The following is a 72,089-nucleotide window of genomic DNA, read 5'->3' on the forward strand; positions in this document are numbered from 1 at the left end:
ACACCTCTGTCCCATGAACACTTGTTCTATTACTTAACAAGTCTTCCAGCCACCTATACGTCAGGGAACCGACTCCGTATGCCCGGACCTCCATGAACAGTCTGTAGTGGAATGTCGTGTCAAACGTTTTTGGGGAATCTAGAACTATGCATCTGTCTGTTACCATCCGCCGACGGTTCGCAGGATATCATATGAGACAAGGGCAAATTGAGTTTGGCACGAGCGACGCTTTTCTGCATCAAATCGATGTTAAGGATATTGGTCTGTAATTTTGCGGGTTTGTTCTTGTAGCGTTATTGTACAGGTTAAGAAAAATTCGCGCACTCGGACTTCCCATCGCACTCACATACTAACAGTACTATTATGCCTATTACAAAATTTCGTCCCGCCCATATTTCGGGCAGTGAATGGACATACAGATTGGCGATATGGCAAAGCTGTCATCACGTGTATGGTCACTACCTCTGTCGGGATACAGTTGGTACAGCGGATAGCGTTTTGGGTTAGAGGGCTGGAGGACGACAGTTCGATTCTTGGTCGCGGCTTATTTGTTTCTATTTGCTAAAAGTAGTATGCGTGGTACAGTATCTGGCGTCTTAATAGTCATACAGCGATCGCAGTGGATCTGCTAAAAAAACATTTTCAGTTATGTATTACGAACACAGACATCAAAATACGGTCGTTTTCATTGGACAGGCTTCAAAGAAACCTTTTACACGTCCTGGACGAAAATTGTTCCACACTAAAGCATCTACTGGATTCCAAACTACTTGTGTGTTTACCCTCCCAGGATGGTCCCATCGATTAGTGCCAACTATTATTCTTGCCATGTTCGGGTCCTTCATATTTCGTAAGGGCCTTATGTCAGCATTAGGGCTTGCACCATGTTTTGAAAATATATTCGATGGAACCACTTGGGGAGGGTACACAGAAAAAAGGTCTGGAATCTAGTAGATGCAATGGTGTGACACAGTTCGCATCTACGACGTGCAAAAGGCTTCTTTAAAGGCTGACCAGTGAAGACGAATGTATTTTCATTTCAGTGTTCGTAATATGTGACTGCAAATGTTTTGTAGAAGACACACTGAAATCGCAGTATGATGATTAAGGGTCCAGATGCAGTACGACGCAGACTACTTTTAGCAAATAAAAGCAAATAAGCCGCAACACAGAATCGAACCCTTGATCTCTTGCATGCTAAACGTAAACACTGCCCACTTCACTAATTGCACAACACTACTGTCTCCGCTGACAGGGGTAGTTGCCGTACATGTGATTACGCTGTTGCCAGACTGTCAATCTTTAATGTTCGTTTACTGCCCGAAATATGTGCAAGACGAAATTTTGTGAGAGACATTTTTGTATTGCATGTATGTGAGGAATTGCGCTACGAAGTCCGAGTGCACGAATTTATCTTTACCCTGCATAGAGCAGCGGAATACTTAGAGTACTTTTTTCGTGTGAAACCATAAATTTCTCACGTGCAACGTCGTATCTTACGGTAAAGTGGAAGGGAATAACAGTGGCAGCAATTGCACGGTGAAGACTTTTTCGCACGAAACACCTGGCTAATAAATACTCAATGGAGCCACAGCAGCGTTAATTTTTTTCCCAAAATTCCGAAGCTAAATGCAAGAGGGACGGGAAAGTACAAAAGCGCAAGGCGTTCGTTCGCTTGAGGAACTGGTTGCTTTAGGATCCGACCGTACTAAAATACCTGCGCAACGTGTACTACACAATCTACTTGGATTTAGACGGCCAAATTTAGGACGCTCCGTTGAGTCGCTTTTAACGCCGTTTACGTCTCCCTAAAACCGGAGCGGCGTAAAGTACCCGTCTGGCCTGTGGCGACGATGACGTTATAAACAATTCCATACACGCGAGTTATGACGCAGCAACGTGGTCGAGTCAGGTGCAAGTGGGCGCGGTGGAGCGTCGTTTCAGCTTCGATGCCGTCTAATTTCCCTTCTTTACAGCCTCCCAGCCGCTGGAACCAGCGCGAAAGAAAGCCGGAGGCATGAGGAGAGTGGGAGGGACGAAGAGAGAGGGGAAGAGAGACAGAGGCGAAAAACTGGAGTGGAACTTAACGAGCATTTAGAGATACAGAAAGGTTAATTTAGAGGGAAGTCGCAGGTGTTGTAGCAGAATGTGCGGACGGCAGGGCTTTTACTGTGCACAAATTGCAGGCGGCCATTAACAGAGTAGCTGACCTGGAAGTTTCGCCGCTGAAGCTAAAATTTTCACGTTGGTGGCTCCCCAACTTCGAGGCAAAACGTAGAACAAAAAGTAAGTGCCACCAAGTTATCACCGTCAGCTGTCCCGAAAGACAACTTCACTATCTAATGAACATCACTAAAATACATCAAATTAAATTTCGTTTAATTTACGTCTATGGTCACAAACATTTTGTTCACGGATTACCGGTTTCGGTCTATAATGACCATCTTCAAATCTGTGTTTTTATAAATCAGTGAACAAAAAGTTTGTGACCATACACGTAAACTAAAGGAAATTTATTCTATATATGGCTCACTGTTTTATTCGCGACAATGTCACAACTTGTGTACAGCAAAATTAGTCTTAAATAATTTAATCCGTAATGGGTGTCTTTTAATCCCCTGACTGGTCCTTTTAAGACCATGAAGAGAATCCGCTACAAATCACTTTTGAACGGGTTGTATTTAAAACACTACTGGCATCAGGCTTATGGCCATCTTGCAGGTTTTAAGTTCGGTTTCGTATCTGCAAGCTGAATACATTCAATACTGAACAACAAATGAGGAAAGAGGAAACTAAATCCATTCACATACTTGTTCTCTTCTTTGTTTAACGGCTCCCTTTTCCGCAGTGGCAATTACGCAAGTTGTGTTGGTTAATATGTAAAACATTCTCGGTTTTTTGCTGCGTCAATTCGAGAAAAAAGTTCAAGCTTTGGACGATAGCCTCCATCGTCATCGTCATGAGCAACTGTCTCCACTGCTGCTGTGCCAGGTTAATAACGTCATTTGCAGCTATAATAAAGTCTTATTAGGATTAAACGCGTTTCGTTTTATTTTAAACCATCTTCAGTCGCTAGTTTTTTTTTTTTTTTTTTTTTTTTTTTTTTTTTTTTTTTTTTAACGTTACATTTCAGGCTATAATTGCTTTCTCAACATGTGTGTTAGGTGTTTGTACAAAGGGTTGGCAGTGGACCTATAAGAACGTAAATATACTTTTAAATTATGTGTCAGTAAAAGTGATATGTGGAAAAGTCTAGCGCTTGTATGTAGAAGAGCGGCCGGACGGTGTGGCCGTGCGGTTAAAGGCGCTTCAGTCTGGAACCGCATGACCGCTGCGGTCGCAGGTTCGAATCCTGCCTTGGGCATGGATGTGTGTGATGTCCTTAGGTTAGTTAGGTTTAATTAGTTCTAAGTTCTAGGCGACTGATGACCTTAGAAGTTAAGTCGCATAGTGCTCAGAGCCATTTTTGTAGAAGAGCGTGAAGAGTGACGGAAAAAGAAAACGTGACTACTCAAGACGCTTTAAAATAAAATGAAACGCGTTGTTGTTATTTTATATTTGTGCTATAGCCGTTTAAGACTTCAATGTAATCACTTGATGATGGACAACACAACCGTCTGTTAAGGTTCTTTTTTCCTCATCAACAGCTAGAGTTATCTAGTTGGAATTTATGTCAAATATCAAGGAAGGTCTCACGAAACCATGGACCCGAGTTGTCAACAAGACAATGTGCGAACTGGTGGTGGCTCGACAATAGTATGGTCTGTGACATCTCGTGGAAATCGGGTTTTCTGCCGGATATCAGCGTCTTCCAAACGTCACGTAATGACGTCGAAATATCTTGTTTGGAAGACGCTGATATCCGGCAGAAAACCAGATTTCCACGAGATGTCATCAAATCGCCGGGAAAGTCTACGAAATTACGGTATGGTCTGTGTTTACATGGAATGGAATGGAATGGATCGTCTAGTCCAGCTGAACGTATCACTGACTGGATATGGTTATGTCTGGCTAGTTGGAGAGCATTTTCAGTCCAAACAACGATGGAATTTTTATGGATGGCAACGCACCATGCCACTGGACCACAACTGGACAACTGAACAATTTGAACGAATGGTTTGGCCACCTACATCGCCCGACACACATCCCATCGAAGATTTATGGGACATAATCAACAACTCAGTTGACACCTTCGCAGTTAACGACAGCTATATAGGCAGCATGGCTCAATATTTCTATAGGAGACTTGCAACGACTTGTTGAGTCCATGACCCTTCTACATGCTGCATTACGACGGGAAAAAGGGGATCCAACACGATACTAGAAATACTAATTTTTGTCACCTCAGTGTAACTCTAAATAAGGAAGATGAAGAAGATGATGTCAGTCGGTCTATCAACAGATGGAGAGACCGAAATATCTCAGGTTGGAGTGAACCAGACATGGTTTAATTGTTGTTGTTGCTGATGAAGTTAAATTCAAGCAAAAAAAACTGACGAACAAGAAAAAGATCGGCTGGTCCCGGCGGAGGTTCGAGTCCTCCCTCGGGCATGGGTGTGAGTGTTTGTCTTAGGATAATTTAGGTTAAGTAGTGTGCAAGCTTAGGGACTGATGTCCTTAGAAGTTAAGTCCCATAGAATTTCACACACATTTGAACATTTGAAGAAAAAGCTAAAATCACTTGCCTACAGAAAATCAGTATCCACTGAAAAGATTTTCTATTAGTCTATAACACAGAAATAATTCTTCGTACATCGTACCCCTAATGCAAATAAATGAAAATATTTACTAAGGAAGAGCGAGAACGTAATAAATGATCAAATCAATATACATAACAATAATTGATCATGATGACCATCAAAATAATAATAGAGATGTATAACATATCGAGAATTGAGTTTAAAAAATTAATAATGAAGAAGAGAAAACACACACACAAACACACACACACACACACACACAGGAGCTCGCACGCATGCGCTCACACACACCTACGCACGCATATAATAAACCACAGAATATTAAACTAAATAGAGGCACCACAACACAGCCCGCATCTCGTGGTCGTGCGGTAGCGTTCTCGCTTCCCACGCCCGGGTTCCCGGGTTCGATTCCCGGCGAGGTCAGGGATTTTCTGTGCCTCGTGAAGGGTGGGTGTTGTGTGAGGTTAGTTAGGTTTAAGTAGTTCTAAGTTCTAGGGGACTGATGACCATAGATGTTAAGCCCCATAGTGCTCAGAGCCATTTGAACCATTTGAACCACAACACAAACAAAAGACGGAGGAAAAACACATCACAGCAGTTACCACCACCACATATAGTAAACAAATCAAATCAGGACACAGTGATCAGTGGAGGTGAGGTGTTAAGTTCAAATGTGCTCGTAAAACGCCTAAAATCGAACATCCTGGGTATGCAAGCCATGTGAGTACATCTCCAGGACTGCACATGCGGTCTAAACGGACCAGAAATCATAAGCAGAAACGAATATTAATTATTCATTTAACATCAGGAAACTACTACAAACCGAGCGAGGAGGCGCAGTGGTTAGCACACTGGACTCGCATTCGGGAGGACGACGGTTCGATCCCGCGTCCGGCCATCCTGATTTCGGTTTTCTGTGATTTCCCTAAATCACTCCAGGCAAATGCTTGGATGGTTCCTTTCAAAGGGCACGGCCGACTTCATTCTCCGTCCTTCCCTAATCCGATGAGACCGATGACCTCGCTGTCTGGTCTCCTTCCTCAAAACAACTAACCAACTACTTCTACAAGAAATTCATTCTCACATAACAGCAAAAGAACGACAAAAAATGTAATGTAGTAACAGATCTGTAGTTATTATGTAACGCAGTTATTAGATACAAAAATAAACTGTATTACAGACCTCTGAAGACGCTTCACAAATAAGAAGGACCGAAGCGACTATGGCACAACAAAAATAGCCTTTCGTATAGTTGCATACGACGAATCACAGGCCAAGACTATAGAAACAATTAAAGAACGACGATCAACATCAAGAATGTCAAAAAAATCTCGTTTCATGACACCGAAAAGAAGTAGCCAAAACTGCGTAACACATGATGCTACCATTGTCCTGTAGACAGTCACTGGGTACAAACTTGCATTCTATCGACACTATCAACAGTTCAGATGTGTGTGAATTGCTAAGGGACCTAACAGCTGAGTTCATCGGTCCCTAGACTTACACACTTCTTATGCTAGGAACAACACACACACCCATGCCCGACGGAAGACTCGAACCTCCGGCGGGAGTGGCCGCGCAGTCTGTGACTTGGTGCCTCTAACCGCGGCAATAACACTATTATACTGAGTTGCATAATCCATACTGGCAAGTTATCATGAATGAAACATTACATGTGCTTTCAGTGTGAAAGCGGCTCACGGCTTCCTTGTATTTGGGCGGGCTGTAGTACGTTTTTAAACACTTTACTTGTTAAGACGACTGGAACATAAACGAGCTGTCTCTGAGTATTTTACTATTACTTACATTCAGAATAGTAAAATATGTAAAATATTACTTACATTGAGAATATGTAGTCGAATTAAGTCGGACGATGCTGACGGAATTAGATTAGGAAAAGTGACACTTAAAGTAGTAAATGAGTTTTGCTATTTGGGGATCAAAATAACTGATGATGGTCGAAGTAGAGAGGATATAAAATGTAGACCGGCAATGGCAAGGAAAGCGTTTCTGAAGAAGAGAAATTTGTTAACATCGAGTATAGATTTAAGTGTCAGGAAGTCGTTTCTGAAAGTATTTGTATGGAGTATAGCCATGTTGTTGTTGTGGTCTTCAGTCCTGAGACTGGTTTGATGCAGCTCTCCATGCTACTCTATCCTGTGCAAGCTTTTTCATCTCCCAGTACCTACTGCAACCTACATCCTTCTGAATCTGCTTGGTGTATTCATCTCTTGTTCTCCCTCTACGATTTTTACCCTCCACGCAGCCCTCCAATACTAAATTGGTGATCCCTTGATGCCTCAGAACATGTCCTACCAACAGATCCCTTCTTCTGGTCAAGTTGTGCCACAAACTTCTCTTCTCCCCAATCCTATTCAATACTTCTTCATTAGTTATGTGATCTACCCATCTAATCTTCAGCATTCTTCTGTAGCACCACATTTCGAAAGCTTCTATTCTCTTCTTGTCCAAACTATTTATCGTCCATGTTTCACTTCCATACATGGCTACACTCCATACAAATACTTTCAGAAATGACTTCCTGACACTTAAATCTATACTCGATGTTAACAAATTTCTCTTCTTCAGAAACGCCTTCCTTGCCATTGCCAGTCTACATTTTATGTCCTTTCTACTTCGACCATCATCAGTTATTTTGCTCCCCAAATAGCAAAACTCCTTTACTACTTTATGTGTCTCATTTCCTAATCGAATTCCCTCAGCATCACCGGACTTAATTCGACTACATTCCATTATCCTTGTTTTGCTTTTGTTGATGTTCATCTTATATCCTCCTTTCAAGACACTGTCCATTCCAATCAACTGCTCTTCCAAGTCCTTTGCTGTCTCTGACAGAAATACAATGTCATCGGCGAACCTCAATGTTTTTATTTCTTCTCCATGAATATTAATACCTACTCCAAATTTTTCTTTTGTTTCCTTTACTGCTTGCTCAATATACAGATTGAACAACATCGGGGAGAGGCTACAACCCTGTCTTACTCCCTTCCTAACCACTGCTTCCCTTTCATGTCCCTCGACTCTTATAACTGCCATCTGGTTTCTGTACAAATTGTAAATAGCCTTTCGCTCCCTGTATTTTACCCCTGCCACCTTTAGAATTTGAAAGAGAGTATTCCAGTCAACATTGTCAAAAGCTTTCTCTAAGTCTACAAATGCTAGAAACGTAGGTTTGCCTTTCCTTAATCATTTTTCTAAGATAAGTCGTAAGGTCAGTATTGCCTCAGGTGTTCCAGTGTTTCTACGGAATCCAAACTGATCTTCCCCGAGGTTGGCTTCTACTAGTTTTTCCATTCGTCTGTAAAGAATTCGTGTTAGTATTTTGCAACTGTGACTTATTAAACTGATTGTTGAGTAGTTTTCACATCTGTCAACACCTGCTTTCTTTGGGATTGGAATTATTATATTCTTCTTGAAGTCTGAGGGTATTTCGCCTGTTTCATACATCTTGCTCACCATATGGTAGAGTTTTGTCAGGACTGGCTCTCCCAAGGCCGTCAGTAGTTCCAATGGAATGTTGTCTACTCCGGGGGCCTTGTTTCGACTCAGGTCTTTCAGTGCTCTGTCAAACTCTTCACGCAGTATCGTATCTCCCATTTCATCTTCATCTACATCCTCTTCCATTTCCATAATATTGTCCTCAAGTACATCGCCCTTGTATAGACCCTCTATATACTCCTTCCACCTTTCTGCTTTCCCTTCTTTGCTAGCCATGTAGGGAAGTGAAACATGGACAATAAATAGTTTGGACAAGAAGAGAATAGAAGCCTTTGAAATGTGGTGCTACAGAGGAATGCTGAAGATTAGATGGGTAGATCACGTAACTAATGAGGAAGTATTGAATAGGATTGGAGAGAAGAGGAGTTTGTGGCACAACTTGACAAGAAGAAGGGATCGGTTGGTAGGACATGTTCTGAGGCATCAAGGGATCACCAACTTAGTATTGGAGGGCAGCGTGGATGGTAAAAATCGTAGAGGGAGACCAAGAGATGAATGCACAACAGATTCAGAAGGATGTAGGTTGCAGTACGTTTTGGGAGATGAAGAAGCTTGCACAGGATAGAGTAGCATGGAGAGCTGCATCAAACCAGTCTCAGGACTGAAGACCACAACAACAACAACATGCAGAATTCGAGTCGTTAATTTTCAGGATGCTATCCCTGTCGGTACTTTCTACCGTTTCCGCACTTAAGAGCAAATTTCACCACTGTGCCACTGACGACGGTCATTCCTGTTACCACTCTACGCGTCTCATCTTTACGAACGGAAGTTCTTGCCAGATTCTAACGCAACTAAGTAGCAAAAGCATTATATAGTTTTTGTACCTAAAATGTACGTTATTACAGGTGCGGAAGGTGATAACTCTAAGCAGGAAACGAGAACGCTGAACCACGCAACCAAACGAGCTGATTAAGTCAAGGGACCTGCATGCGAGCCGGCCGCTGTGGCCGAGCGGCTCTAGGCGCTTCATTTCAGAACCGCGCTGTTGCTTCGGTCCCAGGTTCGAATCCTGCCTCGGGCATGGCTGTGTGTGATGTCCTTAAATTAGTTAGATTTAAGTTGTTCTAAGTCTAGAGGACTGATGACGTCAGATGTCAAGTCGCACAGTCCTTCAAAAGCCATTTGAACCATTTTTTTAACTCGCATTCAAAGGGGCACCAGCCTCCAGCCACGCACATTTCAATTTTCGTGGTTGATATAAACTTCCCTGGCTTCCCTGCCCTATCCGAAATCGTGTTGTTTCCCTAATTCCACGTATGCGGCGGAACGTTAAAACCTAATATTTCTCTCTTTGACCAAAGAGGTCTCGATTCGACAATAAACACCTTACGACTTGCACAGCGATCGTTTTTCGGAGAAGAAAATATAAACGTATTATCTTGAAAGTTAAGTTTCTTGGGGAAATGTCTGAGCCCTTTGAAATAAGGGCTGAGATCAGACAAAAAGACGAAGTATCTCCAGTTCTCTTCAGTATCGCTTTGCAGAAAATAATGATAACCTTGAAAGGAGCTCTCAAAGTTGGAAGAAAGATGTAGAACTCACTTTGGGAAAAAAGAAAGCAATTTGGAAATCAGGTGTTTAACTTGCCCTTTTAGCCAAAAGCGAAAGGAATGCTCAAAGAATGCTGGAAATCTTGGGTGAAATCCTTGGAGAAACCCATGTTTGAGAGAAATTGCAAACTTGTAGTAAGGTCTTATGGGACCAAACTGCTAAGGTCATCGGTCCCTAAGCTTACAAGCTACTTAATCTAACTTAAACATTCGCTACGGACGACACACACACACACACACACACACACACACACACACACACACACACACACACACACACAAACACACACCCGAGGGAGGACTCGAACATCCGACGTAGGAAGCCGCGCGGGCCGTGACAAGACGCCCAAGACCGCGCGGGTACCCCGTGCGGCGTGTTTGAAAGTCTCAACGAAAAGACAGAATGTATGGATCGACGACACCAAGGTAAAACAGAGTAATACTAGAAGAACACACACACACAATCCAGTCACATTAATGTGACCACCGCTTATATTCGATGTCAACGTGTAATAATCACTCATAGATGGCAGGTGGCAGCACGGACGGTGGAGGGTATACAAAGCGTGTTGGTGGGACACGGGGCAACGATGAAGTCATCGTCGTCGTCATGCGGGAATGGAGCGATTTATCTGACGTCCAAAAGAGCGTGATCACTGCCTTTCGGGCCAAGAGTGGAAGCATTTCCTAAACGACAAAGTTTGTAAACTGTTCGCGTGCTGAAGTATACCTTGTACTGTGTAAGAGGTCCGAGCAGATGTAATTTGGATGTATTGCTCATGCGCTGCCTGCGATATGCAAGGTCTCTGACCAGAGAGCAGTGTTGACTGCAGTAGGAACTGTGTAGCTGTAGCAGTAAGTTGTTGCTAGTCTGCAGTCTGCTCTGGTCTGGTCTGGTGGGTCGTGTTGGCTGGACCGGTCACGGTTCAGCGACGTCGGAGCCTTAGTATTATTGTATAAGGTAAAAAGCAGCCTCGCGCATATGTAGTACTGTTATCCCAAGACGCATGTAAATGTTTTAAAACTCTCGTAATAATAATCTTCCTCGTAAAAAGTAACTTTTAACAACCATTCATTTCAATTTAAAGAATTTACTAATTTCTCCCATCCATGATCATCCCGATTATTGCAATAGAAAAATCAGTTGCTTCCTTTCATAAATTACAGATAGGTCGGCCAGCATTGCACAGAGCTGTGCCGGAAAAATTTATTGTAAGAGTAGACTTCATTGACGTAAGAATTTTTCCTTTTTTTATTCAGAATGATCTTTCAGGGCCATGACGCAGCGCTGCTGTCGTCCAAAATTTACCAGGTTAAATTCACAGTGAATTATTGAAAAGTCATAAGTGAGTGACAATTTAATTGAGATGTTAGTTACGTTGTTTTATTACCAGGTTACTGAATTTATTTTTTAATTGGGACGTTACACTGAATGTGAACGACATAATTACAATTTTTACTGTTGAGAGGTTTAGGAATTTTTCTGTTTTGAGGTTACGGTAAATGTGAATGAATTTTGAGCTTTGATTAAATGTAAATGAATTTTGTTTTTGAGGTTACACTAAATTAGAATCATACTCATATTATTTATTTTATTTTGTGGGGCGGTTACAACTGCAAAATGGAGCTATCGAAAATCGGCCCCGGGGCAACTATGGTGCACCATGGACCACGGATGACAGGGTTGAACGACGGCTGCAGAGGTGTGGACGGACGAATAGACGTCCAAATGCTGCGCAACCGAGCGCCCAGATGAACAAGAGGTCTTCCATCAGTGTCTCCTAAAAGACTGTTCAGCGACTGTTGCTGCATATGGCACTCCGCAACAGGTGCCTGTTTCATGCACCCATGGTCACTGCTGTTCATCCGAGATTAAAGCTGGAATTTGCACATCGGTACAGCAACTAAATTAGAGGCCCATATCAATAACGTCGATATGCAGCAGGATTTTAGAACATATATTGTGTTCGAAGATTATGAATTACCTCGAAGGAAACGGTCTATTGACACAAAGTCAACATGGGTTTAGAAAACATCGTTCCTGTGAAACACAAGTAGCTCTTTATTCACATGAAGTGCCGAGTGCTATTGACAAAGGATTTCAGCTCGATTCCGTATTCCTAGATTTCCGGAAGGCTTTTGACACTGTACCACACAAACGGCTCGTAGTGAAATTGCGGCGATTATGGAATATTGTCTCAGTTATGGTTCTGGATTTACGATTTCCTGTCACAGATGTCAAAGTTGGTAGTAACTGACGGAAAGTCATCGAGTAAAACAGAAGTGATTTCTGGCGGGTGTGTGTGAAATCTTATGGGACTTAGCTGCTAAGGTCATCAGTCCCTTAGCTTACACACTACTTAACCTAAACCATCCTAAGGACAAACACACACACACACACACACACACACACACACACATGCCCCAGGGAGGATTCGAAACTCCGCCGGGACCAGCCGCACAGTCCATGACTGCAGCGCCTTAGACCGCCCGGCTAATCCCACGCGGCGTAATTTCTGGCGTTCCCCAAGGTAGTGTTACAGGCCCTTTGCTGTTCCTTATCTATATAAACGATTTGGGAGACAATCTGAGCAGCCGTGTTCGGTTGTTTGCAGATGACGCTGGCGCTTATCGACTAATAAAGTCATTAGAAGATCAAAACAAACTGCAAACGATTTATAAAAAATATCTGAAAGGTGCGAAAAGTGGCAGTTGACACCAAATAACGAAATGTAAGGTCATCCACACGAGTGCTGAAAGCAGTCCGTTAAACTTCGGTTACACGATAAATCAGTCAAATCTGAAGGCCGTAAATCAACTAAATACCTAGGTATTACAATTACGAACAACTTAAATTGGAAGGAACACACAGAAAATTTTGTCGGGAAGGCGAACCAAAGATTGCGTTTTATTGGCAGGACACTTAGAAAATGTAACAGACCTACTAAGGAGACTGCCTACACTACGTTTGTTCGTCCTCTTTTAGAATACTGCTGCGCAGTGTGGGATCCTTACCACACAGAACTGACGGAGTACGTCGAAAATATTCAACGAAAGGCAGCACGTTTTGTATTATAGCGCAACATGGGAGCAAGTGTCACAGAAATGATTCAGGATGAAAGAAAGGCGTTTTTCGTTGCGACGGAATCTTCTCACGACATTCCAATCACCAACTTTCTCCCCCGAATGCGAAAATATTTTGTTGACACCGACCTACATAGGGTGGAACGATCACCACGATAAAATAAGGGAAATAAGTGCTCGTACGGAAGATATAGGTGTTCATTATTTCCGCGCGCTATACGAGATTGGAATAACAGAGAACTGTGAAGGTGGTTCGATGAACCCTCTGCCAGGCACTTAAATGTGGTTTGTAGAGTATCCGTGTAGATGTAGATGAACTGGACGTCCACTGAGTGGTAACAGGTGGCCATTTCAGATGAATCACGTTTTATGCTCCATCGGACAAAAGGCAAATAACCTGCAACAATAGTTGGAAGGGTGCAGCCCAGAGGAGAGAATGTTACTGTGTGGGAATGTTTACGTGCCATTCTCTGGGTGGTTTTGTCGTTTTCTGAGTCACAATTCATCAATGGAAGTATGGATACATCCCTGGGGACCATGCCTACCCATATATGCAGACTTTTTCTCCTCGACACGATCGCATGTGCCAGCAGGACAATGCAACTCAATACACAGTTCGCAAGGTATGGAAGTGGTTCGGAAAGCTATAGGATGAGTTTATTCCACGGCCCTGGGTACCAAATACCCTGGGTTTCAACAAAACTGAGAATGTTTGGGACCGCCTCGAATAGTGTTGGCGCCATGGAGAAACCTAGAACAGCTTTCACGGCACTGTAGTCGGGAAAGCTCCACATCCCTGTCGGTATTATCTAAAATATCATCGTCTTTCTTCCTGCACCTCCGCGCTGCAGAAGGTGGTTATAGACAGGCGGTCTTTTTAATACGGCTGACTACATAAACTGAAATACTTGAGAGACTGGATGCAATCCAATGGATAATAAGGCAGCCGGGCGGGATTAGCCGAGCGGTCTGAGGCGCTGCAGTCGTGGACTGTGCGGCTGGTCCCGGCGGAGGTTCGAGTCCTCCCTCCGGCATAGGTGTGTGTGTTTGCCCTTAGGATAATGTAGGTTAAGTAGTGTGTAAGCTTAGGGACTGATGACCTTAGCAGTTAAGTCCAATAAGATTTCACACACGTTTGAACATTTGATAAAAAGGCAGTCAGAGAAAGAGCCAGAAAATTAAAGTTTGCTTATAAACTGACACTGAAAAGGTAAAACAAATGAGTCATATCCTACAAATCCAATATGAGGCACCAAAATTCAGTTACAAAAGCAGAAGGACTCTACGATGCTTCAGAGTGTCTTGTTGTAACTACACTACTGGGCATTAAAATTGCTACACCACGAAGATGACGTGCTACAGACGCGAAACTTAGCGGACAGGAAGAACATGCTGTGATATGCAAATGATTAGCTTTTCAGAGAATTCACACAAGCTTGGCGCCGGTGGCGACACCTACAACGTGCTGACATGAGGAAAGTTTCCAATCGATTTCTCATTCACAAACAGCAGTTGACCGGCGTTGCCTGGTGAAACGTTGTTGTGATGCCTCGTGTAAGGAGTAGAAATGCGTACCATCACGTTTCCGACTTTGATAAAGGTCGGATTGTAGCTTATCGCGCGATACCGGTTTATCGTATCGCGACATTGCTGCTCGCGTTGGTCGAGATCCAATGACTGTTAGCAGAATACGGAATCGGTGGGTCCAGAAGAGTAATACGGAACGCCGTGCTGGATCCCATTGTCCTCGTATCGCTAGCAGTCGATATGACAGGCATCTTATTCGCATGGCTGGAACGGATCGTGCAGCCACTTCTCGATCCCTGAGTCAACAGATGGGGACGTATGCAAGACAACAACCATTTTCACGAACAGTTCGACGACGTTTGCAGCAGCATGGGCTATCAGCTCGGAGACCGTGGCTGCGGTTACCCTTGTCGCTGCTTCACAGACAGGAGCGCCTGCGATGGTGTACTCAACGACGAATCTCGGTGCAAGAATGGCAAAACGTCATTTTTTCGGATGTATCCAGGTTCTGTTTACAGTATCATGATGGTCACATCCGTGTTTGGCGACAACGCGGTGAACGCACATTGGAAACGTGTATTCGCCATCGCCATACTGGTGTATCACCCGGCGCGATGGTATGGGGTGCCATTGGTTACACGTCTCGTTCACCTCTTGTTCGCACTGACGGCACTTTGAACAGTGGACGTTACATTTCAGGTGTGTTACGACCCGTGGCTCTACCCTTCATTCGATCCCTGCGAAACCCTACATTTCAGCAGGATAATGCACGACCGCATGTTGCAGGTCCTGTACGGGCCTAACTGGATACAGAAAATGTTCGACTGCTGCCCTGGCCAGCACGTTCTCCAGATCTCTCACCAACTGAAAAAGTCTGGTCAATGGTGGCCGAGCAACTGGCTCGTCACAATACGCCAGTCGCTACTCTTGATGATCTGTTCTATCGTGTTGATGCTGCATAGGCAGCTGTACCTGTACACGCCATCCAAGCTCTGTTTGACTCAATGCCCAGGCGTATCAACGCCGTTATTACGGCCAGAGGTGGTTGTTCTGGGTACTGATTTCTCAGGATCTATGCACCCAAATTCCGTGAAAATGTAATCACATGTCGGTTGTAGTATAATATATTTGTCCAATGGATACCCGTGTATCATCTGCATTTCTTCTTGGTGTAGCAATTTTAATGGCCAGTGGTGTAAAAAGGGACAGCTGGAAACACTTGAAAAGAAGGAAGGATTGATCTTCGGGGAAATTATTGGACCCCAATAGTCAGCTTAGAAGTCTTGGACGAATAAGAAAAGCGAGCTACTCTGCAAATGCGTATACAAAACTTGATCTTTTCAGTTACGTCAAACTACTACAGTCGACATCTAAGTGAGCAGACGAGGTCAAAAGCGATGCACAAGAAACTGGTATTACACTACAGGTGTTCCAAACCAGAGATGGATTCAGAAGCAACGTTAACACCACAAAATGTTGGGAAGAGAGATCATACAAACGCGGTTCATACAATTACATTTTCGAGGATTAGAGAAAGAAAAGTAGTGAAAGAAAGGCCCCAAATCCTTAAGCTCTACGCGGTTCATAGTTGGATAAGTAAAGTTTGCGACGTAGACGCGACGACATGTGGAAGTTTAGGGATTGGACGTCAGTCGTGCACCGATGGCCAAAGCGGTTAAGTCGACAGCTAGTGCAATGTTGGGAAATCCGGATTAGACTCCCGGTCCGGCTTAAATTATCACTGTCACCATTCCCTTACACAGCCGATGATTGTTTATATTCGCAATTGCGAATATATTTCAGATATTTCAAAACGGCTGTAGTCGCCACAGGGCAAGATCCTTCGGACATGCGTGCGTTTTCGAAGAAATACTGCATTGTTCTTCTTAACAAGGGAGGCACAGCAATATCGCACTGATGCGTCATACGGTCCGCGAACGCATATTTCTCTATAAATCGGGGAAGGAAGCTGTTACGACTGCCGGTTATGTAGCCATAAGGTAAACACTGTTTAAGGACATTCTCGCTGGCGTAACGACCAACCCATCTGCCAGGAGAGGATAGAACCTGTGCTCGACTCTCAGCTGCACTCTACAAGTAGTTTTAATTTTTTATCTGTCATTTTTTCCATATCGAAATCAGTTCGAATAGAAATATTAACGTAATGGATAACAATCACGGGACAGGTGAATAAAACTCTCAAAGGACTTCTTAATTACAATTTTTAGCCTTTGTGTATAAAAACAACAGCGAGTATCGCTGCTGCGAACTCGTCACGAGGGACCACAGATAGCCAGCCGCACGATGCTTGCTTACAGCCGGGTGTGGTACAGAACTTCATTTGGAGGATTCAGACCTGCAATGTGCATCTGGGAACCCAGCGGGAATTGCACAATAGCATGGACGCAACAGCGATTCATTACGGGATTCATGATTAATTTTCAGCAACCTGTTTTTCAGGCGAAGATATAGTGTGTGTGGTATACATTAAAATTAATTCCGAGAAAGAAGATGTATTTTGTTTGACGCCAGAACTTCGGAAGGAACTATGCAGCTGCATTGAGAGTGCATTTATTACATGTTGTTGGTGCCGCGAGTGTTTGTCCTTTGACTATTATGTCGAAAGTGCCATCCATGTAGTTGTTCGAAAGAAGGTGGGGAATTGTAACGTAGTGAGTGAAAGAACCATTGTAAGGCAAGTCAGGATTAAAATTTTAATTCCTTTCTGGTCCAAGTCGTAATAGAAAATTTATTTTCCTATATCTCTAGTATTTCATATTGCTAAACTCATTAAACCTTTTGTCATTACTAATTTCGATACGGAAAAAAACTGAGACAAAAAAATATGGAGACTGCAATCGGGAACTGAACACACGTCCTCTGTTCTTTAGCCAGCTGCCCTTGTCGCTACGCCGGGGACGCTTTCATCAAACTGAGTTAACCTGATTAGTCACTAACTAGTGCCACCAAGAATAACTTCGAAGGTATGATAGTAGCTGAAAAGTTAGTGGGACAAAAGTTGCATGGTACAAAGGGGGCCACAATATGACGTTGGTTTTTTTGTTGCTAGGTGGGGCGCTTCGAAGATATGAAGGTCAACTTCGTTTTCTTTAAATGGGATGCTATAGTTTGGTACTATAGCGGCTATCGAGACGTATCCAATGATGTGTAACAGTAAGGTCTTTGAAGGTCAACGAAGGTCACAAAGGTGGCATGAACGTCCATTTGCAGAGGGTGTTCGAAGTGATGACTATTGGTCTCAATGCAGTGCTGTAGTCATTTTTGAAGTGTTGGCAGAAGAGCCAACACCGTTTGCTATAGGAGGCCGAAATGCACGCTTTTAAGCTCACGTAGATTGGCGTGAGGTCTGGAACAAGGTAAAGTAATTATCCTATAAAGAAAAGAACGTAGTTCTTGGAATACTTAACTTTAATCCACAATTGGAGAACATCGCTCTTGTTTAGACATTATTACTATCTGAATATAAACTGGTAATGGCGCCTTGCTAGGTCGTAGCAAATGTAGCTGAAGGCTATGCTAACTATCGTCTCGGCAAATGAGACCGTATTTGTCAGTGAACCATTCCTAGCAACGTCGGCTGTACAACTGGGGCGAGTGCTAGGACGTCTCTCTAGACCTGCCGTGTGGCGGCGCTCGGTCTGCAATCACTGACAGTGGCGACACGCGGGTCCGACGTATACTAGTGGACCGCGGCCGATTTAAAGGCTACCACCTAGCAAGTGTGGTGTCTGGCAGTGACACCACAATTTTTATCATGGATTGAGTGGTATTTCTTATCACATCGGCACTTATCGAAGCACATGCTCTGACTAACGTCTCTCGCATCTCTTCAGGTGTAGTTGGAACGTCTTTACAAACAATGTCTTTCACGAGGAAAAAAATCCAGAGACGCGAAGTCTGGCGAACGAGCTGGCCACGACAAATCTCCTCCGCATCCAATTCAACGATTTGGGAATTGTCTCTGCAACTCATATCTAGCCATCAGCAAAAAATGTGCCGGACACCCATCGTGTTGATACCACATTCTGTTCCTTGTCCCTAAAGTTATTTCTTCCAATAACAGACCTTATGTTCCTTGCAGGAATTTGGTGTACTTTCGACCATTCAAATTTCCTTCGATGAAATAGGGGCCTATAATTCTGTCCTCCAGAATCCCACACCATGCATCCACTGACCACTGTTTTTCGTGTGCATCTTGCCGCAGCCGACATGGATTTTCAGTTACCCAATAGTGCATGTTATCCATGGTTCGTGAATGTAGTAGCCCCGTCAGTAATTAAAATCAAACTAATAAATGTGTCATCTCTCCGAATCTGAAGTTGAGCCCATCGGGCCGGCCTCGGTGGTCTAGCGGTTCTGGCGCTGCAGTCCGGAACCGCGGGACTGCTACGGTCGCAGGTTCGAATCCTGCCTCAGGCATGGGTGTGTGTGATGGCCTTAGGTTAGTTAGGTTTAAGTAGTTCTATGTTCTAGGGGACTTATGACCTAAGATGTTGAGTCCCATAGTGCTCAGAGCCATTTGAACCATTTTTTTGAGCCCATCGGCGGAGTTCTATGCGACGCATACAATCCGTACCAGTTAATTCCTGGCAGAGACAGGTATGGTAAGGGTGATATTTATGGCGATGCAGAACACGAACAACGCTACTCTGGCTCATGCCAGATTTCCTTGCGGTTTGTCGCGAACTAACACAAGGATGTCGAACCACAGTGGCAAGAGTACCAATTTCTGCTTTCTCATTAGTAACTTTCCTCTGCAGGACATGATTCTGATGCGTTAAAGATCCCGTTGTTCTCAATTTATCGTACACATACTTACATGGGGAGGCCGTCAATTGCGAAATTCAGATTCGATTCATACTGCGCATAATAAAAGCTCATGGCCAGAGGTGTAGTGTGGCAAAGCACCAAGATGCACTTCTCAGCCGTTGTCGAGAAAATCGACAGTTAAAAGAAACAGTTGCGGTGAAATACTGATTACTTATTTTCTACACCGTCGTGGTGCAGCGGTAAGCGGTCGGATTCGTAATCCGAAGGTCGCCGGATCGATTCTCGCGTCTTGCTACCTTTTTTTTTAAGTATTTGTTTTTTGTAATTCAAATTATATATATAAATTCCCGGCAATCAGTTGCAACAATTATGCATATAATAAGTTGTTGAAGGTCGTTTGTCGTGGAAAAACTGGCGACTTCGAACATCATTATGTTTTCCGCAAACAAAGTTGTATTTCACAAATGTTATTAATTATCTTCATAATACTGACCACGTATAGTTAACGGAAGACGTAGAAACGATATTCCGAAACGAATACGTATAGCGTAAGTCAAACGTTCGAATTAGAATAGAGACCCCACGAACACAAACTTGCTGTGGCAGGCATGAAATACAAACTCCGTTACTCGCTCGTTACACTTGAAGGACACATGTTGAATGGGCCGAAACGAGCCGCCGCATAACAGCGTAGTTGCCTGCTAACTTCGAAAGAAGGTAGATGCGGTCCCCAGCGCAGCTTATAACATTGTCGAAAATCAGTGCGGACGGGAGAGCTTTGGTACACCCTGTTAACCAAACGGAAAAATGGATGCGGTACAATTGGAGAGCGATCCGCCTTCACCAACATGCATAAGCAATTCATTAATAGTTTTATATATATATATATATATATATATATATATATATATATATATATATATTACAAAAAACTAATAATAAAAAAAATTGCATGGTGCGAGATTCGAACCGGCGACCTTCGAATTACGAACCCAAGCGCTTATCGCTGCGCCACGGCGCTGTAGAAAATTGTTAATCGTAGAGAGTATTTCACCGCAATGGTTTCTTTTAACTGTCGATTTTCTCGACAACGGCTGAGAAGTGCATCTTGGTGCTTTGCCACATTACACCTCTGGCCATGAGCTTTTATTATGCGCAGTATGAATCGAATCTGAATTTCACAATTGGCGGCCTCCCCTTGTTAAATGTACGACCTATAGGATGAGTGCGTTGAGGATATCTTCATCGTGTAAGTCTCTAGCTGTCACTGAATTTCGTTGGCATTCTCCATGAATGAGAGGCATATCAACTTGTTCTTCGAAGGAACACATCATTCACATTAGCTTAATTCGACGATATTAGTCTTACCGTTTCTATTAGTGCCGTATTGCGAAAACGTCGAATTGTGTTTACATGTCAATGGCACGTTGGATGGACACGCCGTGTTCGGCGAATATTTACTATTTGCACGATATACCAGAGAGAATTGTCAGAGCATGTGCTTCAATAAGTGCGGATGTGATAATGTGTTTTGCATAACTGGTGGACGTTAAGTCCAACAACTCAATCTATGATAAGAAGATTGGAGCACTGCATTGATACCAATGGTCATCACTTCGAACACCTTCTGTAAATGGACGTTCATACCACTTTGTTGACCTTTTAAGACCTTACTGTTACACTTCACTGGATTCGTCTCGTTAGCCGTAAGTACCATACTATAGCACACCATTAAAAAAAAAATGTACTTCATATCTCTGACGCGACCCCACCTAGCAACAAAAAACCAACGTCATATTACGGCCCCCGTAGTGCCATGCAACATTTGTCTCTCAAAGTTTTCAGCTACTATCACACTTTCGGAATGATTCTTGGCGGCAATAGTTAGTGACTCACCCTGTATAAGCAGCAGATTCGTTGTGCCCCCCCCCCCCCCACCACCCGCACACACACACATATGATGATGAAATATCCTCAATTTTGAGTTATCTATCGATCCTGTCAATTCTGAGAGGGTTACGAGACGCGACCTGCCTGATATGAGCCGAATCCGTTGGCCAGGTGTTGACCTTGTTGGTGGTAAACAACTATAAAGGATTCTCAGGGCTGGCGGGGTCCGATCACAGGACCCCATGGCAGTATGCATGTAAGTGGTCACGGCTACGGCTGCAGACGATAGAACACTACCAACGTAAACAAGCAAATGAGGCATAGATGATGCCTTCACAGTAAAAGTTCTCTTTAACTCTCTCACTCAGTCACACACACACACACACACACACACACACACACACACACACACACAAAGGTGGCCCGTTTTTCGCCCATGGGCGGCGGAAGCGGCAGCCGTTATCAAACACGAAAGCCGCATGAATTATGCAGCGTCGACACGAACATTGTTATTACATTGTGACCGTTGTTTAAGCCACGTCGGGTAGCAGCTGAAGTAGAGGCTGCTACGTTAGAAAGGCTAATCTCTGGTGAAACACCTGTCCGGCACCAATCCGGATCTCTGTGCGCCTGCGCTCCCCCATTTAATAAGACGGCGTCTTAACAGAACAAGATCCGGAGCCGGAAAACTACAGTATTCGGTTTCGAGTTGGTGGTAAATCTTTCGAGCTGGTGATGTGCATCTACCCCGCGAGCCATACAGCGGTGTGTGGCAGAGGGTACTTCTGGTACTACTATGCCCTCCATCCTCCCGCAATCAATTCTCCCTTCCATTCGAGAATAGCGCTTGGGTAGAATGAGTGTCTCTAAGCCTCTGTATTGGTTCTACTTTCTCCAATTTGCTCCTTAAGACCATTTCGGGAGGCGTATGGGTCAGGAGGTAATGTACAGGGTGTAAATTTTGAGTTGGAAAGCCAGAATAACTCGAAAAATAAGCTTCACACGAAAAACTGTGTAGGATCCAATGTTGATTATTTCCGAGGGGGACATCTGCTGGTGCTAAAATTAGCCTGCCACCCCAGCCCCTTGGAGGTGGGGCGGGAGGCAACTTCTTTAAAATTTCAAATGGGAGCCCCCATTTTTCATTGCAGAATCAGATTCTACATAAAAAACTACGTACATTTTGTCTTTAACATTTGTTTTGATTCTTGGTAGTTGGCGCTGTAACTCAAGGAAGTCCATGTTCTCATTTTTGCGTGGAATATGGTTATGGACAAATTAAAAACTCTTATTTACTTCGTAAATTTTGATTTGCTAAGACTAAATCTCTCCTTCTGTCCCCATAGAGTGGAGTTTGAGAGAGAGGAATTAGAGTGTTACAAATGTTGACCCAAATATTTGGGTTAGTGTTTTCCTCAGTTAGTCTTTTACTTTGTTTACTCTGTGAGTTAATGAGTTCAATCGTTATTAAGTTGGATGTTTGGTTAGTTAGTTACCTAATAAGATGATTTATTTGATAATTAAAAGTTGTGTGGCCTCATGACCATGAAACAAACAAAACTTATCCGAATCTGTGGAAAAAATTAATATTTGGATGGTCATTTGTAAAACTCAAGTTCCTCTTTCTCAAACCCCACCCTATGGGGAGAGAGGGAGAGTTTTAGTTTTAGCGAATCAAAATTTATGAAGTAAGTAAGTATTTATTATGTCTCGGCAAACATTTTTCACGCAAAAATTAGAACATGGATTTTCTTGAATTACAGCGCCTACTGCCAAGAATCAAAACAAATATTGAAGACTAAATGTACGTACTTTTTACGTAGAATCTGATTCTGCAATAAAAAATGGGGGTTCCCGTTTGAAATTTTAAAGTTTCCCCCGCTTCACCCCCAGGGGGCTGGGGTGACGGTCTAATTATAGCACCACCCCTTGAAAATAATCAACTTTGGATTCCAAACATTTTTTTCGTGTGAAGCTTATTTTTCGTTTTATTTTGGTTTGTAAACTTAAAATGTACACCCTGTAGTCACGGAAAGAATCATAACATCAGACAAAGTAATGTAGAGAGCTGGAACTTGGAAATACATTTTCTAGGTAACGCATTTAAGTGATTAACATTGCATGATCGCAGGTTAATGTAAGCACGAGATAAACCATGGCGAATGTGAAATGCAGGTACATTACTAAACGGTGCAGCCGTCAGAACGTTGAATGCAAGTACGCAAACATGGGCGCATTGTGTTAAACAGTTTGTGGGATGGAGTCCCATACCTGTTCCACTTGGTCGATCAATACAGGGAGGGGTAATGGAGTTGTCGTCCGATGATGTCCCATATTGCTCGACTGAAGACAGATCTGGTGATCGAACAGGCCACACTCTGTAGAGCATGATGGGTTACAAAAGCTGTATGTGGGCGAGCGTTATCCTGTTGGATGACACCCCCTAGAATGTTGTTCATGAATAGCAGCACAACAGGTGGACATACAAATTAGCAATCGCTGTGAGATAACCACGAGTGTGCTCCAGCTGTCATAAGAAATCGCACCCCCAGACCATGACTCTACATTAGGTTCAGTGTGTCTAGCATGCAGACAGGTTGGTTCAAGCCTTCATAAGGCCTCCTCCTAACCAATGCACGGCCATCATTGGCACAGAGGGAGCATCAGCTTTCATCAGAAAACACAACAGAACTCCACCTTGCCATCCAATGAGCTGTCACTTGATACCACTGTGGTTGCAAATGGCTGTCGTTTGGGGTCAGTGGAACGTATGGTACAGGGCATCTGGCTTGGAAGTGTCCTTGAAGTAGTCGACTTGTATCCATTGTGTCAATGTGGCGCTAACTGTTGCTGCAGATGCAGTACGATGCGCCAGAGTCATATGCCTATCACCATGGTCCTCCCTCTCTATAGTGCCACGTGGCTGTTTGGAGCCCAGTCTTCTTGTCTCCATCGATTCTCGTGACCAAACGTGCCAGCAATCACGTACAGTGATTGCATTCCTGCCAAGTCCTTCTGCAGTACCACAGAAGTAACATCCAGCGTCACATTAACCAACATCGCAGTAACCAACATCGCAGTAACCAACATCGCAGTAACCAACATCGCAGTAACCAACGTCGCAGTAACCAACGTCGCAGTAACCAACGTCGCAGTAACCAACGTCGCAGTAACCAACGTCGCAGTAACCAACATCGCAGTAACCAACATCGCAGTAACCAACATCGCAGTAACCAACATCGCAGTAACCAACATCGCAGTAACCAACATCGCAGTAACCAACATCGCAGTAACCAACATCGCAGTAACCAACATCGCATTCACCAGCATCGCATTCACCAGCATCGCATTCACCAGCATCGCATTCACCAGCATCGCATTCACCAGCATCGCATTCACCAGCATCGCATCGCATTCACCAGCATCGCATTCACCAGCATCGCATTCACCAGCATCACATTCACCAACATCACATTCACCAACATCACATTCACTACCATCACATTCACGAACCATTTCATGTATTTATACAAGCCCTACAAAACTCAACATTTTGTGCCCATATAATCTTGCACCACACCAATCAAGCACATTTTAGCTGAAGAGGTGGAGATGGTTGCAAAGGTCTTCCACTAACATAAAAGGTACAGTAGTACTGCATAATGGCTACGTTTGTCGCTAATCAGAAACTTACGACTTAGTCTTCTTCAGATATCTCTTAAAAATAGAAAACATACATGGAAATTACAAACCACAATCAGAACAGTGAAATACGAGTATAACTCTCAGTTGCACACACGAGGTACTTCAGGGAAAGCCATATCTAGGAACAACATGTGGCACATAGATATAAAGGTTACAGGGTGTGTACATAACAATCACAAAAAGACTAATGAGAAAATCGCAACATGAAACAGATGTGAACAATCACGTCAGACAACAGTATAGTAGTGATATCGGCGCCATATTTCGTCATAATTGACAGGTTGTTATGTTTCGTGCTATGATTTTCTCAGTAGACTGCTCATGATATGTGCATCTCTTGTAATCTTTATATCTACGTATAGCATATTGTCCCTAGGTATGCTTTTGCCTGAAGTACATCATCTGTGCAATTCAGAGTTGTTTTTGTATATCACTGATGTTATTGTGTTTTGTCATTTCCATGTATCTTCACTAATTTTAACAGGTGCCAGAAGATGACTAAGTCCGAAACGAGTAATATTATGGGCAGTAGCATCATTCAGTTTTTGAAGTGTCGCTTTGTGATTAGCAACCATTCCAGCAGGACTGTTACCGTTGATTTTCAGCAGGGACGTCCGCCTCCTTTATGTCACAGTAGCGTTAAAAGAAAAACTTTTGATGTGTTATAAACATTAACAGGCCCCACATTTGACGGGAAAGCTCTGACAAACAGTCTCTGTGTACACACAGGCCACATTTGCGGAACGGACAGATCCTGACGCATGCAGTATTCAGCAAGCAAAATAAACCGCATTACCGCTTAGACACACGGGCAGTGGCAGAATGTTGTTGCAGCAACTTTTTTTTTTCCTTCTCCTTCTCCCAGCGCTGCCGCTGGCGTCCCGCAGCCGGGTGCGTCCAGCCGGGGGATTCACCGCTGGGCGGGGGGACGGGCCTGGCCGGCGAGGCTGCCAACTGGCCCGTCCTAAACTCCCCAGCCCCATCTGCGGCGCATGCACTATTCACGAGCAGTTGGCAAGCGGTGCGGCGCCGCGGCCCGCCTCGCAGAAACAGGGCCGTGCAATTTTAACGTTCCGAAAGGAGCGGCCGGCCGGCAGAGCAGGGACCGGCGCCGGAAGGGGCGAAATAAAATAGAAACGAATGGCGTTTCAAACGGACCACTTGGGACTAAACGGTGGGGGGCGACGTTTATTCCGCAGGAAAAATGAAAGCTACAGGCGCTCCGTCTCTAAGTGGATAAGCAGAGGTACTGGCAAGCGCTTTGACTCCACCGTAGTGACGCGTGGTGTAAGTGCTTACTGTACACAAGCAGGTGTGTCTGCTTGTGTTAACTCCCTTGTATGAACGTGTAACATTCCCGAGCGTGTCACAAAAGGATATTTAAGCACCCATAATTAATAATATGGATGGAATCAGAGCACAGCACACACTATCTGGTCAAAAATATGTCGCCAGTTTGTGCAATGCGGAATTGACCACTACATGTCGCGAGAGCCAGACCCGCCAATACAAAAGAAGGCGGGAAGTACTGCATTGCCAGAGCAGAGAACCAGTGACAGCGGAATAGGTGCATCAGAAAACCACAGCGAGTTCGAATGTGGACTCTTACATTGCATGTCATCTGAGCAAAAGAGCCATCAGGGATATTTCGACGCGTGTAAATCAGCCCAAGTCAACTGTGAACTTTTTATGTGAAGGACCAACCACATCTAAATCAGAAACATGCATACCTCATCCACTAAAGGATAAGATACCTTTGGATGCTTATTTAGAACGTTTTTCCACTCTGTTGGCAGTTGATGGTTGGAATGCTGACATCACAGTTACATATAGTCTGCGTATAAGTCAGTTATGTTGAGCACTGATGCAGCGTGAATATGGATCGTGATAGTCCTTCAGCATCAAGTAAGATGTGAAGGTGGCGCACTGAAGCGCCGAAACTGGTAGCTACACAATAAATAAGACCATGAGAACGGCTGTAGGCGTTTCATTTTCTCATTTTGTTACAGTAGTGAATGGCCAGGGGCCCCAAAACCTCCCCAGTCAACAGGATGGCTATATATACTCCTGGAAATTGAAATAAGAACACCGTCAATTCATTGTCCCAGGAAGGGGAAACTTTATTGACACATTCCTGGGGTCAGATACATCACATGATCACACTGACAGAACCACAGGCACATACACACAGGCAACAGAGCATGCACAATGTCGGCACTAGTACAGTGTATATCCACCTTTCGCAGCAATGCAGGCTGCTATTCTCCCATGGAGACGATCGTAGTGATGCTGGATGTAGTACTGTGGAACGGCTTGCCATGCCATTTCCACCTGGCGCCTCAGTTGGACCAGCGTTCGTGCTGGACGTGCAGACCGCGTGAGACGACGCTTCATCCAGTCCCAAACATGCTCAATGGGGGACAGATCCGGAGATCTTGCTGGCCAGGGTAGTTGACTTACACCTTCTAGAGCACGTTGGGTGGCACGGGATACATGCGGACGTGCATTGTCCTGTTGGAACAGCAAGTTCCCTTGCCGGTCTAGGAATGGTAGAACGATGGGTTCGATGACGGTTTGGATGTACCGTGCACTATTCAGTGTCCCCTCGACGATCACCAGTGGTGTACGGCCAGTGTAGGAGATCGCTCCCCACACCATGATGCTTGTGTTGGCCCTTTGTTCCTCGGTCGTATGCAGTCCTGATTGTGGCGCTCACCTGCACGGCGCCAAACACGCATGCGATCATCATTGGCCGCAAGGCAGAAGCGACTCTCATCGCTGAAGATGACACGTCTCCATTCGTCCCTCCATTCACGCCTGTCGCGACACCACTGGAGGCGGGCTGCACGATGTTGGGGCGTGAGCGGAAGACGGCCTAACGGTGTGCGGGACCGTAGCCCAGCTGCATGGAGACGGTTGTGAATGGTCCTCGCCGATACCCCAGGAGCAACAGCGTCTCTAATTTGCTGGGAAGTGGCGGTGCGGTTCCCTACGGCACTGCGTAGGATCCTACTGTCTTGGCGTGCATCCGTGCGTCGCTGCGGTCCGGTCCCAGGTCGACGGGCACGTGCACCTTCCGCCGACCACTGGCGACAACATCGATGTACTGTGGAGACCTCACGCCCCACGTGTTAAGCAATTCGGCGGTACGTCCACCCGGCCTCCCGCATGCCCACTATAAGCCCTCGCTCAAAGTCCGTCAACTGCACATACGGTTCACGTCCACGCTGTCGCGGCATGCTACCAGTGTTAAAGACTGCGATGGAGCTCCGTATGCCACGGCAAACTGGCTGACACTGACGGCGGCGGTGCACAAATGCTGCGCAGCTAGCGCCATTCGACGGCCAACACCGCGGTTCCTGGTGTGTCCGCTGTGCCGTGCGTGTGATCATTGCTTGTACAGCCCTCTCGCAGTGTCCGGAGCAAGTATGGTGGGTCTGACACACCGGTGTCAATGTGTTCTTTTTTCCATTTCCAGGAGTGTATATATACATATATAATGTCCAAAAAATGTATTTCGTTGTTTTGTTTTGTCAGAAGACAGTCGCCAGATAGTCGGTGTTTTGTTCTTAGTTGCACCTAGTTACTCGAGAAAACATGGCTGGCGCAAGGCTTACATTCCATGAAAGGAAGTCAGTTTTGAACTAGTATTTAAAGTACGAAAACGTTAATGAGGTTCAACGGCAATGGCGAAATGAGTATCAAACAGAGCCGCCGACACGTTTAACGATTCGTCGCATTCGAGACAAATCTGAAGCCGAAGGCTGTGTTCAAGATGTACACAAACAACGATCTGGACGACCTGTAACGGTAACAAGTCCAGCTAACTCCCGTCGTGTGTTACAACAATTCACTCGCTTACCACAGAAGTCTGTGAGACAGCGTGCCCGTCAAACTCGAATGAGCCGCTCAAGTGTTCGGCGAATTTTGAAGACAGCAAAGTGGAAGTGCTACATCCCACGATTGCTACACGCAATGAACGAGGACGACTCAGATCGTAGAATGGAAGACTGCGAGTGGTTTACTAACATGGTGCGCAACGATGAAGAGTTTTCAGAGATGATTGTGTGGTCTGATGAGGCACAGTTCAAACTCAATGGTACAGTACGTCGCCACAATTGCATCTACTAGGCCGCCGAAAATCCGAACGTCGATGTAGACAAATCCGTGAATTTGCCAGGAGTAAATGTGTGGTGTGGGTTGTCTTACGGGGGCTTGATTGGGCCATTCTTCTTTGACGGCACGGTTACGGGTGAGGTGCACATTCAGAAGCTTCAGGCATCCATTTTACCTGCCATCCGAGATTTGTATGGAGACGGAAGAGTTTACTTTCAACAGGATGGTGCCCCAGCCCACTACCAAAATCGTGTTACGGTGTGTCTCGACGAAAATCTACCAGGAAGATGGATAGGCCGTAGAGATACTGTGGGGTATCTACCACGTTCCCCAGACCTAATTCCTCTCGACTTTTACCTGTGGGAAACACTAAAGGACGTCGTTTATCGACAAAAGCCAAGCACACTGGATGAACTTCGAGTATTCATCGTACATTCATGTGGAAATATCCAGCTGAACACGTTGCAGTCAGTAGTTCGTGCTGCAGTTCGGCGGCATCGTTTGTGTGTGGATGTTAATGGTGACCATTTAGAACACCTACAGTCATATCTTTAAGTTGGACTTTAAGCTACACTTTCACCAAAAATGAGACAACTCCGATAGTTAGTTTGCAAGTTATGGACTTTTAAACAGTGGATACATTTTTTGGACCCCTCTGTATATATATGAATGGGACGGAAATTGGTGTGTGCGCATCGACAGACAGACAAATGTCAAATGTCAGAAGAATTGGATGAGTTATTCAAGAGAGAGAGAGAGAGAGAGAGAGAGAGAGAGAGAGGGAGAGAGAGAGATTCACGAACTGAATAAGTCACTCAGAGATTCATGAACTGAATAAGTTGTAAGTTGGTTCAAATGGCTCTGAGCACTATGGGACTTAACATCTATGGTCATCAGTCCCCTAGAACTTAGAACTACTTAAACCTAACTAACCTAAGGACAGCACACAACACCCAGTCATCACGAGGCAGAGAAAATCCCTGACCACGCCGGGAATCGAACCCGGGAACCCGGGCGTGGGAAGCGAGAACGCTACCGCACGACCACGAGCTGCGAACAACTGAATAAGTCACTCAGGCATTGGTCCAAATCTTGCCCTTCAGCAAGAAATTATTCTGCAATGAACTGATTGATAGAGCTGTAGATGTCCTCCAGAGGAATGTCGTGCCGAAATCTGTCCAACTGGAGCATTAGACTGTCAAAATCCTGGGCTGATTGGAGGAGCTCCCCCCCACCCCCACACACACACATAATGCCCATAACGTAGGCTTCGGCAGGCACTAAGACAAGCAATGGAAACTCTCGACATACGTGGGCGCGTTTATCATCTTGCTGAAATTCATGCCCAGATGGGTTGATATGAAGGGCAACAGAACAAGACGTGGAGTATCGTCGACGTACTGCAGGGATGTAATGGTGCCGCGGATGACAACTAAAGAGGTTGTTTTCGGGCCATATGGCGGGCGGCAATCACGTTGGTACCCCACCGCTGTCCAGGGCGGCTCCAGGCACGGCGGTTGGACAGAATTTGGCACCATACCGCTCAGAAGGAGGACCAGCAATTCTGTCAACCAGAGCCAAGCCGAATAACTGCTTGCGTAAATGCCAGACGCGTTATAGACATGATGAGTTTTTGAAACCATTTCTTTTGAATATATCATCTAATTTTTCTGAAATTGTGATCACTAATTTTTCTGCACATCTACATGTTGCCATCCAATTCGTATTAATTCCCTCTTGGTCACTTGTTTTTGTCTTGGAGTGTATTATCTATAGTCAACTCTAATTGGCACGAACAATGTAATGAGCAATGCCACTGGATTTGGATGATTGGACGCGAGTAATTTAATGTGATGAACCACACACCGCCCTGCGCCAGTTCTAAGGAAGGTCTAGGGATTGGCGACTGTGTGGGGGCACTTACCGGCGGCAGTGGGTAGTACCAGTCCTATAACACAGTAATTTAAGAGCATTCAGCCATTCAATTTAAATCTCGACAACATATCGTCGAAACGCTTATACCATGTGTTGGCAAGTCTGACGTCAAGGTGCCAAGCACGGCATTTTACGCCCCATCCCGGTGGTACACGCCTGCAAGTCACAGATACTGGTCGGCAGCAAAGAACGGTTAAACACGCGCCGCCTGTGGCGAAGGCGTACAGTCGTTCGGTTCGCTTCTCAATGTATGTTCGGCGACTATGAGTTCTCTGCAGTTTAATTATCCAAACAGCCGAATTCCATGCTTTGTCCAAGTTAAAACCATTATCTCTATTTATTAACACATTAGCTAATCTAGTCTGTATAGTTTCCTTGAAGACAGAATCCCAAAAGGAAGAGGTTGGTGTTGGAATCTTCGCGTCACTGTGTTTCATGGAATGCCCTGTATCAATACAATGTTTGGCCACAGCTGACTTGTCTGGCTGTGATAAGCACGTGTATCTTCGATGTTCCACATATCTCTTATGAACAGTGCGTGTTTATGACCTATCTACGACTTCTCACAATTTCCGCAAGGGATCTGATACACACCCGCCTTACGAAGCAATAAATCCTCCTTTACAGAGCCGAGTAAAGCTCTAATCTTCGGCCGGCCGGTGTGGCCGTGCGGTTCTTGTCGCTTCAGTCCGGAACCGCGCTGCTGCTACGGTCGCAGGCTCGAATCCTGCCTCGGGCATGGATGTGTGTGATGTCCTTAGGTTAGTTAGGTTTAAGTAGTTCTAAGTACTAGGGGACTGATGACCACAGATGTTAAGTCCCATAGTGCTCAGAGCCATTTGAACCATCTTATACAAAGTTCTTAAGGACATCTACGGTCTGTGAAGCGTGATGGCAGCTACTGGCATATAGATATAGATTTGTATGTGTAAGTTTACGATATACGACATATCCTTATGTGCCATCACTTTACGGCGAACAATAACATTCAAAAAGAGGAGGCAGCCGTCTTTTTCTATTTTCATAGTAAATTCGACACTAGCATGGATAGAATTGAAATGCTCGAAAAAATCGACGTAATTCATCAATTCCCTGCGGCCATACTACAAATATGTCGTCTACGTACTTCCAGAAGACCATTGGTTTAAAACTTGCTGAGAGCAGTGCCTCGTCCTCGAAGTCTTCCATGAATAAATTAGCTACCATAGGAGAGAGGGGGCTTCCCATAGCAACTACAGCAGTCTGCTCATGAAATTAACCATTAAACCGAAAATAAGATGACAAAAGGACATGTTCAAATAAGGCCGTGATGTTCTTACCAAAATGTTGGACGATAAAAGATAAAAAGTCCTTTAAAGGTACCTTGGTATCAAATGATACCATGTCAAAACTAACAAGCACTTGCGAACTAATGAGCCTCACATTGCTAATTCTTTGAATGAAATCCATAGAATTACCAATGTGGTGACCACATTTTCCTACTAATGGTTTTAGAAAGGAATTTAAATATTTGGCAGAAAAATACGTTCGTGAGCCAATAGTGCTCGTTATAGGCCTCATACACAGATTCTCTAGACATTCATCCTTACCCATCTAGTCAACTTAGGAAAGCCCATAAAATCTCAGTGGGACTGCACCTCGCACTTTAAACTTGTTCCGACTTCCTTTCGTACTGAGAAGCATTCAGCAAGGTAGCAGTTTTTACCGTTACATTGTTGGGAGCATCTTTGTTGACCTTCCGGTATGCACCAGAACTAGGTAAATCACGTATCTTTTGTTGTGGACTGGCAAGACAGCCAATCCACGAGGACGGGAGGCCGAAGGGCATGCGTTTAAGCTCACGCAGGCTGGCGTGAGGTCTGGAACAGTTAAAGGATTTGGGTCTAGCAAATAAAGTACGTAGCTATACTTTGACTAAAGTTCAGTCTTGATCACATCATGTATGTTTTAATGATATAGGTAACCGGTTTCGGTTCTTTCTACAAAACCATCATCAGACCTATCGCTCCCTTAGGATGGTAGGCGGAGCTCTCCTCGCTGCTACGCAGTCAACTGATCATCAGACCCATGGCTCCCTTAGGATGGTAGGCGGAGCTGTCCTCGCTGCTACGCAGTCAACTGATCAGTTGACTGCGTAGCAGCGAGGAGAGCTCCGCCTACCATCCTAAGGGAGCCATTGGTCTGATGATGGTTTTGTAGAAAGAACCGAAACCGGTTACCTATATCATTAAAACATACATGATGTGATCAAGACTGAACTTTAGTCAAAATATAACAATTAATTGATCACTGCTTTCCAAAAATGTTTACCAAAGTACGTAGCTGTTGGAATACTTAGCTTTAATCCATAATTGGTGAACATCGGTCTGACGGTACATGCATCACAAGATAAATAGCAAATGATAATGTCGCCTTGCTAGGTCGTAGAAAATGACGTAGCTGAAGGCTATGCTAACTATCGTCTCGGCAAATGAGAGCGTATTTTGTCAGTGTAGCATCGCTAGCAAAGTCTGCTGTACAAATGGGGCGAGTGCTCGTAAGTCTCTCTAGACCTGCCGTGTGGCGGCGCTCGGTCTGCAATCACTGACAGTGGCGACACGCGGGTCCGACGTATACTACCGGACCGCGGCCGATTTAAAGGCTACCACCTAGCAAGTGTGGTGTCTGGCGGTGGCACCACATCTTTCGCCTGTAGACTTAGTGGAGCAAAAGGGCGATAATTTGGACAAAGCATGGAATCCGGCTCTTGGGATAATTAAACTGCAGAGAAGCCGTCATGGCGCCATCGCCGCCGAACATACATCGATAACGAATCGAATGTCTGCACACCTTCGCTACAGGCAGCGCGTGTGTAAGGGTATCTCTTTGCTGCCGACCAGCGCTTGTGACTCGCAGTCACGTACCGTCGCGGTGGAGCATATAACAACGCGGTTGGCACTTAGGGGTCAGGATTACCACTCAATCTAAGGCGGAATTGACGATGCACGGCTGAAGTATCAGTGGGCGAGAAGGTGAAATTGGAAATCATCCGGCAATCATTACGACACCGCGCGTTGTGTACGGTATGAAAACAGTTTGAAGACAGTAACTGACGCACCGGCTTGTCAAATGCTCTCTGCACAAAGCTGAGTGATTGAGGCAATCGCTTCTAGACATATTCTCAGGGTGAATAGACGATGCACGGCCGAGGTATCAGCGAGCAAAAAGCTGGAAATGCATATCAGACGAGCAGATATTACGAGAGTATGAGAACAGTTTTTGGAGACAATAAATGATGCCCCACCTTGTCAAAGCTCCCTGCACAAAGCGGAGTGCTTGAGGCAATCGCTTCTAGACAGTAACATTCCTGGAATTACTGTCCTGCCAACTGTCCCAACCTGAACTCATTGGAACGCCTGTCGTATGAGTAAGAACGCTGTCTTTACTCCATCGTGCAACACTATTGCCTTGTTGAGGAAGAATAGCCTGCCATTCCGCCACAGACATTCGAAAACCTCACTGAAAGTGCCCCCGGAAGAGTTGATAGCCTCATAAAGATGGATGTCCACTGACTGACGTCCGGGTACTTTCCATTGGATAGCGGAAATCGAGAATAGCCTGCCATTCCGCCACAGACATTCGAAAACCTCACTGAAAGTGTCCCCGGTAGAGTTGATACCCTCATAAAGATGGATGTCCACTGACTGACGTCCGGGTACTTTCCATTGGATAGCGGAAATCGAGTTAGTTCATAATGGTTCAAATGGCTCTGAGCACTATGGGACTAAATATCTGAGGTCATCAGTCCCCTAGAACTTAGAACTACTTAAACCTAACTAACCTAAGGACATCACACACATCCATGCCCGAGGCAGGATTCGAACCTGCGACCGTAGCAGTCGCGCGGTTCCGGACTGAAGCGCCTAGAACCGCTAGGCCACCGCGGCCGGCAATCGAGTTAGTCATTTGTATGCTATTACCTAGAAACATCAACTGAAGGCCAGGCAGCACGATCATGTTGGCACCCAAAAAGAGGGGGGAAGACTAAGTAACACATGACACTCCAGATAGTCACTCACAACCTGTTCGTGTGCCACCATCCCCCACAGCGCAGCAGTTAAACACTGACCAGAAATTTTGTTTGACAGTAATATTTGCACGCCATCACTTCCACACAACATTTTCGCTCAGTGTTACGTGTACAAATCCATTTTTTATCCGAATAAACTACTGGTATCTACAATTCAAATATTTCAGTTTTTTTCATAAAAATTTAATGTAGTACGCCATTTGTGAAAACACCTCTTTTTTTGTTTTTTTCACATCATGACATATTTACAGTGACACATCTAAAACCAAATTCGACTGATAGGAAAATGTTTCTTCGGTATTTCATTGATGGCCTTGAAAACCAGTTCAATGCAACAATTATTAGTTTTCCACAAAAGTGGTATTCTTAGATTAGGTCATAATACGGTAGAAGCTGCTGCCTCATAACACACATCCTTGTTTTGAATCGGATATTTATTGTGTGGGGTATACTTTTAGTTATTTGGCACTAGTATTTGAAACATATCCTAGAACGTTGTTTCTCGTGAGATATCACTGAATAACAACGAATTTTTTTGTTTTTGTTTTTTTTTTACTTAAAGGCAAAGCATTTTTATAGTTTATTCTGGGGTGTTGATATCAGGTGAAGTGCTCAGAATATTCATACACGTGCAGTTTTGATACAAGTTTAGTATTTCTGCCTGGTATGCAAAATATTGGTATTTAATCTTTACATTTACGCTAGCACTGTTTTGTTAAGGTTTGATATGAACGTGCTTCAAAAAGATGTTAAATTTTATAGTCTCTAACACAACTGTGTACACATCACCAACGGAAGATAAACCGAGTGGTGCCTGCGTTTTCGAATTTTGTGGCTGCAGGAGATTGTATTAATTCTCTTGAGCGCTTCTGATACATGTGTGGTACAATTGTAGTGAAACAGCGGCAGAGGACAATGTTGGGTTTTGTCGAGGAAGAGTATTTTGCGGACATTAGCTGCATCACGTGAAGTGGGTAAGGGGCATCTCGTAAGTATTTTTGATTCATATCCATTTTAGTAAAAACTTAGACAAAATTTTAAACGAAGAAACAGATTTGAAAAATAGACGATTCTTAGACATCTTTTATACGATGTTGAAACATTTGCATTTTTTTGCTTGTTCTTTCCCTTGCAGTTGGAACGGACCTTCCTGCCATAAATAGTATGGAATGTATTTTTTTTGTAATATCTTAGATATATGGAGACCATTTTAATTTCATTACGTTGATTTAAGATCTGCATTCTTGTTTCAATATTTCGCTTATTAGTATGTCCTACAGTTTTAGTAGATAACAAGCCGCAAAGATAACGATGCGCCGTCCATATGAAACGACCTAATTAGCTGTGGGAGTATAACACGCAGTCGTTCGTCGAGCCGGCAGAAGGTTCATGACCATACATGTATAACAATAGTTTTGAGAGCGAGCCATACTGAAGTATTTTAATTACATGATAATATTTATTACAATTTAGCTCACTTTTTTCTCCCCGTGAACATAATAAAATAACTTTTACACTCCACGCCCTTCCTCATTTCAAACCTACACGTGTTTCCTATGTATGAACCTTTCACTTATGGGTCTTCCTGTAAAGCTTTTGTATTTCCTTCTGAGCAACATTTTTATATCTCTGACGATCGGTCTTGCTGTTAAATTCGTTGACGCGCGCTCAGTTTGATTTTAAGATGTATACCACAATATGTGTATTTTCATTTTAAGTGTCGGTGTAATGTATCTTAAAATGTTATACGCTTTAACAATGTCAAAATCTGCGTAATACTCGAGATTTTCTTTTTATTATGGACTTCTCATCTGAGATATTAAGTTGTTACGTCATTAGACGATAACATCATATTAAATTATATCTTTATGTTTTAATGTCTCTTATGACAAATAGTAATATATACAAGGAGTTTCCTTAAGAGCGTGCAGAACTGTGAGAGGACACAGAGAATGCATCACTGAACAATTTGAGATACGGATCGTGGGGCCGGAAGAGCCAGCTTAAGGAGATATGAAAGTAAACATTTATATTGCTTTGTCTAACATTATTGTTTTCCAGGTTACTTACAACTAGCATGCGTACAAGTGTACACGTACTGTGCTCATTATTTACACGTAAATTATTTATTTCCTGCAAGGAAACGAGGAGGACGGGCCTGATTAATAGGAAGTATTTCCTGGTCGCTGGATTGGAAGGGAAGATCCTATTCCATGGCCTGCCAGTTCACCTGACATGAATCCTCATGATTAATTAAAAAAAAATTGCTCAAATGGCTCTGAGCATTATGGGACTTAACATCGGAGGTCGTCAGCCCCCTAGAACTTAGAACTACTTAAACCTAACTAACCTAAGGACATCACATACATCCATGCCCGAGACAGGATTCGAACCTGAGACAGTACCTGTACCGCGGTTCCAGACTGAAGCGCCTAGAACCGCTCGGTCACAAAGGCCCGCCAAGATTAATTCCTATGGCGATGTCTAACGTTACTTGTGTATGGGACCCCAGTGGATACCGATATGGAATTAGTTGCCAGAACTGTAGTGATTCGAAACACACCAGGGATATTTGCCAGCGTGCGTTAGAATCTTGGTCGCCCATGTCATGCTTGCTTTGAGGTTGATAGGCGTCAGCACTTTGTAAAATGCAGTACAAATGGTACATTCATTGTGTCAGTGATGGTATTTGTACGTAACTGTAACTAATGTAAATAAAAAAGTACACAGTAATGTGATTTTATTCCTATTATTTCCTTAAGCTGGCTTCCCCGACCCTAGGTTCCATAACTCAAAATGTTCAATGGAGCATCCTCTGTGTCCTGTTACATTTTTGCACGCTCTTACAGTTTTACTCCAAGACTATGTGTAATTTTTTTTTATACGGTGTGATTCATCTGTCCATATCGCTGTCATTTTGTACAAACCACAATGCAATACCCGGCCTTCGTAAACCACGCGCGAGGTTTGCATATGGCCTTAGTCTCTACGCTCGGTCTTTTATTCCCACAGGAGAAATGAACAGTGAACAGAACCATTTTGTGGTAAATTCGGTTAAATTTTGTACTGGTATACATTTGCGCTACAGACCATAGTTTTTCAAGTTATTCAAGAAAAGCATACAAAAATGATTTTCGAACGCTCCTTGACTCCCACACTCAACCCCTACCAGCAAGGATTTTTAGCATGTAGTTCACGGCACTCGCTCTTACCATCGTACAAACATTTGCGATTATTTCTCAAATTCGATCTTTTGGTATTCACCGACTGGCCTTATTACGCAACCGGGTTACTCGAGCATTTAAGAATTGTAAAATAGATGGTTTTGTAAATTTTACCTAACCATTTTGCGAATTTTGACAGTATAAATTGAACAAATGCATCACTATATCTGTCAGGCCTTTTGACTACGCAACTACTGTACTCGTAGGGATTACGTTTGGATGAAATGGTCAACGTAACTAGTTTTAACGTGAAATTCGCAAAAGTCGTTTTCGTTCATTACCCTTACGGGGACGCTTAAATTAATTATGTTAACGGAATAGTCGACTATATCAGTGTCGTAATAGTGCTATCAACTGGTTCCGGAAAAGGTCGAATATCGGGAATAGTTTATCTAGTCGGAAATTTCTTGTACAGTGGTGCGATGGAGTGCCACGAACAGCATACAAGAAATACTGACTGGTGAGGGATGAGTGTGAGGGGTGGAGCTGCGACTGAAGGTCATTTTTGTACATTTTTCTTGAATGTCTCGAGGATCGTAGCCTCCAGCGAAAAAATATCCTAGTAATAATTTGAAGTACATGAAATTTCGTACACAAAGGTACATCTTATTTTTTTCTGTAGCACTAATAGTTTGCGCGTAGAGACCGAGAGGATATGAAAATCTCGCTCGTGGTTTATGAAGGCCAGGTACGACATTGCGGGTTGCATAAGACGATTGCGGTAGGAGCATCTGAATCACACTATTTTTATTTCGTTTGTTGTTTCTCTTGAAGCTGCTGTAGCCTTTGATATTATTTTTAACACCAAGTAGCTTGAAAATGTCAAAGGGTGCGAAACTAGCTAGTAGCTAAACAGTGAAATGCAGTGGTTATTTCAAAAATACACCGACCTACACAGTAAAACGATCCCCCAGATGTAACTCTTAGAGGGAAGGGGTTTGAGGCAGGAATACGAGCGAAAGAAGAAGATACAGGTATTTTTTTGCTCCCGACGCTTCATAAAGTTTACGTCGTTGAAGCTTATGCTCGGTTCTCGGCTCCCTTGCCGCTTTTTCTAGAATATTGCTTGCAGCAAGTACTTCCGGTGCCATAATACCTGTCAGGTTTACTGCGCGCCAGAAGAAAGAAACGGTCGCTCTGAGAACAAAGGAAGGAGGCGAACGGCGCAGGACACTACACGCCTCACAGAACCCTGAACTTCCACGAGTTGCACGCACTGTGCGTAATGGCACGTAAGGAACTGCAGCATATACTGGCGGGAGCAATGACAAGGGAACGGGACGGCTGACTCTGCATTCGGATAATGTGTCTGTATGTGGTGGCTGAAGTGTGTTAAGAGCCAGAGAGTGTCTAAGGTCAGAGCTGTATCCATTCCGAGCAAGTTCTATGGTCTGTAGTGCTTTTAGTACTTTCATGATGGCCGGAGACGAGAGGCCAAAAGATAATAGTCTAACCAGAAAGACGAAGGAGAACAGGGTTTAAGGGTGAAGAGTTCATTGGGAACTGAGCAGAAGTTCGGATGTGAGAAGGAAGTCACCTTTGTACTTTCAGAGTAATTACCCCGTTATTTCCTTTAAACATTATACGAAACCCCACTCATAAATCTGGAACGTCACATGGGAATTTCAACCACTGTGCTTCCGACTGCGAGTTCAACATCTGAAAACCACAGTGCCACCTACCACTGACGGACACAAAATGGCGAGTCCGCCCCTGGTAGCTGAGTGGTCGGCGCGACTGAATGTAATACCTGACGGCCCAGGTTCGATTCACGGCTCACAATAATTCTCTGTTATTCCAAACTCCTACAGCGCTCGAAAAAAGCGAACTCCTATATCTTCCGGTGCGAGCTCTGATTTCCCTTATTTTGTTATGGTGATCGCTTCTCCCAATGTAGGTCGGCGTCAACATAATATTTTCGCATTCGGAGGAGAAATCTGGTAATTGAAACATCGTGAGAAGATACCGCCGCAACGAAAAACGCCTTTGTTTTAATGTTGACCATCTCAAATCCTGTATCATTTCAGTGACACTCTCTCCACTATTTCGCAATAACACAGGATGGAGCAGAGGAAACGCATGTTTTTCGCTATTGAATGACTGCGACACGGTTTGATGAAAATAACAAAAACAAGCATTAAGTGACAGATTTTTTAATGCAGTTTCGAAACATAAGTATTTCAATAAGGTTCGAAATATAATGTCTTGGAGATGATGTCCTTCTTGCTGGATACAAATTTGGATTCTCTCCCGAAAGTTTCGCATGGCTCTCTCCAACATTTCATTCGGCACGTCTTCAATTTCCTGACGAATGGAATTCTTCAGGTCATCGATTGTGCGAGGCTTGTTCATGTAGACTTTTGATTTTAAATATCCCCACAAACAGAAGTCCCATATCGACAACTCGGGTGAGCGAGGGGGCCAGTAAACATCACCATATCTCGAAACAACATGTCCTGGGAACATTTGCCGAACCACTTCCATGGATGCTCTCACCGTGTGAGCTGTAGCACCACCCTGCTGAAACCATATTTCTCTCATGTTCACTTGACGCCTTTCAAGTTCTGGACGAAGAAAGTTGTTTAACATTTTAACGTAGCATGCTGTTGTCACAGTAAGTGCAGTTCCTTCCTCCTAAAAAAAAAAAAAAAAATAAGGTCCAACAATCCCCATCTTTGAAATGCAGCACCACACTGTTACTTTTAAACTGTGGAGAGCTCTTTGGTGTAATTCATGTGAGTTCTCCGGTGCCCAATACCGACGGTTTTGAATGTTGACGTAACCGTCTACATGAAAATGTGCTTCAACACTAATGAAGACAGTAGCATCTGCATCTTCCGTAAAAATTTCCTCCATTACGCGACAAAACTCTCTGCGCTGCACGAAATCCCCTTCACTAAGCTGCTGGACGACCATTATCTTGTACGGGTGAAACTTAAGACCATCACGTAAGATGCGGTGAAGCGAACGACGTGACGTACCCAGCGGTACACCCTGTCGTCTAGCAGATCGTTTCGGACTACCAAGAACTGCCGTTCTCACTAAGTCTACATTTTCTGGAGTACGAACTGAGCGGGGAAGATCGGGTGGTTCCTTTTTCATGACATATCCAGTACTTCTCAACGCTGCAACCCATCGGAGTACAATATTTCGATCACACACTGCGCCTCGACGTCCAACTCTAAAATTTTGACGGAAAAGACGTTGCACCGTGACTACAGAATTATTGTTTCTAAAGCACTACTTGACAACGAACACACGATGCTCTACGCTGCAACGCTCCATAGCGACTCAAACTACATTGTGTGGGCAGTCTGCCAACATTCATTTAAGGTCAATAACCGCTCTTGTCGCCGCGTACTAACCGTTCAAAAAACATGCGTTTCCTATGCTCCACCCTGTACAAAACGTGCTGGCCTTCTTTGAACTTTCTCGATGTACTTCGTCAGTCCGATCTTGTAAGGATCCCACACCGCGCAGCAGTATTCTAAAAGAGGACGGACGAGCACAGTGTAGGCAGTCGGTTTAGTAGATCTGCTACATTTTCTAAGTGTTCTGCCAACAAAACACAGTCTTTAGTTTGCCTTCCTCACAACATTTTCTGTGTCGTCATTCTAATTTACGTTGTTCGTAATTGTAATTCCTAGGTATTTAGTTGAATTTACGACCCTTATATTTGTTATATATATATATATATATATATATATATATATATATATATATATATATAAAATGTAGACTGGCAATGGCAAGGAAATCGTTTCTGAAGAAGAGAAATTTGTTAACATCGAGTATAGATTTAAGTGTCAGGAAGTCGTTTCTTAAAGTATTTGTATGGAGTGTAGCCATGTATGGAAGTGAAACATGGACGATAAATAGTTTGGACAAGAAGAGAATAGAAGCTTTCGAAATGTGGTGCTACAGAAGAATGCTGAAGATAAGGTGGGTAGATCACGTAACTAATGAGGAGGTATTGAATAGGATTCGGGAGAAGAGAAGTTTGTGGGACAACTTGACTAGAAGAAGGGATCGGTTGATAGGACATGTTTTGAGGCATCAAGGGATCACAAATTTAGCATTGGAGGGCAGCGTGGAGGGTAAAAATCGTAGAGGGAGACCAAGAGATGAATACACTAAGCAGATTCAGAAGAATGTAGGTTGCAGTAAGTACTGGGAGATGAAGAAGCTTGCACAGGATAGAGTAGCATGGAGAGCTGCATCAAACCAGTCTCAGGACTGAAGACCACAAAAACTACAATATTTGACTGATTTATCGTGTAACCGAAGTTTAACGGATTTATTTTAGCATTCGTGTGGATGCCCTCACACTTTTCGTTATTCAGGATCAATTGCCAATTTCCGCATCGTACAGATATCGTCTTTAAATTGTTTTCCAATTCGTGTTGATCTTCAGGTGACTTTAATAGTCGATGAACGACAGCGTCATTTGCAAACAAACTTAGACGGCTGCTCGTATTATCTCGTAAATCGTTTATAGAGAAGAGAAACAGCGAAGGCCCTATAAATACTACCGTACGAGGATAAGTGAATTTTGAAGTTTCTGCCTTGCGCGAAACAGTTTAATGGTTTTCTCTATTTACCCGCAGATCTTTCAGCCGTGTTACATCATCATGAATGGGTTTATCTTTATTTTAGTATTGTATCAAACATTTAATAAATATTGGACCGCAATACATATCTTTAGATTTATGGTTATCATTCTCCAACTACGCAGGGTGTAAACGATAAATGTTTACAGCGTACCACAGTGGGGTACAGGAAGTCGAGACGAGAATTCTACATAAATAATAATGTAAATGTTCGTTTGTTCAAAATCGCGTATCTCCGAAAGTTCTAGACTGATTCCTTTAAAACCTTGACACAACGTTACATTAAAACACATGTTTTTATATAATATACCTACCGGAACGCCATCAACTATATACGTTTTAATATATGTAATATATAAATATGTATGTGTAAAATATAAAGGGGAAACACTGTTATGAAAATCTCAAAATGTATCTTTCCGGTCTCCTTCGGACTTTACCACGTTACTTTAATAATCGTTTACACACACACACACACACACACACACACACACACACACATATATATATATATATATATATATATATATATATATATATATATATATATATATATATTTTAATTATGAATTTGGCCAGCTATGGACCGCATACAACTTAAGACTTATGGTGTTTCTTTTTCTTCCGTTCTTCCCAGTACTTCTTCATTTTCTCACCAACTGCTCGTCTCTGCTCATCTGTCCACACTCTCTTGGGTCGAGGTTTTGGCGCATCTTCTTCATAGTTTGCGTTTTCTATAAGTAGCCTAAAGTTATTCCTGTCACGTATTATTTCTTCTGTAACACCTATTTTGTTGGCGTCTTTCTTTACTGCTTCTATCCATCCTTCGGTGTTTTTCAGCTTACTAAAGTAATTAAAAATTTTCTTTGTAATTCGTGTTTCTTCCATTCTTTTTAAATGTCCATAAAATTTTAGCCGTCTCTTCCTCATTGTATCTGTGATCTTTTCTATATTTTTGTATAGGTCTTCATTTCTCCTTTTAATCCACCTGTTTTCCTTGTTTTTCTCAGGACCTAGAATTTTTCTTAATATTTTTCTCTCTCTTTTTTCTAGTTCTCTTAATTCGCCTTTCTTATTCAATGTTAGGCACTCTGATCCATATGTTGCTTGTGTCCTAATAACTGAATTATAATGTTTAATCTTTGCTTGTATGGATATTGATTTCTTATTGTAGTAGTTTTGTGTTAATTTATATGCAAATTCCAACTTTTTTATTCTTTCTTTATTTGTTGTGTTATCCAGTCCATTGGCTTGGATCCACTCCCCCAGGTATTTGAATCTATCAACTCTTTTAATTTTTCCATACTTTGTTTTCATAAACTTTTCTGTATTATGTTTGTGTTCTATATACTCGGTTTTATCGTAGGATATTTTTAGCCCAGTCTTTTCAGCAATCTCGTGTAATATATATATATATATATATATATATATATATATATATATATATATATATAAAATTGCATCACCTCGGTTCCGAGTGTTCCGGAACCTGTACAGAAAAATGGAATAGAGATCAGCATAAACATCATTTCCGCCCACATTGCATGTTGTACCACCACACAGCGAGACCTTCAGAGGTGGTGGTCCAGATTGCTGTAAACACCGGTACCTCTAATACCCAGTAGCACGCCCTCTTGCATTGATACAAGCCTGTATTCGTTATGGCATACTATCCACAAGTTCGTCAAGGCACTGTTGGTCCAGATTGACCCACTCCTCGACGGCTATTCGGTGAAGATCCACGTGGTCCATAAACAGCCCTTTTCAATCTATCACAAGCAAGTTAGATAGGGTTCGTATCTGGAGAACATGGTGGCCACTCTAGTCGACCTATGTCGTTATCCTGAAGGAAGTCATTCGTAAGTTGTGCATGATGGAGGGGCGAATGGTCGTCCATGAAGACGAATGCTTGGTCAATATGCTGCCGATATGGTTGCACTATCGGTCGGTGGATGGCATTCACGTATCGTACAGCCGTTACGGCGTCTTCCATGACCACCAGCGGCGTACTTCAGCCCTACATAACGTCACCCCAAAACAGCAGGGAACCTCCGACGTTCTGCACTCGCTGAACAGTGCGTCTAAGGGGTTCAACCTGACCGGGTTGCCTCCAAACACGTCTCCGACGATTGTCTGGTTGAAGGCACATGTAACAATCATTGGTGAAGAGAACGTGATGCCAATCCTGGGCGGCCCATTCGGCATGTTGTTGGGCCCATCTGTACCGCGCTGCATGGTGTCGTGGTTACGAAGATGGACCTCGCCATGGACGTTGCACATTATGCAGCCTATTGCACACATTTTGAGTCATAACACGACGCCCTGTGTCTGCACGAATAGCTTTATTCAACATGGTGGCGTTGCTGCCAGGGTTCCTCCTAGCCATAATCCGTAGGTAGCGGTCATCCATTGCAATAGTAGCCTTTGGGCGGCCTGAGTGAGTCAGTTCCTGTCTCCCTTTATGTCCTCCATGTCCGAACAACATCGTTTTGTTTCACTTCGAGACGCCTGGACACTTCCCTTATTGAGAGCCCTCCTGGCACAAATTAATAATGCGGACACGTTCGAACCGCGGTATTGATCGTCTAGGCTTGGTTGAACTCTGCTGTCGGACCCCCTCCGTCTAATAGGCGATGATCATGATGGTTGTTTACGCCTTTGGGCGGGTTTAGTGACATCTCTGAACAGTCAAAGGGACTGTGTCTGTGATACAATATCCACAGTCAACGTCTATCGTCAGAAGTTCTGGGGACCAGGGCGACGCAAAACTTTTGTTGAGGTGTGTACATGTTGCGGAACGGATCAGAATACAGAATCTTAATAACAATAAAAAAGTCATACAGATGGGGAAGCGGACATGGACAGGAGGTGGGAAGAAGTGGACATCGAGAAGGGCAGAAGGAGATGGGGGTAGAGAGAGAGAGAGAGAGAGAGAGAGAGAGAGAGAGAGAGAGAGAGACAGGGGCAATGAAAGGTTGAGGTGGTGATGGACAGACAGAGGGGGAAGGAAGAGGAAGTGTACGACGAATTGGGCAGATGAATAGAGACAGGGGAGAGAAGAAGATAATGACATGTATCCATTTCCCATACAAATTAGAAACGGGTGCTTCCTCTTTTCTTTCTTTTCCTTTTAAGGAGACTGCTCCAGAGGAAAGCGTGGTCGGGTACAGCTGGTTCCATATAGCGCACCCGTGGTCTATAATGTCGCGAAACTGCTCCAAACTGGTGTATATATACCACAGAGCATGCGTGTTGCGCAATATTTTCGTTATTCTCTCGCTCTCTTCGTGCTAACTATTATTCCTAGATAAAAATTAATATGATTCGAAAATGAGATTTTTACTCTACAGCGAAGTGTGAGTTGATATGAAACTTCCTGGCAGATTAAAACTGTGTGCCGGAGCGTGACTCGAACTCCGGACCTTTTGTCTTTCACTGGTAAGTGCTGTACCGTCTGAGGTACCCAAGCACTACTCACGCCGCGTTTCCACAACTTCAGTTCTGCCAGTACCTCGTCTCCTACCTTCCAAACTACTCAGAAGCTCTTCTGCGAACGCACCCACCCTCCCTCCACCCCCCCCCCCCCGTCCCCACAGACACACACACACACACACACACACACACACACACACACACACACACACACTATCCTCTATCCCCCACAACAACAGCTCCCCGATCAGTAGTTTTAGTATGTGTAGTATGTGGTATACCGTTGATGACACTGCGTCCTACCACTGTACTAAAATTTGTGAGTTCATTAATTATCTGTCGTATTTGACCTTTTTTGCTTTTCACTGAAGGGGTCCACGCCGCTGGCTTGCTCGACTATTTAGCAAGCGTTATAAATTTAAACTTTCCCGTGAGAGTAATGAAAGACAAAAAACTTTTGATAAACGTTATGCTAAAACTACTTACGTTCACAATTCGACCTAAACTTAACCATTACAAACACAATACTTTTATAGTACGGATGCCAGAAGACAAAGAAAACGACTTAATTGTTAATTTTATTGTGTTAAAATTGTCTAAATTGTGAAGTAAAATGTATCCAAACGTCAATTTTACAGTTCGTATGTGGTACTCGAAGTACTCTCCACCACTCGCCACACTGTATTTTAAGGAGTATACATGTAAATGTAGATGTAGTAATTACGCCGATAGGTAATTTTATGAACGATTCAGTTTATCCAACTAAAAATCAGATTCTTCCACAGGCCGTCGGTTCTGTTCTCACGTAAATCATGTTCTTGGTTCGTTGACTGAACCCAGTCTACATGATAATAGCAGGACTACAACACATACAAATAAAAAACGCTAAAAATATCGATATAAAAACTGAGTACAATGTAGTTGACGCGTGTGTCATATGACAGCATTTGGTCAGTGCACTTCAAAAATTTTGAACCATACTTTGCCAAAAAATCTGTATCGAAAGTTAACGATACCGAACACTTTTAGCGACGTTTTTGTCAAAATTAAATGAAACATTGCCTTTTGCACGAAACTAGTTACCGGAATCAAAGTACTTTGACTTCGTGCTTCGACTTACCATTGCTTCGATAAGAATTTGAAAGAAAGTATGAAGACATAAAATGAGGAGTGCTTGATGGGATTAGTTTACAGTTTGTGTCGCCCACAAAACGTATTAATGTCACTGCGAATGAGAGATTATACTGGATTTCAAAAAAAAATTACTAACGTTACACATAGCTTCTGAAATGGAAATCACAATCTAAGACGTGAATCACTTAATGAAAGCTGATAGACTAGTTGTAAGTAATAAGACTGATACAGAGAGACACGGGCAATTTCAAGTACTTTTACTTTGGAATGCAATGTGTCCGTTGTATCAGGACCACAAGCAATTTTTACCAGTTGAATAGTTACGTTATGATGAACGGGCCTTCTATCTCAAGCAACTGATTAGATGTTCGTCCGGGCTATTAAATCAATCGTACGTTGCTAAAAGGGAGGTTAACTCAACAGCATCGTATCACACAGCACATCCAACAGCATATAGTACCATTTTTAGCTCCACATACCGTATAGCCGACGTAACCGCAGGTGTGCAACAGCGTCCTCCGGGAATGAAAAAACAATGCAGGCTACCTAAGAAGAGCGGGGTTGAAAGAATATCTGGGCTTTCGGCACGCAGGCGGCGGCGCCGCGCAGGATTAGAGAGCGAACGTATTTCATTTAGCTGACCCCCGCCTCGCGCCTTAATCTCAGAATCCGGCAAACGACCCTCTTAAAAAGCGCGCCGGTGGCCAGGGGTGCTAAGCCGTAATAAAAGTTTAATTCTCGCCCATGCACACTCGGCGCAAAAGGAAATACGAAAGAGAGAGAAGTGAAAAAAAAAAAGGGCAGATATAGCGAGAGCAGAAGAAAGAAACAGAGGGAGAGAGAGAGAGAGACAAAAAGGTGGCGAGGAAACTCTAATCAGTAGGCAAAAGCAGCGAGAGTACACACACACACACACACACACACACACACACACACGTGTACGCAGTAACCTGTGCGTCTGTAAGGCCCTGGTTTCTCTGATCCAGCATGCTCTTTCTTCTACCATTATTTTTTACTCACCAGTTATCAACCACGTAATGACAAGTGTAATGTATTTCATGATTTCACGAGCACCTAAATTCAGGGTAGCACAGAACATACCCAACAGCGTAAACACAACTGCAGTGGCGTTAACATATTAAAATTCTGACCGACAAACAATTTTGTTACCACGACGTACTTGTTGGACGAAGGCCTGAGGGTAAAATAGAGAGCGCACACATCTCTCGAAAAACAAACGAACGCGGCAGTTATTGTTCGTAACACTGTTTCAAATTCACTGATTCCCGGGACCAGCCGACCGGTGTGGCAAAGCAGTTCTAGGCGCTTCAGTCTGGAACCGCGCGATAGCTACTGTCGCAGGTTCGAATTCTGCCTCCGGCATGGATGTGTGTGATGTCCTTAGGTTAGTTAGGTTTAAGTAGTTCTGAGTCTCGGGGACTGACGACGTCAGATGTTGAGTCCCATAGTGCTTTGAAACATTTTGAACCTGCGACCATGTTTCGGCATCACGAAATAACGACAAAACTGTTCTTTATCGCCATGACGATTGTTCACAAATTATGACACACAGTTATTAGTGAGCACTGATGAAATTTGGGGTAAACCATTCGCATGAGGGAAGAAGCTTCAGTACGGACGGTCTATGTGCTCCTGGAATGAATTCTATTTTATGTATTTACTTAAATAAAAATGAATTTTTAATACACCACGTTTTTAAATGTGACCGAGGAGTGTATCTACATGCACATTCATCACCCCAAAGAGATTGTCCTGAAAATTTGTGATTGTGAATTTTTAACAGATATCAAAATAATAATAGTAAGGAGGTGAATTACTCATGCATCAATTAGTAAGGTGTACTAGTAACTATGAGAACAGTTAAGGCATCAGATATGTATAGCACGCGACCCATGTTTTTCGTTTTAAATCTTACGATTGTTTTTAAGGCTGTTAAAAATTCAGTCACAAATTTTCAGGATGGTCTGTACATGGAGCTAGGAGGAATCGATGTACACTGTTTAGTTCGCTCCAAAAATTCATTTTTAACTAAACAATTACTTTCTGCATTTTAGCCTGTGTGTGTGACGCTTTTCAACTAGTTTATATCATTTTGATAATATTACAACAGAGACACGCAAAAAATTTAGGATGTACCTTAGTTTCCCTTTACCTGACTCAGCCAACATATTGCTTCCTCCTACATGTTTCGCGAAAAGACCATTAAGGTAAAAATTAGAGAGACTCGATCTCACAGAAGACGTACCAGCAGTTGTTCGTCCCATGAACCATTTGCAACAGGAACAGGAAAAGGGCGACGGGGCAGTAGTACAGGAAGTACTGTTTACCATAGATCAGACAAGAAAACGATCCAACATTGCACTGTAACCCAGTCCAGAGCTATGCTGAAAGATTCAAGTCTTTAACTCTTTGGAAAATGACACTGGCAAATAAAGTACCATCTGCCACACACTAGATTAAAAAAATTAGTTGATTTAACACTGTTATCCAGTTCTAAGCTATGTTAAAAATTACAAATCTTTAGCTCATAGGGAGGCTAGTTTAAAAGCAACTGCAAAATTTATACCGAAAACACAGACAAGAAAGAAATATCCTTTTCCTCATCTGCATTCTCTCTCTGCTTAGCCATGCCAGCCTGCCCTCTCGCTTGTATATCGCCTGAAGCGCATTATGATACTGCCCGCACAACATGTCAGTCCTGTAGGCAGCACAGATGCCAGGGGTTATCAACCCTTTTCACTGCCACCGCTGTGAGAGCTAGGCAGACCAGCCACACACACAAATGCGAGTTAACATTGCATTTCCATCCAGTTCTGAGCTACATTTAAAATTTAATGTTCCTAGTTCATTAAGAAGATAATTCAAAATCAAATGCAAAATTTCTACCAAACAGACAGACAAGTAAGCCACCTAATGAAAACGTGGTAAAAACAAAGAAGGGCAATGCTGGCAAGTGAATGTGGTGTTTCTTGCTTTGGACAACTGTTTCTGCACTGCTGAACATGAAGTTTCAGTACAATTATGGTAATGTAAAACTAAACGCCACACTGATGTAAAATGTGTTGTGGGCTTGAGTATAAAAATAATTAGCAAATCAGCAGAACTCCATGAACTGTGTGAGGTTAGTGCTACCTTCTTCCCGAGACTGCGGACTATCATTCCGTGATACTGCTACTCGTGTTCTTCGACAAGCTGTAACCGCCATACCAGAATGAAATCAGTGGGTTCAGGCGGGGCTGCTCAGTGACATGAAGAACCTGAACAGCCCCACGTGACTTGCACCTCAGAGCTTAGACGTGCTATCTGGCTGAGCAGAATCTTGCAGCAATGTCACACACTTTCAACTGGGAAATTGGCTTGTCTGCAGGTGGATGTGTATCTACATAGACATGGACGTCTGCAACACCGATGTCGCCATAGCAACCACTGCTCTCTCTTCCCTCTATGTGGCAACAGAGTGTGGCATCATGACGTCTCTCTAGAGCAGTCTCAGTTTTGCGCATATCATCATGATTGACGTATTTGTGAGTGAAGCCTCCGACGAGGACGAACGTTCCCTGGTTACAATCGTTATCGTCATGCGGACCGAGCGTCAGGTGTGTGGTTGGGTGGGATACAACACAAGCATCTGAGGTTTACAGTGTCACTAATTTAGACTTGCGACATATGTACTCTGTCTTCCAGTTCTCCATAATGTTATCTTTTTACATGTACATCTACACTCCGCGAGCCACCGTACGGTATGTGGCCGAGGGTTCGACTGTCGCTTCCCCCTTTTCCTATTCGCGTACAATTCGGGGAAAGAACGACTGCTGGTAAGGCTCCGTGTATACTCGAGTTTCTCTAATTTTACTTTCATGGTATTTTCGTGAGATATACGTAGGAGGAAGCAAAATATCGGTTGCATCTCCTAGGAAAGTAAGCAGTCACAATTTTATTAGTAGACCACATCGTGATGCAGAATGCCTCTCTTGCAGCTTCTGCCAGTGTAGTTGACTGAGCATTTTCGTGACGCTTTCTTGTTTACTAACTGAACCTGTAACGAAATGTGTTGGTCTTCTATAGCCCTTCACTATTTCCTCTTTCAAGCCTATATGATACAGATGCCAGACTCAGCACTAATACTCAAGTATTACTTGAACAAGTGTTTCGTAAGGTACTTCCTTTTATGATGGACTAAAATTCCAGAGAACTCTTTGACTGAGTATCAGTCCGGAATCTGCTACACCAAGCATTAATTTTATGTGCTAACTCAGTTGCTGAGTGGGATTCTGTTTAAACTATGTAACATGTGTCTTAGTGCTGCAAGTTTCTGGCTGTGGGGGTGGTTGGATGTGGAATGTATTATTGTGTCTGTGGCTGTTGGTTTTCTAAAGATGTTAAATGTATGTTTGCCATTTTCTTTTTTAATTGTAATGTCAAGAAAATTTATTTGATTTTCTTTTTCTTTTTCAAGTGTGAATTTTATGTTCTGATGTGCTTTGTTTATTTCTGAATGGAGTTCATCTATTTTTTCACTTGGCTCATCTACCAGACAAATAATGTCATCCACGTATCTGTACCAATATATGATTTTGAAACTTTCATTTGTGGTTATCTTAAATATCTGATTTTCTAGGTGACTGATGAAAATATTTGCTAGTGTTCCTGATATTGGGTCCATGGCTTCTTGGGGTTTGCGACGCACTCAAACCTTCAATCAGCCCTTATCAACCGAAATTAGGACTCATCTGACCAGGCCACGGTTTTCCAGTCGTCTAGAGTCGAACCGATATCGTCACGAGCCTAGGAGAGGCGCTGCAGGCGATGTCGTGCTGCTAGCAAAGGCACTCGCGTCGGTCGTCTGCTGCCATAGCCGAAAAACGCCAAATTTCGCGCTGCATCTTAACAGTTAAGTTCGTCGTACGTCCGACATTGACTTCCGCGGTTATTTCACGCAGTGTTGCTTGTCTGTTATCACTGACAATTCTACGGAAACGCCGCTGCTCTCGGTTGTTAAGTGAGGCCCGTCGACAACTGCGTTGTCCGTGGTAAGAGGTAATCCCTCATACTTGGTATTCTCGCCACACTCTTGACACTGTGGATCTCTAAATTCCATAAATATGTCCGAAAGAGAATGTCCCATGTGTCTAGTTCAGACTATCATTTCACGTTCTGCGGCCATATACACGACAGCAGCTTTCTCACATGAAGCGCTTGAGTAAAAATGATAGTTCCGCCAATGCACCGCCATTTTACACCTTGTGTGCGCGATACTGTCGCTATCTGTAAAGTGCTTACCAGTGTCCCATGACTTTTGTCACCTTTGTGTACTCGCCGATCCCTCAGAATTTTCTATCAACAGTTCACCACTTTTAGTGAGATTGCACCGCGAATTTTTCTCCCGGTGCGGATCAGGATAGCTTCATCAATTAGCTGATCTACCTATTTCATTTTCAGCATTAGTCTTAATTATGTTAAATTAAAAGCTTTAAATTTCTCACCTCTCCTGTTAATCGTCCATACTTCAGTTCGGTATAACGTACGCTCCCGAGTAATACTTTCAGGTAAGAATTCCCAGCATTTAAATTTATAGTCAATGTCAGTGAATTTCTAATATTCGGAAAAAATTGTGTTGTTACAATAAGTCTGCGTTTTGTATCCTCCTTGTTATCGGCACCGTCAGTTGTTTTGCTCCCCAAGTAGCAAAACCCACTTTCTACTTTTAGTGTCTCAATTCCTAATCTAATTGTCTGAAAACTGCCTGATTTGTTTCGACTGTATTTCATTACACTTCTTTTACTTTTGTTGATACTGAGTTGAACAGAATGGATAATGTTCTGAAAACAGGTTGTGATAAGATCTTTCAAACTCTTCGCGTCCTTGATTGAAATGAAATGTCTGAGTATAACTTCGTCTCTCTGAACTTTAGTTCCCTTTTTCCCCTTTCGTGTCTTTCGACTCTTACAACTGCAGATTGGTTTCTTTGTATTTTATCCCTCAAAGAGTATGTACCCCCAATACCGTAAACAGCTTGGTACTTTCTTCACACACAACCTGTTGATAATCGTCCTGTTGCTTCTCTCTTCTCGAAGGGTCGCTGTAATATTTCCATAGACGGTTTGATCAAGTAAGATCGACATTTCTCTTCTGGTCATTCTGGCTTTTCCATTCTGCATGCTGCGTTAACCTAATTTTTTATTCGTCTGTATTCCATTATTCCCGCATAATTTGCTGATTCTTTAAGATAATTTATCCTTAAATCTTCATTAGGACAGAGAGTGCAGTTGCGATGAATTTTTTAACGAATTCGTGACGCCTTCAGCTTATATTCTTACTATTTGATTTCCAAATTGTACAGATTCGTCTTTAGGCTATTTTCGAGCATCTGAAACGGAAGCATTATAAACTCGATACATTAGTATCACTTGCAAAGTTATCATAGTAAAAGTACGATTATTATATCTTACTTTACGGACAACAAATCACGAATGTGCTCGCACAATAACCGAACAAGTTATTTTAAGGAAACTACATACTTACATCAATGATGGACGACAATTAAATACAATTTAGAACAGAGAAACGTATAGCTTAATTACCGAATTTATGCGAAATAACTATAATCTTCCTAGCGCAAATACGTTAAAACGTCGACCTTATATATAAGAGCTTTGCAATAACTGCTTAAAATTAATGCGCTCCTAAAATAACGAACAAAGATTTCTAATTTATTTTGTGATAGTTACACGCAGTCATTAGAACAAAGGCGTACATGACATAATATAGAGGTAAGAATCGTCCATAAAGTAAGTTATAATCAGCCAAGTATATCTTGGGATACGAAGTGTTCCTACGTTAAATTCGTGATACTAATGCATTCAGTGTATCGGCTTCCGTTTTAGATACTTGACAATGGCGCATGGCCGAAATTGTCGAATCATACATTAAATAAAAAGAATGTCAGCTGAAGGCATCATGAAACCATTTAAAAAATTTTCCCCCTTCGCCTTATAAATTCAGTGCCTCATGTGTCCTACAAGGCCTTGTCTTTCATTGTTACGGTATGCAAACCATAGCGGTGCATCGAATCACACGAATTTCTTCAACGGCACGTTATCCTACGTAACTATTGATAGCAAAACCATTCTTTTTAGATATTGCAGTATTCGAAAAATCTGCACGTATCTTACAATTCAGATTTCTGGCAAGATGAGTATCAGCAATTTTTACGGAATACCGTCCAATCATTGCTTCTACCTCGCGTCCACTCTAGTTTTTATGTTTAAAACCGTATATACTGTGCAGTAACTTTCAGTTTCCCAGCAGTGAGGTCGCTGAGGAGTCGTGAAGGACAGCTTGGCACATAGCTATTGTCACTGGGATGCCGTGTAATAATGCGAGGCAAGAATGTACCGGTGAGAAGAAATTCGCCTTCCTCCATTCGCGCGAGTCGGTTAACATCAGCGCAGTTGGTCCCTCCCTCCCTCCCTCTCACACCCCCTCTCTGGCCCCTCCTACCACCCCTGCTAGCCACCAGTGACGCTATTTTTCTGGAGCAGTTCTTTGTGCTACCCGGGAGACACTTCCCCCTTTCACTGCGTCCAACGCCCCCAGCCCCGCCGCTTTCCTCGCGGTCCAAACCGAGTAATGTTATTTCTCTGCAGCTGTTCTTTGTTTTGTCCTCTCTTTTCTCCGCTGGAGCAGTGCGCCGGCGCCGTCAATCCATCTTCATCGTTTCCTCCTCTCCAAGCCGGCTACTTTGCATGCCGGCCTCCTAATGACGTAGCTGGCGACGCTGCTGCTGCCACCTAGCGCCACGCCGCCACTTTTCTTCTTCTTTCCTTTCTTACCGCCCTTTTTTTTCACCGCAATTCTCGTTTCGCCCCTATTGGAAATGAAGGGTTCACGGTGCGGACGTGCGAAATGCGCTCAGCTACGAGTGGCGTTACGATTCTTTGGCGAAGGTGAAATGAAACGAAGTTGTGCAGAATAACAGGAGAGCCTGGAAAACCATACGGTGTGTAGAGTCTGACTGCTGGCGTCAGAATGCGACTTCGCTGCAATACCGCCGCCTCTATTCCTCGACAGCTACACCGGATCAACATTTACGCTTCGCCAGCATGTGAGTGTCATCCTGAGTCAGAAGCTAATGTCAACCATGTCTTGAAACTTCCTGGTGGATTGTGTGCCGGACCGAGACTCGAACTCGGGACCTTCCAGGAGTGCAAGTTTTGCAAGGCATGCAGAAGCGCTTCTGTGAAATTTGGAAGGTAGGAGACGAGGTACTGGGGGAATTAAAGCTGTGAGGACGGGTCGTGAGTCGTGCTTGGGTTACTCAGTTGGTTGAGCACTTGCCTGCGGAAGGCATAGGTCCGGAGTTCGAGTCTCGGTCCGGCACGCAGTTTCAATTTGCCAGGAAGTTTCATATCAGCGCACACTCCGCTGCAGAGTGAAAATCTCATTCTGGAACCACGCCTTGTTTGTGTGTCCCAAATTTGACTGCGAGCGGTTGGACTTTCTGATGACACTGATAGTGTTGTATAAGACCTTCCTCAAACAGCTGCTTGTCTTTTATTTATCATATACATTAGCCTTTATAAAGTATTTGTTAGGTTCCGTAAGAGTTCTGCGCACAGTCTGTATGTTGTAATGGTGTACATGGCTATTTTTCTGTCTTGCTTCTGAAGATATTCCGGGAATGGTTTGAACTGTAACTCAGTACTGTTTTAACTACCTTTTAATCTAATTCTTGCAAAAATGTAGTGGACATAGCTGTGAGTCTTCGAGCCTTCTGTACTTATAAATATGCATTTATCTATTATTTTACTCAATTGTACGCATATTGCAACTACGCGTCATTGATTACTAAATCAAATTCGTACTCGGAAGGCCAAATACGTAAAATAAAAATAAAGCCGTTTGTATTTTTGTATTTTGTCAAACGGTAAGATTTCAAGTACACAACTTAAATTCCCATCCTAGGTGTAGCTTTTAAAGGTCAAGACCTGGTCCGAAGAGAAGTTGTAATGTACGTCCAGAAAACAGAGGTAGTGAATGAAATCAATTTTTCGAGAAGTACCATGCATGTTCTTCACAAACGGGAAAGACACACCAAATAATATTGAAATATCCAGTTATATCAATGAGATCATGTATGGAGTACTCAATTAAGGTGAAGAAACAAATGCTAATTCAGATCTAGAAAACAGTGGCAACATCACACATTCTTTATGCCAATGGATTTCGGACAGTAACAGTTAGAAATGAAGTATGGACACAAGGTGAGGGAATGAGTTTTTACGCAATGGTTCTTGGCCGTAGACTCATATGATAAAAATACAACAATCAACCAATAATTCGTACTGAAGAGCACAAAAGAAAATAAACGGCTTAAACCACCAACCGAGCACCTGGTTGTATAATGGATCGAGGACAAAAAAAATATTTTCAGAATTTGACATACTTACTGACCTAATTCAGTTATTTAAAACATTGTCATAATCTACTTATTAAGAGTTGCCATGTTACGATACACGTGTAATACAAGAAGCCAAGTATTACAGCTAGAAACTGTGTATCTGTCTTGACGCTGTGTAATACATATGACGATGTTACTGATGGCAGTGCTGCTAAAGCAGAGTTACTAAACACAGTTTTACGAAATTTATAAGTAAATATCCCAGAATGCGTCTTGAGAACATGCACCAACAGTAGTAACTTAGAACTACTTATCTTCGATGCAACGAAGCAGTTTTTGTCAGTCAATAAACGCAATGCCCCCGGTCTTTATTGTATACCAGTCACGTACCTTTCAGAGAATGCTGATACAATAGCTTGATGCTATCAGCCATATGGAACTGCTTGCACGTCATAAGATCCGTAAGTAAAGACTAGAACGTTGAGCAAGTCACACCAGTATTCAAGACACGAAACAGGAGTAATCTGCTGAAGTAGGATTCTGCAACATACATTGTGCTCGAAAATTATGAATTACCTGGAATAGAACGATTTATTGCAAAACAGCGTACACTGATTCAGAGAATATCGTTGTTGTGAATCAGAACTAGCTCTTTATTCTCACGAATTAACGATTGCTATTGACAGGGGATGTCAAATTGAGACATCTAATCAAATTGAGTGCCTTGGACTATCGTCTCATCAGTTGGGCGAGTACGTTCGTGATTCCTTGTTAGATCACAAAGTTCGTAGTAACTGACGGAATGTCATCGAGAAAACAGAAGCAATACCAGATGTTCACAAAGGAAGTGTTTTGTGAAGTCACCAGATCATCAAAATAAATTGCAAAAGATATAGGCAAGATATCTGTATGGTGCGAGAAGTGCCAAGTGACTCCAAATAATGAAAAGTGCGAAGTCATCCAATCAGTACTAAAAGGAATTCGGTAAATTACGGTTATACGATAAATATACACAAATACAGAGGTTGCAAATTCAACTAAATACTTACAGATTACAATTATGAATAACTTAAATTCGAACGATCACATTTGGAAAATGCTGTGGGGAAGGAAAAGTCAAGGTTGCGACTTATTGGCCGAGCACTTAAAAAATGCAACAGGTCTGCTAAAGGGACTGCCTACACTACGTTCGTCCGCCCTCTGCTGGAGAACTGCTATGCGATGTGGGATCCGCGTCAGTTAGGACTGAAGGAGGACACTGAAAAAGTTAAAAAAAAGGGCAGCTTCTTTTGTATCACCGCAAAATACGGGAGAGGTTGCCACGGATATGATAAGCGAATTGGGTTGACAGTCGTTAAAAAAAGCCATTTTTAGTTGCAGTAGGAACATCTGATGAAATGCCAATCACAAATTCCTCCTATATAGCGAGAAATGATATTCACAATTAAATAAGAGAAATCACAGCTCGCACTGAAAGATTTGTGTGCCCGTTATTCCTGTGCGTTGTTCGCGAGTGAAACGGTAGAGAGATAGTGTGTAACAGGTCAGACGAACGCTCTTCCGGGCACTGAATTGTGACTTGCAGAGTAATCATGTAGATGTGAATGTGGAAGCACATGTAAGACTACATTCATCCAGTGTTTGAATATCGGAGGACTTTGCGACTTTTGACAAACTTAATCTATAATATCAAATCTTCACGAAACATTTTCTCTTTGAGTCCCAACTGTCCTCTCCACCCCCCGCCCCTCCCCAACCCCTCACAAAATGATGAAAGCAAAGAAGTTTATCGCTTATTACATTCTCGTATATCATGCTGTAAAACTTTAGCACCAGGTACTTCACTTTAATTTATTCCTTCTTTACTACTAGCTCCATTCGCGCACATTTTGTAGATAGTATGGTATACAATTAAACTTCTGAATGTACGTGCAAAGTTATACTGTTGTACGACACATATTTCGACATAAACAATGAGATTAATGAAAAACTAGCTTCTGCTGCAAACGGAGCAAAAATTACTCTGATTGTACTTATCCAGTGGTTGATAATGATAACATTCAGCGACTTCGAACAAAACCTATGATCAATCCTAAATTAACAAAAACCGACATATTTACGGGTTTGCACGCTCATCTATAAATATTTCACACGTATGACGTTTTGGAACACAGCATGACAATTAAGGAACAAACACTGTAACATGCAACTGACCCTATCAGCCAAAATGGCGCATATATACTACTGGCCATTAAAATTGCTACACCAAGAAGAAATGCAGATGATAAACGGGTATTCATTGGACAAACATATTATACTAAAACTGACATGTAATTACATTTTCACGCAATTTGGGTCCATAGATCCTAAGAAATCAGTACCCAGAACAACCATCTCTGGCCGTAATAACGGCCTTGATACGCCTGGGCAATGAGTCAAACAGAGATTGGATGGCGTGTATAGGTACAGCTGCCCATACAGCTTCAACACGATACCACAGTTCATCAAGAGTAGTGACTGGCGTATTGTGACGAGCCAGTTGCTCAGCCACCATTGACCAGACGTTTTCGTGAGAGATCTGGAGAATGTGTTGGCCAGGGCAGCAGTCGAACATTTTCTGTATCCAGAGAGGCCCATACAGGACCTGCAACATGCAGTCGTGCATTTCCTGCTGAAATGTAGGGTATCGCAAGGATCGAATGAAGGGTAGAACCACGGGTCGTAACACATCTGAAATGTAACGTCCACTGTTCAAAGTGCTGTCAATGCGAACAAGAGGTGGACGTGTAAGTAGGCTGTTTAGGTTTTTATGTTGGTAACGCCACGTAGCGCTCTGTATGAAAACGGCTGACTGTGGTGTGTGCAATCTGTGACTGGTTGGCATTGTTGCAATGTTCGCTATTTTAGTGTTGGGCAGTTGGATGTGAACAGCGCGTAGCGTTGCGAAGTTGGAGGTGAGCCGCCAGCAGTGGTGGATATGGAGAGAGAGATGGCGGAGTTTTGACAGCGGATGATCTGGACGTGTGTCCATCAGAGACAGCAAATTTGTAAGACTGGATGTCATGAACTGATTATATATACTTCTGAACACTATTAAGGTAAATACATTGTTTGTTCTCTATCAAAATCTTCCATTTGCTAAGTATGCCTATCAGCAGTTAGTGCCTTCAGTAGTTAGAATCTTTTATTTAGCTGGCAGTATTGCCGCTGGCTGTATTGCCGTAGTTCGAGTAACGACGATTTTTGTGAGGTAAGTGATTCATGAAAGGTATAGGTTATTGTTAGTCAGGGCCGTTGGTTTGTAGAGATTATTGAAAGTCAGATTGCGTAGCGCTAAAAATATTGTGTGTCAGTTTAGTGTTGATCAGAATAGGTAAAGAGCGAAATGTCTGAGTACGTTCAGTTCTGCTCAGCTGTTTGAAAATCAAATAATGTAAGAGGTTTATCAGCATAGTAATTCATAAATTTTTCTAAGGGGATGTTTCAACCGAGACGTGTAACCAATGACACCCCATACCATCACGCCGGGTGATACGCCAGTATGGCGATGACAAATACGCAATTCCAATGTGCGTTCACCGCGATGTCGCCAAACACGGATGCGACCATCATATTGGTGTAAAAACGAACATGGATTCATCCGAAAAAATGACGTTTTGCCATTCGTGCACCCAGGTTCGTCGTTGAGTGCACCATCGAAGGTGCTCTTGTCTGTGATGCGGCGTCAAGGGTAACCGCAGCCATGGTCTCCGAGCTAATAGTCCATGCTGCTGCAAACGTCGTCGAACTGTTCGTGTAGATGGTTGTCGTCTTGCAAACGTCCCCATGTGTTGACTCAGGGATCGAGACGTGGCTGCACGATCCGTTACAGCCATGCGGATAAGATGCCTGTCATCTCGACTGCTAGTGATACGAGGCCGTTAAGATCCAGAACGGCGTTCCATATTACCCTCCTGAAACCACCGGTTCATTATTCTGCAAACAGTCATTGGATCTCGACCAACGCAAGCAGCAATATCACGATACGATAAACCGCAATCGCGATAGGCTACAATCCGACCTTTATGAAAGTCGGTAACGTGATGGTACGCATTTCTCCCCCTTACACGAGGCATCACAACAACGTTTCACCAGGCAACGCTGGTCAACTGCTGTTTGTGTATGAGAAATCGGTTGGAAACTTTCCTCATGTGAGCACGTTGTAGGTGTCGCCACCGGCGCCAACCCTGTTTGAAGGCTCTGAAGAACTAATAATTTTCATATGACAGCATGTTCTTCCTGTCGGTTAAATTTCGCGTCTGTAGCACGTCGTATTCGTGGTGTAGCAATTTTAATGGCCAGTAGTGTATCTTGGGAGTAATGCACCATTAAATACCACTATGTGAATCCCAGATGATCATCGTACCGCTGCCATGTTTCACTCTTGGGGCGTAAACTCAGGTACTAGTTGCAAAGAGTGTGAAAATTTAGGGTGGCTATAATTTCGCACCTTACAAGCACTCATCTACATACTTTGCCATGATTCACAACCGGAATTAGGTATCGTTCGGTGGGTTGTACATCGTATATCGGAATATTTAAAGAAGACTGTAATTGTCACGTACACCTTGTAAATAGTTGTTAACGCTTACTGCATGAAAGGTGAGGCAGTGTCTTTATCATCAAAACGGCGTGATGAATGACTGCACATACTAGTAGAAATTGGAACGCCAGTAGAAATGAAACGGCAGGCGTAACGCAAGCCCTGGGTGGAAAAGCCCACACAGGTGTGTTGGTCCTGCTTCACACAGGATGTGCCACGACGGACGGTCGGGGCTCCTGAGCGCAGAAGCACAATACAGCGGCGGGCGGCCGACGTTGTAATAGGGCCAGAAGGACAACCGGATAATACTTCGGAAACACTCAAAATCATGGACGCAGCGGAGTGGAAGGAGGAAGCGTTACCTCGGAAATCACAGGATGGTTTATTTCTGAGGAATTTTTACTCTGAGAAGCATACCATTGAGAGAGTGTAGGTGTTTCCTAGCAAACTTTCCGCACTGGACGACAAAAGAGGAAAATATGGTTGTTCAGCGTTCGGAAGAATCCGTAGAGAGGGAGAATATTTCGTGGTTTCGAGAATATGATTCGTTTTCGGAATTACGAGGGAGGGGAGCTGAGCTTTGCTGGGGAGCCAACAGTTGAGATAAGAGGTCTTCTGTTTTGAGCGCCCGGGTTTGACGGTCGCTCAGTATCAGCTCTTATTGGTACAGACGGACTTGCTGTCTTTGCTCTCGGGAGGTTTTATACTTAGAACGGTTAGGCACTGTACTGTTGCGAACTCATACGATTCTGGACTTCGCCTCTGGGTAGGGAGTCGTCGTTGAGTATGCGGCATTCAGTAATTGAGAGCACTTCTTCTTCCTATACTCACGTTGAGACGTTATCTGAACTCCGTCCTTTTGGCTGGGAGTTCGCGTTTCTCGACTGTAGAACACACAGAGGAGAAGGCAGTATTAGGTTATACTAGTCGGAGGACCGTCGTCTTCCGTCCTAGTGTTCGAATGTGGTCTTTTTTTTTATATTTTGTGGCTGGAGTTCTTCCGTCGTCGCAGACGTGTACGAGAACCGTCATTTCGAACACCGGACGCAGTACATACGGTGATATTGCTGATTGATTCGGCTTATTAGGGCTATAAAGCTTAACAGCTGTGATCAAGTAAATTTTATTTCCTCTGGGGTTGCACACCACTGTAGATCATCTTTGAAAGTAGTGTCTTCTAGTGTTTGGTACGTAGGTGATGTCAGTTATCTCGCGTTATTTATATTGGATCGCGTAGCCAAAAAAATGGAGCAAATTTGGGCGATTTATACATCATCTTAGTTGGGAAATCCGTTTGTATCTCCTTTTGTCCGTTGGACATTGATATATATGCATTTGTAATTATACCAAGAGCTTTTAATATACAATAAATGTATAAGCAGAAACTACATTGATCATTTAGTAGTTACTAGTTCCTTAATCACTCATTTATGTTTGTGTGTTAATTTATATGTTAAAGAGCAAGAAGGAGGAAATAATATCACCATTAAAAGATCCTCGGATCTGCTTCAGAGGGTAGTCGGACAGGGCAAATCTTCATTTTCGTGTTCAGGATTTCCGTTGCGCACGTTCATTTTACACCCGCCTGGAGTATCGTCTTGGAAAACAAGACTCGTCCAACCGCATAACTTTCTTCCATTGCTCCATTCTCCAGTTTGTATGGCTCTGGCACCACATTTTAATGTTACGGAGATTTGATCACTGATGTGTGGTTTTGAAATTCCAACTCGGTCTGTACTTCCCCGTTTCTGGGGCTCATTTTGTGTTGTTTTGTTGCTGACAAGGGTCGTGGGTGCGACATTCAGTTCTGCAGTGACCTTTGCAACCGCCATTCTCTTAATTTTTCATGACAGTCCTCCTGAATTATTGTCCGTTAGGATCGCTCGGCGTCCGCATTCTTCCACGTTGTGACTAAGCTGATGATGTTTTTCCGATTTCCCTGTACGCGGTATATATCAAACACGTCGTCCATCTTGGTTACTGAAGCACCCACCACAGCAGCACCAACAATTCACCCACGTTCGAATTCACTTACAAGGGAACCTCTCCATCGCACCCACCTCAGATTTAGTTATAAATTGACACAGTGGATAGGCCTTGAAAAGCTAAACACAGATCAATCGAGAAAACAGGAAGAAGTTGTGTGGAACTATGAAAAAATAAGCAAAATATACAAACTGAGTAGTCCGTGTCTAGTATAGACAACATCAAGGAAAAGATAGCTCGCCGTGGTCCCGTGGTTAGAGTGAGCAACTGCGGAACGAGAGGTCCTTGGTTCGAGTCCTCCCTCGAGTGAAAATTTTACTTTCTTTATTTTCGCAAAGTTACTATCTGTCCGTTCATTCATTGACGTCTCTGTTCGCTGTAATAAGTTTAGTGTCAGTGTTTTGCGACCGCACCGCAAAACCGTGCGATTAGTAGACGAAAGGACGTGCCCCTCCAATAGGAACCGAAAACATTTGATCGCAAGGTCATAGGTCAACCGATTCCTCCACAGAAAAACACGTCTGATATATTTTTTACGACACTGGTGACGGCATGTGCGTCACATGACAGGAATATGTTGTCGACCAACCTAACTTGCACACTTGGCGAATAGGTAAAAAGATTCTTCTATCTTGCCCGATTTAGGTTTTCTTGTGGATGTGATAATCACTTCCAAAAAAGTGATGAAAGCATAAGAGTTTGTCACATAAACTGCAACAAATGAATGCAACAGTTTCGCAGTCGCACAGTTTTGCCTGTGCTCTGTCAAAACATATGTTTTTTACGTTTTCAAATGTTTCCGTGCGTAGACCGTCAAATCCTGCATATGTCCAAGCAAATCTGAACATGTCCTGGAATTTTGGAGAGCGAAGTTGATTATGTGTGAGTGCCTGAACTTTGATAATTATCTGAAAATAAAAAATTAAACTTTTCACAGGAGGGAAGATTTGAACCAAGGACCTCTCGTTCCGCAGCTGCTCACGCTAACCACGAGACCACGGCGCTCGTAAACTAACACTCTCCTTGATGTTGCCTAGCTTGCGCTTGGACTACTCAGTTTGTATATTTTGCTTATTTTTTCATAGTTCCACACAACTTCTTCCTGTTTTCTCGATTGATCTGCGTTCAGTTTTTCAAGGCCTATCCCTGTGCCAACTTATAACTAAATCTGAGGGGGGTGCGATGGGGAGGTTCCCTTGTTAGCATCAACATAATGCTCTCACAACTACACAGAACACTGTTCTGACCAAGAGTGGTTGGTTGGTTTGGGGAAGAAGACCAGACAGCGTGGTCATCGGTCTCATCGGATTAGGGAGGGATTGGGAAGGAAGTCGGCCGTGCCCTTTCAGAGGAACCATCCTGGCATTTGCCTGGAGTGATTTAGGGAAATCACGGAAAACCTAAATCAGGATGGCCGGACGCGGGATTGAACCGTCGTCCTCCCGAATCTGACCAAGAGTGGGTGAGGAGACTGCAGAGGTGTCGTTCATGGTTAAATAAAAGAGGGCCACAAACAGGCTTGGTTAAAGCCTGTATTGTGTTCAAGTATTCGTTTATTACGGTGCTTCTATATTTTGGTCCAGTCACTGCGCGGTCAAACGACATGAAATAGTTTTGAAAACGGCATAGTATGTAAGAATTCTTAAAGAAAGTAGATGTAATTTTTGAAATTGCTTGGATTACTGCATGCTACACTCTAAATAAATGCCGACAAGCTGACAGCATCCAAGGGGTATTGTTAAACAAATGTGCCGCTCAATGAATAACTGCGGCGTGATGCTAGGTATCGGTATACAGACGTAGAACGTGTGATACCGGTGACAGTGTTGGAGCCTAGGATGTCTGCGCTACTCCCCACTGTTTCTTGGAGGCGAACACGATGGATCCCGTACCATGGTCATGTCTTCATTGCAGTCTGCTGGGTAATTTTTCATCGCGATGTGACAGGCAGTATAACGTTTAACGAAATCGGCATAAATTGGATTGTGGTCGACCAAATCACGCAAATTTTGATTGAAAATGCACTGTATTCCTCCCACAGAATACTATGTTTTACACACGTTAACTCCATAATAAACATCCGTTCAAGGCACATCCCTGAAGAAGAAGTGGTGCTCTGAATTGTATATCAGCATCTCCCTCACCCTATGGAGTAGTTTTGTCGTCACAAATGCCATGTGGTTTTGGGGAACAAATGCACAAAATGAACACAATTTCCAAGCTTCAGAAAAGATCCATAGGAATAATAACCAAAAATAGTAGACGAGCTCATTGTAAAAATCTGTTCAAAACACTGGGGATTTTGACTGCACCATGTGAATACATTTACCAGTCAGTTGTGCACATCAAAAATACCATTGGTAACAGCTCTGTCCATCACCATGGAACAAGAGCTCGACTCAACTTACATTTACCAAGGAAAAATGAACATAAAACTCAAAACAGCATTTTCTACCAAGGAATAAAACTGTAGAATAAATTACGAAAAGAGATTAAAGAAATTGCAAAAATACACTTATTTAAAAAGGCAGCTAAAAAGTATGCAATACACATTGCATACATACACTGACGAATTACTTGGATAAAACAAAAATGGTTCAAATGGCTCTGAGCACTATGGGACTTCTGAGGTCATCAGTCCCCTAGAACATAGAACTTCTTAAACCTAACTAACCTAAGGACATCACACAAATCCATGCCCGAAGAAGGATTCGAACTTGCGACCGTAGAAATCGCGAGGTTCCAGACTGTAGCGCCTGGAACCGCTCGGTCACACTGGCCGGCTTGGGTAAAACAGAGCAGGGGATTGGTAAAAAAATGTTACACAAATAAATAATAATAATAATAATAGTTATTATTATTATTATAAAACATCCAACATTCCATATTAAACTTCACACTACGCTTTTTTCCTTCGTCTTTCCTTGTTTAGGAAAACTTAGCCCCAAAATATACATTGCACAGTGCTAACACCTCTTCCTCTTTGTGAGCTTAGCGTGTCACTCATTATAGAGGGATGGTGACTCAGTTTTTCAGGATAGGACATGGGAAGTTGTGGTACAGAAAATGGCCCACAGATCACCAGTGTGTGTGTGTGTGTGTGTGTGTGTGTGTGTGTGTGTGTGTGTGAAGTGTTATGAAACAATGCATATAGTGTGTTCAATGTGATATTACATTGTGTAATAAGTTATTTACAAAAAAAAAAAAGTATTGTATACCAGAAGTAAATCTAATGATTGTCTCTAACTAGAAGTCCGTAAATGTATGTGTATATCAATTAGCTTATTTTGAATTGGTCTAAACTTGTAAATACTTTGACATGTTATATATGCTTGTAATAAGAGATCTACAGATGAATAAAGCTGCAGCTGCTGCTGCTACTACTACTACTACTACCACCACTACTACTACTGTTCTCTGGTCATCTTATGACTCTCTCTCTCTGATCTATTGGTGTTTCTTTTCCAAATTCGTAGCTAATATTGCACCCTAACAGCTGAAAATCTGCCCTTCACATACCAAGGTCTCGTTAATCATCCTCTCTGCACCACCTAAACTGGCCGATTTTCTGCCATAGTTTTCTCCCGTAGCTGGAAAACGCGAGCCTTACAATGTCATGGACTATCCTTCCAACAGCTCACGTTGGCTACACTCCATGGGAATGCACTGTGCAGATGGCCACACAGCTTCCGCTTTCGTGGACGTGGAAATAAGGATTTCCTGGTAACGTTACTAAGAAATCAAATAGGCATTTCTCGACATTCTAATGATGTTATCACACCGGCGGGAGCCAGAGACCTCGAGACCACACCAGACTTCCTCGAATAAAATAGGTAATTCAAAAGCGAGAAGATGGAAATAATTATTTTGTTTCATAAGACTCAGTATTGAGAAAACTGCCGTTCGGGGAAATGTAGCTGTACTGTAGTGGGTAGATAGTTGGGTGGGAGACTTCACTAGTAGAGACGGGCAAACTCGTTCACCTTGGGAACTAGTTCACTGCTGATCGTTCTTTTTTTAGGAACCGTTCATTTTTACTCGTTCACCGTTCATTTGTGCTTGGTATATGGTTCTTAAGAAAAACTGAAAACTAGTAGTGTAGGTGACTGAAGGATGGAGGGCACCAAGAGGGGGCACTTGCCTCCTCACTGGAGTATAGAGTTTTTATTCATTACAGAATTCTTACACACTTTTAGAAGTAATTTCTGTGATTCTGCAGAACCTCTCGTTTAGGCGTTGTGTGGCTGATCGCAGGGAAATAATATAGGGTGGGGCACGGAAAACCGGCCCCGAGTACAGACTGCTCGACAATTACGGACGATGTGTTGCCCGTTACGAGCAGATACAACAAACAGACAAACAAATGGCTCTGAGCACTATGGGACTTAACATCTATGGTCATCAGCCCCCTAGAACTTAGAACTACTTAAACCTAACTAACCTAAGGACATCACACAACACCCAGCCATCACGAGGCAGAGAAAATCCCTGACCCCGCCGGGAATCGAACCCGGGAACCCGGGCGTGGGAAGCGAGAACGCTACCGCACGACCACGAGATGCGGGCTAGACAAACATGTAATGATTAGGCAGCGAAGAAGTAACAAGTTAATGCAAGCAACAATGGCGAAACAATCGATGACGATGTGTAGAGAGCTGGAGAAGAGAACATGAAAATCTCACGCGACGCGCATGGGCTGTCGCACATGTAGTCTTGTAAACCTGTTGGTGTCTGTTTCCCAACTTAATAGATCACAAGTGTCTTGTAAAACATTCTTCGTTTCGACTTCCACTACATAGATATGCTACGTTGTAAACAATAATCGTTTACCCCCTATATATACTTCGCATTGTCTCTGAGTTCGTAGGTGAAGTAGACTTTACGGAAACATAAAATGAACTGTGGTTTTCTTATCATACTTGCGTCACACGCTTAGTAAAAATTAGGTTTTTATGATGCATTATTAAAGTTAATGCAGTAATAATAATAATTAAGTTCATAGTAAGAAAGTTTTTGGTTTGAAAGCTCCTTCTGAACAAACGTTTTTGAGATAAGAAGTAAATACGATTTTGTGGCAATCTATGTCTTTTCAAATAGAGAGGCACCGCTTTTCCTACTAAGCCAAAATGACCCACAACACACTTTTTTTTCTCAAAGAAACCACACTAGCAGGTAATGCAAATTGGAAACAACCAAACTTAAAAAATGATTAGAGCCTTCAAGTGGTTCAAGTGGCTCTGAGCACTATGGCACTCAACTTCTGAGGTCATCAGTCCCCTAGAACTTAGAACTACTTAAACCTAACTAACCTAAGGACATCACACACATCCATGCCCGAGGCAGGATTCGAACCTGCGACCGTAGCGGCCTCGCGGTTCCAAACTGCAGCGCCCAGAACCGCGCGGATTAGAGCCTTCCTAAAGATAATGTTTTGTATATGAAAGATACACGAAAATCGTTTTATATAAATTTTATTACACTAAAAATTAAGCAAATTATTGAAAGTTAGACGACCGGATTAGCCGTGCGGTTCTAGGCGCTACAGTCTGGAACCGAGCGAGCGCTACGGTCGCAGGTTCGAATCCTGCCTCGGGCATGGATGTGTGTGATGTCCTTAGGTTAGTTAGGTTTAAGCAGTTATAAGTGTAGCGGACTGATGACCTCAGATGTTAAGTCCCATAGTGCTCAGAGCCATTTGACCCATCTTTTTATTGAAAGTTAGTTGCTAAATCAAGTCGATGAACCCAAAAAATATATAAATAACAAAAAAATCTTGCCTTGTTATAAGTATGTCTTCTGCTGTTCATCAATATAACGAAGTGAGCTTATATGCCCTTTTGTTACCTGAAAAGACGTGCCTATTACATACAACGTAATTTTTGTGTAATTTACGTAACTATAAAATACTTTTTGTTTACCGGTCGTGGACGCTGAATAGCCAGACCCAAGTGCAGAACAGTTTGGAACACATGTAAAATGGGTGCGCGCAGTGAACGATACGAACAACTTGATACTGAACTTATAGTTCCCGGGAACGAGGAACGATCGGTTCATAGTTCACTAGTTCACTTCGGTCGCGGCGGTCAATTCGGCAGTTCTCGTTCCAGCCGCGGTCGCGTGCTCGTCTCACAAGGGGAAGGCCTCAGACACGGCCAACGGATACGGCTCAAATTTGGCAGGTCGCTTGTGTACAACCTAAAACGAAGGAATCTAAGTTATTTTGGGTCAACATCCCCGCGTTTTTGAGAAAATCACCCCTATAGGTTGTGAAGAGCAATCGACTCAAAATTAGAGGGATCGATAGATAATTGTAAATAGAGCATTTTTCATCATCGGGTATGGGGTCCACAAACGCAAACTTTTCCAGAAATCGAGGGAAGAAACTTTTATGACTGCCGCTTCTGTACCCACATAGTAAACGCTATTCGGCGACAGCGTTGATAGCGCACCGTCCTAGGTAACTGGCTGGGACTCGAGGAACCCGAGTTCGAATCTGGAAAGATAAGAGACAACAAACAATAACTAGTTACTACAGCATTAACAGACGAGCTAATTACCACAAACTACATACCGTACTCGTCATATGTTACTTACGGAAGGACACTGTATTCATTCACAAAACGTATTTCATTCGGCGCATTAACGATGGAAAAATCACTACATGTATCCGCGAGGTTCGCGGCAGCCTAATGACGGAAAACAACTCTTTCCGATTGACTTCTATTAGGCTCGTGCTGGACACCTTCACTCCTCCAGGTTCACAACTATGATATGACGAAGAGGCAACCGGGACAACATAACTCTCCGCGCGTGCATTCTGTCCCGTTCCTCACTGTAAACAAGCGTCGCGCGGTTGCCTGTCTGTGATCCCTCGTGAGGAATTCGCCGCATTCTTACTCGGAGTTGTTTACATGTGACAAGGCTTAAAAGTTTAATAGTTTATTAACTCACGGCGTTTCGGAGATTACTTTGCCTACCTTATTATTATCATTCCTTATTGATTTACGTACCTTATTAACCCTCCTATCCCTATCAATTGAGGTATGGAAAAATACAAACGAAAAGAATAACACCCGCTAGCTTTGTTCGAGATTCGAACCCGGGTTCTCCCATTCTGAGCCAATTACCTTTGCCATTGCGCTATCGGCGCTGCCGGCGAAAAGCGTTCTGCATGTCGGTACACAAGTGGCAGTTGTAAAAGTTTCTTACCCCCATTTCTGGAAAACTATTCGTTTTCAGACCACATACCTGATGATGAAAAATGCTCTACTTACAATTATCTATCGATCCCGCCAATTTTTAATTGATAGCTCGTCATAACCTTTAGGGGTGATTTTCTCAAAAACGAGGGGGTAGATTCCTTCGTTTTAGGTTGTACACAAGCGACCTGCCAAATCTGAGCCGTATCCGTTGGCCGTGTCTGAGGCCTTCCCCATTGTGAACGAGCACGCGACCGCGGCTGGAACGAGAACTGCCGAAGTGGCCGCCGCGACCGAAGTGAACTAGTGAACTATGAACCGATCGTTCCTCGTTCCCGGGAACTATAAGTAGACCGCCGCGACAGAAGTGAACTATGAACTGATCGTTCCTCGTTCCCCGGAACTATAAGTAGACCGCCGCGACCAAAGTGAACTATGAACCGATCGTTCCTTGGAATTCGTTATTCGGTCCTTTCGTTCATCTTGGTGAACCGTTCCTTTGCACCCGTTCATTCGCAAACTACCCATCTCTATTCACTAGCAGCAGGCTCCAGGATGTTAGCCGGCAGCTTGCACGTACGAGAAGCAGGGTACGGAGTGTGGGAGGGTGAGAGGGAGGGAGGAAGGAGTGTTGTGTGTGCCGTGCGGTCGATGGGGAGCAGTAGAGGGTGTCGCGAGCCGTCTCGCCTCGGGCCGCAGGACTTGACGCGGAGACTGTGAGTAGCGTGGGGCTTGGCGGTACTGCTGAGGAGCTGGCAGGTAGGCAAGCCGCAGCTCACACGACAGGTAGCAGAAGCGCTCCCCCTGGCGACAGGTGGCACATCGCGCGAAGCCGTGAAGCTCTCTCCAACTGTTCAAGCTCTCTACACAGGCCTGCAAGTGTGTATTTTGCAATTTATTTCTTAACTCTCAGCTCAGTATGTGACTTTCCTGTAACGTATGAGTCAGGCTCTCTGGCAAACACATGTTTAAACGGTGATTTAAGGTGCAAATCATTTGAAATTTTTAGCTGAACTTTTAACATAACAGGTGATCAAAAAGTCAGTATAAATTTGAAAACATAATAAACCACTGAATAATGTAGATAGAGTGTTAAAAATTGACACATGCTTGGAATGACATGGGGTTTTAATAGAACAAAAAATAAAAATATTGCTAGACACGTGAAAGATCTCTTGCGCGCGTCGTTTGGTGATGATCGTGTGCTCAGCCGCCACATTCGTCATGCTTGGCCTCCCAGGTCCCCAGACCTCAATCCGTGTGATTACTGGCTTTGAGGTTACTTGAAGTCGCAAGTGTATCGTGATGGACCGACATGTCTAGGGATGCTGAAAGACAACATCCAACGCCAATGCCTCATCATAACTCCGGACATGCATTACAGTGTTGTTCACAACATTATTCCTCGACTACAGCTATTGTTGAGGAATGATGGTGGACATATTGAGCATTTCCTGTAAAGAATATCATCTTTGCTTTGTCTTACTTTGTTATGCTAATTATTGCTATTCTGATCAGATGAAGCTCCATCTGTCGGACATTTTTTGATCTACATTATTCCGTGATTTATTCATTTTTCAAATTTATACTGACTTTTTGATCACCCGGT

The sequence above is a fragment of the Schistocerca americana genome, chromosome 10 (genome assembly GCF_021461395.2).
Source record: "Schistocerca americana isolate TAMUIC-IGC-003095 chromosome 10, iqSchAmer2.1, whole genome shotgun sequence".
NCBI lineage: Eukaryota > Metazoa > Arthropoda > Insecta > Orthoptera > Acrididae > Schistocerca > Schistocerca americana.